Raw genomic sequence first — 72,089 nt, 5'->3', positions numbered from 1 at the left:
AAGGTGATAAGTCACAGTCAGCATGGATTTGTCAAGAACACATTGTGCCAAACCAAGCTAATAGCTTTCTTTGACAGGGTAACAAGCTTTGTGGAGAGGGGGGAAGTGGTAGATGTAGTATATCTTGACTTTAGTAACGTTTATGGTACTGTCTTGCATGAGCTTTCCATAAACAAACTAGGGAAATACAATCTATATGGAGTTACTATAAGGTGGGTGGAAAATCATTCCCAGACAGTAGTTATCAGTGGTTCACAGTCAAGCTGGAAGGGCATAATGAGTGGGGTCCCACAGATTCTGGGTCCAGTTCTGTTCAATATCTTCATCAATTATTTAAATAATTGCATAGAGAGTACACTTATAAAGTTTGCGGACAATACCAAGCTGGGAGGGATTGCAAGTACTTTGGAGGATAGGTTTAAAATTCAAAATGATCTGGACAAACTGGAGAAATGGTCTGAAGTAAATAGGATGAAATTCAAGAAGGACAAATTCAAAGTACTCCACTTAGGAAGGAACAATCAAATTGCACACATACAAAGTGGTAAATGACTGCCTAGGAAGGAGTAGTAGTGAAAGGGATCTGCGGGTCATAGTGGATCACAAGCTAAATATGAGTCAACAGTGTAACACTGTTGCAAAAAAAGCAAACATCATTCAAGGATTTATGTTGTCACTGAGCTATTTGATTTAAGCTGGGGTAACCAGTGAGTCTCTTTATCTATTAGTGTAGTTTTAGAAGATTGTCTAAGGCACCCTGAGCATGCACAGATATCAAAAACAGCACTTTACCCTGGCTGGAGATTTAGCCCTGCATGTTCACAAAAAAAATCCGTTTTGGAAACCGTTTATGTAAGTATATTATTAATACTTAGCAAGCTTAGCTTCCCCTCCCCCCAAGTGTTTGTTGTACAATGAACGTTTAGTGAACTACTTTAGTTTCTAAATGTTTCAAAGGGTAAATATTTTTCTTTTCCTTTCTGAAAGAAAAGCAACAATGAGTTATTGTCGTGAAGACTAGATGGACGTGCAAAACATTGATCCACAGCAAAAAAACTCCACTAGAAATAGTAAACCTTGGTCTTGCTATTCTGGAGAAATGGTCTAACATAATTAGAATGAAATTCAATAAGGACAAATGCAAAGTACTCCACTTAGGAAGGAAAGATCTGTTGCACACAAACAAAATGGGAAATGACTGTGTAGGAAGGAGTTCTGCGAAAAGGGATCTGGGAGTCATAGTGGATCACAAGCAAAATATGAGTCAATAGTGTAACTTGCAAAAAAAAAAAAGCTAACATCATTCTGGGATGTATTAGCAGGAGTGTTGTAAGCAAGACACAAGAAGTAATTCTTCCACTCTACTCTGTGCTGATTAGGCCTCAACTGGAGTATTGTGTCCAGTTCTGGGCACCACACTTCAGGGAAGATGTAGACAAACTGGAGAAAGTCCAGAGAAGAGCAACAAAAATGAGCAAAGATCTAGAAAACATGACCTGTGAGGGAAGATTGAAAAAATTGGGTTTGTTTAGTCTGGAGAAGAGAAGACTGAGAGGGGACATGATAACATCTTTTAAGTACATAAAAGCTTGTTACAAGGAGGAGAGAGAAAAATTGTTCTCCTTAGCCTCCAAGGATAGGACAAGAAGCAATGGGCTTAAATTGCAGTGAGTTTAGGTGATTGTTGGATTGTTGGAGTTTAGGTGATTCCAGTTTAGGTCCAACAATCATCAACAACAATAAAAAAAGGGCAGTTTAGGTTGGACATTCCTAACTGTCAGGGTGGTTAAGCACTGGAATAAATTGCCTAGGGAGGTTCTGAAATCTCCATCATAAGAGATTTTTAAGAGCAGGGTAGAAAACCCCTGTCAGGGATGGTCTAGATAACACTTAGTCCTGCCATGATTTTAGGGGACAGGACTAGATGACCTCTCGAGGTCCCTTCCAGTCCTACGAGTCTATGATTATCCACACTGCTATGAACCATACAGTTGTTATACAGAGTTGGACACTCAGCCACTTCCAAAGAGTAAGAAGATATGTATTGGAGTTAATTAGTAGAGCTGGGTAGGAAACAGTTTTTCAATCCTCCAAAACTTTGAGATAGTGAAAAAAAATTCTGAATTAGGAAGAGTCAAAATATTGAGCATTTTCACACTAAAAAAATTTCACTTTATATAAATCAAAACTGTTTTAAGTCAACTATATTTTATTGGTTTTATTTTACTAGAATCAAGTTTCTGAATGAAAAGTTGTTTGAAACTGGAAATTGGAGTTTTTCATTTCACAAGTGAAAACATTAAATGTTTTAGCAATTTGGATTTTTTTTTAAAAAGTTTTGAGTTGAACAATCCATCAAAACTGACCCAGTCTCCCCAAAAGTTTTGTTTTTGACAAATTAGTGTTTTCTGATCAAAAACATTTGTTCAAAATTATTCTCAACTTCTGTCAATTAGTTCCTTCCTTTCATAAAGTGTTTTTCCAAACTCCTTTTGCCTCAGCTTTGCAGAATTGCCCACTCCAGCATATGCCCACCCAACCACAGTCAGCCTTTCATGTAATGGAGGAAAAACATTTTTACAGGACATTCCTCAAAGGTAAGGCTAGGATTTTGTCACAATTATTTTTAGTAAAACTCATGGGCAGGTACAGGCAATAAACAAAAATTCATGGAAGCCCCTGACCTACCAGTGACTTTTACTAAAATAAATGGGGATGGAGGGCTGATGGGGGATGACTGAAGCCCTGGGCTGGATGAGAGCCCAAGCCCTACTGCAGGGAGTGCCTGTGGTGTCGGAGCTCTGTGGTCCCACCACCGGCCACAGCATCTTGGAGCTCTGGGGTCCCCCACCACACTGGGCAGCTGTGGGGGCTCACTGCTGCTCGCAGCGACTCAGAACTCAGGGTGTCCCCACCGACCACGGCAGCTCAGAGCTCCAGGGTGCCCCTACCGCCTGCGACAGCTGACAGCTCTGTGGCCCCCACCATCCGCAGCAGCTTGGAGCTCCAAGGCCAGCAGCTGAGAGCTCTGGGGGTCACCCCCCACCCACAGTGGCTAGAGCTGCCCCCACCAGCTGACAGCTTCAGTCCCAGCAGTGCTGAGGCATAAAATGTCACAGAAGTCTCTGGAAATCATGGAATCCTGCATGACAAAATCATATCCTTACTCATAGATATTGTGCCAATCATGAGAATGCACAGTTACACCTTACTACAGTGTCACATTTAAAAAATATCATTCTGCAGCACTCAGATGATTCCTCCCGATTACATGTTGATCAGGTACATTCCATGGAACTCTTTCACCCAACTATGTTCAATTAGAACTTCTCATGGTTTTCAACAGGGTGCTCTAATTCATAATCAATGGCACAATATGAACCAGAGTGATGTTATAGCTAATAGTAAGTTCCAGTTCAGGTTGGAACTCCATCGCCCCTTTCCCCTCAAACTTTGATGGGCCACATCAAAAGGAACTCCAATTTAAGCCATAACCTGGTTTTGATTTTTCCAGAAGAGAACCAAAAAAATGACCTCCTCATCTCATTTCTACTTATTACCCCTAAATTTAAAAAGATACAGGCTTCCCAAAAATATTAGGATTCACAGACATGCAGAGGTAGAGCTAAAAATTGGATTACTGAGTTATTTGGTCTCTTAGATCAAATCTTCTAATAGTAGTGTTTTTAAATAGACTATTGATAGCACTGGTATGTGTTATACACCCACAGATTTCTCTGATACATTCAAATGGGAATCAGAAACACTTTCTTATTCACACATGCTGCATAAAACAAGCTTAATATTACAGAAGCTCAAATAAAAGGAAACAAGAAAATAAGTGATTTTTTTATTGATGATTGTTGGAGATTGTTTGCTTTTCAGGTACACACTTTGTATATGTGCAATTTGAAGGAGACTTGTTAACAGTTACTTATTTAAAAGTGTTAAAAATAAAAACAAAAACAAAAAACACACCAAAATGAGACTGTTTCACTTGCTTTTGCTCACCTGTTTCCATAGACACTTTTTTGTCAGAGTTTTCACATCAAAGTAGCAAAACAGATTCATGTGTAGATGCTAGTAGCTTGTAACAACAGCTGGTTAATTGTTCCCTTTCTTTGATCTGTTTCAGGTGATAGGAGTAATCTGAATGAATGTTTAAAGAACTCTTGTATGATTACACTTCCTAAATGTTAATAGTGGGGTGAACAAGGGAAATTATTGTAAAGCTCTGCTAATAGTTTTGCAAACAAGCAAATCCAATGCAGATCTTTATTTACCTCTCAGGCTAAAAAAAGCTCTAGCAAGATTCTGTTTTTTGAAATATGGATTTCTTTACTAGTAAAATAATCAACTGTATTCCATATTTCAAGGCATTCTTTAAAACGTTCTGAAAGATTTATCTCAAGATAGTAAAATCAGATGGAAATGATGTAAGAAAGAGCCAAGGTTTTCTGACTCCTGCACAATGATATGTTGAGTCCATGATAACAGAGCTGGTCAGAAAATGGATTGTTTTTCCAAGGAAAATTTTGACTTTCAGTGAAAAAAATCAAAAACCAAAAACTTTTGTCCAAAAAATACTCCAGACAATTTTTATATAGAAATGCACCAACAGTACCTTAAGGTGGGTATAGTTTACGAGCCTCATACTCCCATTCTCATTGGTGGACCTAGCTCCCTGGCCAGACTACATCTTCCATGATGCACCATGGTCTCCCCTCTGTCTAAGCCATTGTTGTGCATCCTTGGAGTCCCTTACCATAGTGTTTCATGAAAATTTAGTGTTAAATTGAGTAACTCTATAGCTTGGGTAGAGGTTTCCTTGCTCTTGCCCCTGCAGGGATACCCTGCACACTGTAAATGCTGGATTTTAATTTTAATTTTAATGTATATAGCATGATTGTCTAAGGGCTTGGCTACACTTGCAAGTTAGAGTGCATTAAAGCAGCCTTAGCTGCCCTAAATCCCAATTAGCCCACAATGGCCAGGCATTTAGAGCACCTGGACTCTGCAACTGGAGCACTCCTGGTAATCCACCTCCATGAGAAACATAACGCTTGGTGCGCCCCAGCTGAAACGCCCGGGCATCAGTGTGAACGAGGTGTTGCATTACTGTGCTGTGATCAGCCTCTGGAAACATCCCATAATCCCTGAAGTCAAGTGGCCACTCTTGTCATTGTTTTGAACTCAGCTGTAGGCATGCAGATAACCCCTTTCAAATCTCCGTTTCTGACAGCCGGCATGCTTATCTGCTCCGGGGCAAAGCAACCATTATTATGGAATGCTGTTTGCTGTGAGTGTGTGTGAGAGAGAGTTGAGGAGGGAAAAGTGGGGGGTCTGCTGCTGTCTGAACTTACAAGACAGCATGCTGACACACTTTCTGCCCCCCAAAAGCCCACTATCTTTCCCCCCACATACACACAACACACTCCCTGTCACATTACACCACCCCCCATTTGAAAAGCACATTGTAGCCACTTGAGCACTGGGATAGCTACCACAATGCACTGCTCTCTGTGGCATTGCAAGAGCAGCTAATGTGGTCATGCAGGTGTGCTTGAATCTGACAGTGTAAACACATGGCAGCGTTTTCCCTGCTGCAGTCTCTGAAGGCTGGTTTAACTCCCAGTGCTCTACATCTGCAAGTGTAGCCATGCCCTAATCACCAAGAATCCATTGCTTTAATTAATCAGCTTTACCTAATTAGTTAACATTAAAGAGCATTCTGCAAATATTGTAATGAGCAAAGTTTATAAAATGAAGGACCTTTCAAGATCCATGGGTCCTACACATGCCTATCACAACATGTAGTGTATCTCACCTAGTGCATCAAATGCCCCAACAACAACTATGTTGGTGAAACCAGATAATGACTATGCTCTCAAATGAACTCACAGAAAACTGATAAAAGACAAAGACCCATCCTATATATAGCCCATGGGTGAACACTTTTCACAAAACGATCACTGCATATTTGACCTCTCAGTCCTAATCCTCAAAGGAAATCCTGAACAACACCTTCAAAGAACAAGCCTGGGAGCTTAAATTCATATCTTTGTCAGACACTAAAAATCTCAGTAGAGACACTGGTTTTATAACTCATTGCAACAGTCTGTAACCCACTAAGGGCATGGCTACACTTGCGAGATAGAGCGCATTAAAGCAGACCTGGGCACCCTAACTTACAACCTGTCCACACTGGCAAGGCACGTAGAGTGCCTGGACTCTGCAGCTGGAGCGCTCCTGGTAATCCACCTCCATGAGAAACATAACACTTGGTGTGCCTCGGCTGAAGTGCCCCAGCGTCAGTGTGAGTGAGGTGTTGCATTACTGTGCGCTGATCAGCCTCTGGACTTAATCCCCTTGAGTCAAGTGGCCACTCTTGACATTGTTTTGGAATTGCTGCAGGAATGCGGATATCCCTTTTCAAAGCTCCGTGTCTGACAGCCGGCATGCTTATCTGGTCTGGGACAAAGCAAGCCATTAGTGTGGAATGCGGTGTGTGAGAGAAAGAGGCGGTGGGGAGTGGGGGGTCTGCTGCTGTCTGAACTTACAACACAGCATGCTGACATGCTCTCAGCCCCCCCAAAACCCACTCTCTCTCCCCCCAGATACACACAACACACTCCCTGTCACACTTCACCCCATCCCCCCCATTTGAAAAGCATGTTGCAGCCACTTGCATGCTGGGATAGCTACATAATGCACAGCTCTCTGTGGTCATTGCAAGAGCTGCTAATGTGGCCACGCTTGTGCGCTTGAAGCTGTCAGTGTGGACAGACTGCAGCGCTTTCCCTACTGCACTCTCTGAAGACTGGTTTAACTCAAAGCACTCTACATCAGCAAGTGTAGCCATGCCCTAACCCTCCTTTGTCCTATGACTGCCAAGGTGTTAATTGCCCATTTCATCTTGAATGATAACTCCTTATGCTTAACAATTTTTCCCACCTTTTATTTAGCTGCAACACTCTGGGCATGGCTACACTGGAAACTTCAAAACGCTGTCCCGGGAGCACTCCTGCAGCAGCACTTTGAAGTGTGAGTGCGGTCACACGTGAGCGCTGGGAGAGAGCCTATCACAACATGTAGTGTATCTGGGAGCGCGGCTCCCAGCGCTCAGAGCCTGTTTACACTAGCGCTTTAAAGCGCTCTGACTTGCTGCGATCAGGGGGGTGATTTTTCACACCCCCAAGCCAGCATGTTAGAGCGCTATAAAATGTAAGTGTAGCGAAGCCCAGGCCTTGTGTAGCCAAGCCCAGGCCTGAAGAAAAGCTCTGTTTAACTTGAAAACTTGTTTCTTTCACCAACAGAAGTTGGTCCAAGAGATATTATGCCACCCACCTTGTTGCTCATAAAATGAAAGTTATTTTTAGCCCCACTTCCTGACTGTTAATTTAATGTTAATTGCCCTGCCAACTTTTGTATCAGTTCATTGTTGTTGCTGATCTAAAGCAACTACTGGCAGACAGCACTCTCCATTACATTGGAAGCATTTTGGTGGGTCTATCATGTTTTTAGAAAGAAACTGATTTCCATCTAAATGAGAATTCTTTACACTGGCATTTCTTATCCATGTTAACAGCAGGAGAGAAATAGAGTGACTGTATTCTGTGCTGATCCCCATCAGCCCTCTCTTTTCCCATCCTATATAAGGGAAAAGTGCTGAGGACTGTCTCAATCTGGAAAATTGGGTAATTGGGGTATTATCTAATACCAGTAACAAAGACAGGAGGTGAGCCAGGAAGTCAATGCACAGGGCCCAGTCCAAGGTGCTGAACGTCCTCATTGACTTCAATAGGAATCAAGGAAACTCAGGAATGGACTCTTAGGCCAATCCTATACTAGGAAAAAGGCTATAATTTTAATGTTAGCTACCATACATGCGTAGGGAAGGCAAATTGTAGTCTTACCACATATTAACTGATCAAAGTAAATCCTAAACTCCCCCCAGGGTTACTTTGACACCAAATACATGTCAAAACTACAACTTGCCTTGTCTACACTAGGATGTACACATGTGTTAGCTAACGTGTTAAAAATAAATTCTTTTTTCTAACAAAGACAAGGCCAGAGCCCCTTCCTATGCTCCCTATTCTATCCACCTGTTCTCCAGTTCTTGTTCTTTTACTTGTAGATCTGTCTTACCCCTGCCACCTCCCCTTATCCATTCACTCCCCTGGCATCTCATTTCCCTTACCATCCTGTAGGTGGCATTTCTGAATGCCATGCTAAATGAAGTGTGACAGCCTTGTTATTAGAAAAGGAGTACTTGTGGCACCTTAGAGACTGGTGCCACAAGTACTCCTTTTCTTTTTGCGAATACAGACTAACACGGCTGCTACTCTGAAGCCTTGTTATTGTGTCAACATTTACCTCCTGCTAGCAGTAGCAATTTGTTATTTCTACAGAAACCCAGAATACAAATTACCAGAGTGTGTCCTCAAGTGCATATTTAAAAAAACCCAAAAGCAAACAAACAGACAAAGTAGTAACTCCAGGTCACACTCATGCTTCTGTAGTGCTGATGATTCATTGCCTCAACTGTTTTTTCTTTTTTTCTCCCTACACCTACACTAGGTGAACTGGAACAATAAGATGCCACATATATTCCTTTTCTTTTTAGGGTTTATCCTGTAACTCCACCTAATGCTTTTTAAACTTCTTTGACCCCTGCATACAAAACACATTTCTGTTATGGCACCACCTAGAAACCTCAATCAAGATTGGGCCTCATTGTGCCCGGAGCTGTACAGACATAAGTAGTCCCTGCCCTGTAAAGCTGAAAATAGAAACAGAAAAAAAAGAAACATTACCTCAGTTTTACAGATGGAACGCTGATGCACAGAGCTATTAAGTAACTTGCCTAGTCACATGGAAATCTGCTAGGATGTGAAACCTGGGCTTCTGAGCCCCAGCCCTGGCACCTTCCTTGTAAAATGTTCCTACCTCTTTTTTAAGAGCCAAATGATCCCGCCCCCATGTGGTATTTCTAGGTAAGGGACTGGAAATTCACAGAGTTTGGACTTAGAGTTTCCAGCTGATTGTTATCTTGGGGGGTAAGAGACAACGGTTCATATTTCCCCCATACACACACATCAAGTCCCTAGAGAAGCATGGTTCCTGTTTTAGTCTCGATTTATTCTAACAATGCTTGGTGTCAAACAAGTCTGCAACATTGTCATGAAGGAATGTTTGTGGGCAGTTTTTTCCAACCTGAGAGACACAGAGGTCTCCACAGAAGAGCTGTGGAGGCAAAGAGCTCTGCCTGATCTTGGTTTTACCCTGTCACTCACTGCAAGCCAACTCTGATAGCTGCGGATAAAGCATTGGCAGCTCCCTGAAAGATCTATGCCTTCCTTTCCTCCTCCCCCAGTCACTCTTAAAACAGCCAGCCACAGGAACAGTTTATGCACACAGAGCTGCACATTCAAACTTCTCTCCCCTGTTCTTTCAGCCCTCATCTTAGAGAGTATATACAGCCCAAGCCCCCCGAGTCCCCTTTGGCAGGAGCAAAAAAGAAGGAAAAAGTGCAAACAAGAGGCATTCTGAGGCAAGAAAGAGAAAGAATAGCCTAATATGGCAGCAGAGAATGGTAGCACTGTGGGTGAGGACACACAGCTACCCATCCACCACTCTGACAAAGAAGTATCAGGAGACACAGTAGAGAGGGGCAGGTGTGGATCAGTCACAGACAGTGGTGTAAGAGTGCCAATGCACAGAGGTTGGGAAGCACTGCTGCAGGGCTTTCTAGCTTCACACAGATCCAGTTAGCTGATTGTCCTACCACAGGAGGAAACCTGAAAATGTAGCCAAACAGCTCCAGAGAGCTCTAGTGCTTGGACAATGGGGTAGGAGATATTTCCCTCTTTGTGAGAGAGCAGAGTTGGAATCATTGAGGCAGCAGGAGTGGGTTGCTCTTGGCAATAAAAGTAATTCTCTTCTTCAAGGTTGTTTGCAGATAAAAGTGTGAGATTGAAGCCATTAAGGGAAGATGTTTTAACCACAGAGATTCCTGCAGAAGGAAGGGGATTTTCTCTGAGAGAAGTTTGGACTCACAAATAACTGGTAGCTGAGAATGTGTTTTTTTTTAAGATGAGTCAATAAAGGGCCAGATTGTATAGTAGTAACATCCAGAGGGCACCAGCCTCTGATCCCGCTAACCCTTAAGTTGAATATCTCTGACTCCTACAAGTAGCCCCACTGAATTCAGTACAGCTACTTGCAAAGTCATTGTTAAAGAATGTGAATGAGGTTAGAGAATGGGACTGCCAAGTCATTGTCACATTTGCTACCTTACTGGATCACAAACCCCTACATCTGTGATAGCAGGAAGAGAAGAATGGCTAGCACGGAAGAGGAAAAACAGAACTGAGGAGAATGTGGAAGAATTAGTACTGCAGTGCTGTCAATAAGGGCCATGTAGCGTCACAGCACAGCCAGTACGACCTGGTGACCTCTCTGCATAATGGCAGAGAGAGGAAAGGCTTCAGGTTCCCTTTCTGCTTTGCTTTTGTCTGAGTGGCTGCTATTTCTGTTATGATCGATGTGCGTTCTCCTCTTGTTCTGTGGCTTTGCAGTGTTGCATTCGCCAAGAGAGAGTCAGGTATGTATTATATGTTAATTAATCCTGTCAATGTGAAGCAAGGTGTGGGCATCTAGATCAAACCTTGGGGACACAAAAGGACAAAGTGAATAGCTCGCAATAAGAAGCATGGGGACAATGCTGCTGCAGAGGAGAAGGAGGTGATAGTAAGCAGTGAAGCAGGTCAACCGCTTGGGGGAGGGGAAACGGACTGTCTCATGAGCATGAGGGATTTGCTTCAATTCAGTTGTGTTTTAGGCCCTTAGCACTCACAAAGCTTCACATTAGCCTGCACAGTTAAGTCGAACACATGCATTCAGGGGAATGTGTGTGTTTTCAACCTCACTTTTGACCTAAATGGCCAATTTTGAAGCTCCAGCACCAACAGTGGATAATTAGTAAATAATCCATAAACAGATTTGTCCACTTGGGTTATCGCTTGAATATTTCAAGTACTGAATAGACTCACCCAATCCTTGCATTGGGTCTCTAGGTTCCATAGAAACACAAGTAATAAAGATACATTTTTTCCTTTAAAATGCTTTTCCACCACCAGGAGGATCTCCGTGAGTCCTGAATGATCTTTGAAGTGTTTGTGCTGTATCAATAAAATAATTTTAGATCTCATACTTGGGTTGCAGAACAGAAGCTGGAACTCTACGTCCTCACCACAAGCATCCCACCTCTTTCCAGTCAGCATGGCAGAATAAACACATGCTGCAATGCAGTGTTAGTTTAACATTTAAAGAGATCACTGTGCCCAGTTAGGAAGCCAGAGGAATTATCGAAGCAAGTGATCATACAATAAGACAAGGGTGTTCGGTTCATAAAATATTATTGCCCCTCTGGCCAACCGGTAGCCAAAATTTGGTGCTGTGTATGGAGTTTTCCATTTGGACGACCAATCAAGTCAGTCACTCATGCCCTGTGCCAACAAAAGATGACAGCTTGCCTGTTTCTCTCCAGCTTTGGCCTCACAATGCCCCTTTAATAATCTTCTGGGTGGTTACCTGCTTGTATCCACCCTTTCTACAGAGTGTTCCTCCTATGTCAGTGACTTTTAATAGCACATCATTATAGTATCCAAAACTTGGAGTGGGGTATGCTCTTGATTTATTACTTTAAGAAATGGGTGTAGGTTCTGTCACACTGTGGTACATATCACTACCACCTGCAGCATTTTAGGTGAAACTGCAATAGTAGTTGACTTTCAAGTCAATTGTAAGTGCTTATTACCATGTATTCACTGTGATATATCATGCTGTATTCCTTCATGACCATAGGAAGGTCTCAACGAAGCAAAGGAGATAACACGAAGGATGTGTGGAACTTTCATAATGAAACCAGAAATGATGAAAAACTCACCTGGTTTGGGGTTTCACTTCATACTTGGAATTCAGCCCTGGTTCATCAACCTTTTAAAAAAATCTGGAGCAGATTATGGTTCCGCAAAAATCCATGTGAAATTAATAGGTTCAACTGAGTTTCATTTGGCATTTTGGAGTTTGTTAGACCTTGAAACCCAAAGCAAACTCAGGAGGATGAACCCATTAAAAAACTGAAAAATGAAAATGTTCCCATTAATTCCTCTGAGCCAGCCATGGAATTTCACAGAGGTCTAGGCAGGACTTTTTGGAGATGAGATTTAAAATGACATAGTACTAATATTCTAGGCATGAGGCATGAGTTTGAACCAAAACCCAGGCTCTGATCATTCCAAGGTTATGGAAAAGATTAGATTTGGATCCAAAGGTTGAATTTTGGGCATTGGTGCTGGAACTAGGGGCTCTGGGGGTGCAGCTGCACCCCTTGGCTTGAAGTGGTGTCCATTATATACAGAGCTTACAGCTTCATTCAATGGCTCTCAGCACCCTCACTATACAAATTGTTCCAGCACCCCTGGGCTTGGGTCCCACTTGTTACCAGATTTGCCTGTTACTTTGGGGTATGCTCATTTATTAGGGTTACTCTTTGGGGGAGGAGGGAGGGTTGTAATTCTATCTATGTACTGCTTGTGTTACTTGTGTTTTCAGACAGAGCTCTACTTCTCCCTTCTGCAAGTCCCCTCCCAATGGAGCTATACTGCAGGACCTAGGTTCCCCAGGGCTGGGTTTCTCCAGCCCCAGAATCAGATGAACACACACACGCACATTAACAGAGCACATCTGAGTGGGCCAGGTCAATCAGCACTCCCAAGCTGACCCCTTATATGTCCCTTATATGACTCAGCAGGCTGTGTCAAATAGCACTTCCAAGCTGCCACCCTCATATGCCACGGGCACCGCACCAGAAGAGAATATGCCTGAGTAAGCTGGGTCGAGCAGTACTTTCGAGCTGCCACCTGTATATGCCCCTGGTCTCAGCACGTCCCTATCCCCACTTTCATGTTACAATTGTTCTGTTAGTAACCCACTTGATGAGCAAACTCCACAGGATTTTGGGTGCTACAGGGATCTTTAGCTTAGGTAAGAGGAGTGTTGCTGCAAAGCAAATGCGGAAGCCAAAAACACAAAAGAGAGAGAGAAAGAGAGAGAGGGAAGGAGGGAAGCAACCAGCTTAACCATAGAAGTTATTTCTTGCCAGGTAATAACCATACAAGGAGAGGCAAACAAACAATATTAAATTTAGCTTAAATTTGATTACAAAGGTCAGGTTTAGAAAATTATACCTGATCACTAGTCAGGGTTAGAAAGCTATAAAGTTAGAGAGAGAGAGAATTGGGCTGTCACCACTCCGTGAAGGGGTCAGATTCCCAGGTGGTGGTGGTAGCTGAGGGTCCGAAGTGCTGGAGACAGACAGAGCCCCCAGCATGATCAGTCAGGAGAAGATGAAGTCCCCATGGACCTGAGGCACATTGCACATATACTAAGAAAACTGCAAGCCTACTGGAGGCAGACATATCTTGAAGCTTTTTAAAAAACAAGTTCAGAAAGCTGAAGGCATTAAAATATAGTGATGCCACAGTGTATGGGCATTATATTCCTCCATCTAGGAGTCTGAAGTTTAAATTAGTTTCAAACAGATGTAAGACTCCCTGTAAATATGCTAACATCTGAAACATCCCCCAATAAGTTCAGCTTTAAGCTCTCAGTATGCTTAGCTATTTCTCTCTCCCTCTCAATCTTTTATCACCTGGCTGTTGTCTAAATGGGAAGTAAAATAAAGGTGAAAATATTTTATGGCTGTGAAATGGGAGCTCTGAATGCTTTCCAAATCAGGACTTTGTTTTAAGAATTCTTGTGCAAAGGAAGCTGGTTTTGCAATATGAATGTGCATTATTGGCAGTGTTCTGCTTTAGAAGAAAATACTGAAGTCTCTGGCAATTATAAAAAAAGGGAAACATTTGGAGTCATCTGAAAAATAGACTGCAGTTTGCATTCTTATTACCTGGAATAAAACACAATGTTACGAATATAAAATATTCAGAAGTTGGAAATATTTCAACCAAATTGAAGAGAGACAGTTAAAGAAAGTGTCAAGCAAATTGTTTGTGAGACCTCTGTCAGGAGAATTGAGATCACATAAGTTGTGTCTCTAGCTGGTATGGTTAGTAGCAAAGTGACGTGAAATTTTTGATTTTTGTCTTTTGTTTCCCTTTTCCATATCTTAAATCTGCAACATAGTTCATGCTGCCAGGCAGGCTGCAAGGTGAAACTATTCACCTTTATCTCACACCATCTCATATGTAAGGAATGCTCCTAACATCCCAATTGGCCAAGCTACCACTACCCCTGTACTCACATTCTTCCATAAGTTTCAGTTCTTCAAGGATGTTCAGTGAATGAGTAATTTTGAATGATCAAATTCATAAAAAAAAAATCAAGCCCTGTACGTGAAAATTTATGTGAAGCTGAGGAAAAAAATTGTTGAACAGTTGTTTGCTATAAATGGTTCACCGATCTTTACATATGACATGGAAAATTACCTACAGTGATAACATTTGCCGCCACTTTACATACAATTTACTTTAAGCCCATTCTTATTCATGTTTTTTCCTCTGTATGTTTCTCTTCAGTGAGCAGTGACAGTGATGACATGGATGAAATGCATCCGATGAAGTGAGCTGTAGCTCACGAAAGCTTATGCTCTAATAAATTTGTTAGTCTCTAAGGTGCCACAAGTACTCCTTTTCTTTTTGCGACATGGATTCTGACATGCTTTGCAGTACAGCGTTCACCATGTGGTCAGAAGTTTCATTAAGCTAAATTTCTTTGTTTCAGATTTATAATAAAATCTATGAATGTTAATAGCCACAAAATGCATCTGCTGGTTGGCATTTATAAAGTTCATCGGGAGCACTTACACTTTACACATCAGATGGGACTGTACAACATTAGCCCTGATTTACAAGCATCATTTATCAAAGACAACACCTGCTGCAGTGCAAATATCATACAAGGTCACTTTTTTTATTTAATATCTCTGCCGCAAAAAATCTACTTTTTTTTTCTAACTTTTTCCCCTTTCTTCAAATAGGGAAAAGAACCCTATTTCATTTTACCATCAGAACATACATAACTATATCTAATTTCACATTTCCAGCATCTATATCATTGGAGAATCATACAACCGATCACTTTCATCTACTTTGCAAATGAGCAGCAAATTCCTCCATCAATGCCCAGGGAGGAGATACCGAATAACTTCCATTAGCATTATTGGCGGTTGTTTGAGTGAATCCCCAAGCACACCATTGAGAGAACAGATACCACCAAAGCGTGCTCTTAAAGTTTCAATTTATGTTTAATTGTGTAATTTAAACCCATCCAACATCCAACGGAAGATTTACTTCCCTTGTGAAGCCTCTCTGAAGAAAATGTAGTCAGTTTCCTAAGGGAAGAAAACTGAGTCAATATTGCTCATAAGAAGTCAGATGATTTCCGTTAATAAACTAACAACACACATCCATGCAAATAAATAAACACTACAGTATAACAATACTAAGGGTATAACTTAAACCCACAACTGTAAAGCAAGGATATTGAGAATTAAGGTTTATCAAGTCCTCTTCTCATGTTGTCATATCCAATAACATAATTTGAAATAACCTGTTTTGACCGGTTTCAGAGTAGCAACCGTGTTAGTCTGTATTCGCAAAAAGAAAAGGAGTACTTGTGGCACCTTAGAGACTAACAAATTTATTTGAGCATAAGCTTTCGTGAGCTACAGCTCACTTCATCGGATGCATTTGAGCTGTAGCTCATGGAAGTTTATGCTCAAATAAATTTGTTAGTCTCTAAGGTGCCACAAGTACTCCTTTTCTGTTTTGACCAGCAGTTTAAAAATTTATACCTCTGGTTAATCCAAAGCCTCCTTGTTGTCATCATATTTGTTACCATGATGACCATAATATATCATCTCAGTTATACCCCTGACAGAGTGATGTGACATTCATTCCTCACAATTGTTCTGATTCATTCACTGTCCTTTGCTGAACATTGGTAGCTTTCTGCTAATAAAGTGAAAAGGCTGATGTGATCTTGACAGCCTGCCCATAAAAGTAGTCAGGTGGATGAAATGAGTAAGAAGATTAATTGATTGGTGTTGGCAGAGGGAGGAGAAAAGCACATTTTGTGCATCTTTTTATTCATTGATTTATACAGTTCATTTTGCAAGCACAAAGGTATTTTGCAGAATTGCAAACTCTATAGAAAATTTAGGGCCCATTATTGAAAACCCAGTCACATTCCTTGTATCTGCAATTTTTCCAGTACAGATAACTGGAGACACAAATTATGTCACAGACATTTAGGTAGCTGGTCTACAGGTATCAAGTACATAGAAGTCCAAATGATGTCAATTGCACCCACAAATAATTGGAACCAGGCCCCCTCACTCTCCACTTCGGTCAGCCTGGTTGGCCTCCTCCCTACATGAAGAAGCTCATGTTGTATCCTCCTTCACTTGTTGCCAATAGTGCTAACTGGGAGCACTGCCTGTTCTCACAACACAATTGTGTCAGACCCTGCAGTGGCACAAGATGCTGAGAGTGGTGGAATGATGCACTAATTAAATTTAATTAAAACAAGAAAAAGCAAAGCCATTGTGGGCCACTGAAATAAATGTCATTAAAGTGGAGATGGATTTGGCCCAATGGTTTATAATTAAATAGTTGTGGGCTTTCTATTCAGAACAAAGTGCCAGCTCATTCACTCATTAGATGCTAGAGCAACTTAGCTTCATTTCATAGGTCATGCATATACATTGTTCATGAGGTTCACTGGTACAGAGAAACCCCTGAATGTATATATTAATTTATGTCACAGGGTTTCCTTTGGCTCCAAAGCACAGATAGAGGAGACTGAACTGCACATAGTTGCTAGCTAGCTATTTATAGAATGCTAATCACTCTAGTATCTGAATAAACAAAACTAAGTAGGTTGTTGATGAATGGTTCTCTCTTCCTCTCATCCACTGGCAGGAAGGGGTGTTCTACGTTAGTCATAAATGTGTGTGGTGGAAGGGCGGAGGGTAGAAAGTGTGTTATTCTTATCCTGATTGTTGTAAAAAAGGCAAACAAATGGGGCTTGCACTTTAAGTGGAAGACAGTAAGTCTTGAAATCAGCCTGATCTCTTGAGGAAGGAATTTCCATGCCTTTCCAGGAAATTATTTGTGGGTGCAATTTTTTGGTTGCCTGCCAAAAAAAAAAAAGTGCTCTGGTTAAGCTTTTCAGATGTGACTAATTAAAGTTAGGCACTAAATCCATATGTAGATACCTATTGTGACATGTCATTCCATATTCTTAATGAAAATATGCTTATGATATGAATCTGACACAACTGAGATATACTTTATGCAAGATGGCTCGTGAGACATCATTGGAAAGGTTATGATTTACTGAATGCGATTATCCAATTTGTATGCCTGTATCATTTCTGTGTCTGAAGTTAGGAATATTGACTATGAATCTGTATTTCAACTATGCTACTTTGGGTGATGCCCACTGCTAACACTTCAGGTACAACAATGGAAAAGCCAGACAGGGCGGATGGCCCATCAACAAAGATAATGGACTGTGAAAAGTTTGGCCTTCCTGTGGATGCTCCGTACTGCCACTAACTCATGGATGCTATGATCCTACAAAGTCAGGTGGTCTTGTCACCTGATACTAAAACATTACCTGGGACTTCTTGTAACTTTTCACTGTAAGGGAAGGGGGCAGGTCAAGTTTGGGAAACAAAGGATTCCTGCCTTATGTAAATCCTATTTAAGGGTCGGGAGGAAGGTGAACAGGACTCCTCCTCTCCATGGCCTGTTTGCCCAAGAAGAAAAACTGAAGGCAAGGGGGGAGTCCAAACTGAGGCAGAGGTCCAGTCTGAAAAGGAATATAACTGGAACACTGAACCACAGAAACTTTGCAACCTGCCTGCAACAATATCTAGGGTGAGAAATATTATTTGTAACCAATTTCTTTAGTGAAACTAGTTTAGTTTGCATGTTTGATTTCATTTGCTTCGTAATCTGCTTTGTTCTGTTTGTTACCCCTTTTACCACTTAAAATCTGCCTTTTATAGTTAATAAATTTTGTTTAGTTTATTATTAAACTCAATTTCTGTAATTTCTAACTGTGGGGGCAAGAAGTGTGCACACTTCTCTCCACACTGAGGGAGGGGGCGAATTTCATAATATACCTTTGTGTCTGCACTCCAAGGGAGGTAGACATTTGAGTGCTGGAGCAAGTCCCTGAAGCTGAGTCTTCTCAGAGCTGATCTGCATCTAGGTGTGGCCCTGCCTGTGTGTGTTAGAGGAGGTTTTAAGAGCCTGGCTCAGCAAGACAGGTTAAAGGGGGCCCATGCTGGCAGAACAGGTAGACTCAGTGGTATCTCAGCATATCAGATGGCTTCCCAAGGGGTCCAACCTGTCACACCTATATTCACATTGAGTACCACACAAGCAGTCCCATTCATTTTAGTGCAGCTACACATGGACTAAAATTGAAGCTAGCCCTTGTGAATAGGTTGTTTAGAGTAAAATGTGTCTTCACCATTAGTGCTTAGTGTTACATTCTCTGAGAGATACAATCATATAATATTGTTTCTATTTATTATAATATTCTTCTCTATTCAAATTAACCTGTGGATTTACTATCTGGAAACAGTGGTTCAAAGAGATTCAAAGGATTTAACAGATGATTAAGCACTGATGTGAATAATAAGAATATCTTCTGAGGTTACATTGGCTACAATACAGATTTATATAAGGGCTACAAGCACTCATGCTTGAAAACATAGTCTAGTCACTGAGGGGCAGGTTACATACCATCATGAGGAAACTAAAGAGGCATATAGCACTGAGGAAAGTGTACTATTTTTTAAATAAATGTATACCTCTGGGTTACTATCATCTGCCTGCTAATGGGAGGCAAAGAGTTAGCTCAATCCTGGGAGGTTGTATACATCTCCAGAAAGGAGGACAATTACCATAATTCAGTTCCTGGTGCTAATGGACAATACAGTGACTCCACTTCAGAAATCAGAGTAGCAGCCGTGTTAGTCTGTATTCACAAAAAGAAAAGGAGTACTTGTGGCACCTTAGAGACTAACAAATTTATTTGAGCATAAGCTTTCGTGAGCTACAGCTCACTTCATCAGATGCATTTGGTGGAAAATACAGAGGGGAGATTGATATACACACACAGAGAACATGAAACAATAGGTTTTATCATACACACTGTAAGGAGAGTGATCACTTAAGATGAGCCATCAACAGCAGGAGGAGGGGGAAAGGAGGAAAACCTTTCATGGTGACAAGCAAAGTAGGCTATTTCCAGCAGCTAACAAGAACATCTGAGGAACAGTGGGGGATGGGGTGGGGGGGGGGAGAAATAACATGGGGAAATAGTTTTACTTTGTGTAATGACTCATCCATTCCCAGTCTCTATTCAAGCCTAAGTTAATTGTATCCAGTTTGCAAATTAATTCCAATTCAGCAGTCTCTCGTTGGAGTCTGTTTTTGAAGTTTTTTTGTTGAAGGATAGCCACCCTCAGGTCTGTAATTGAGTGACCGGAGAGATTTAAGTGTTCTCCAACCGGTTTTTGAATGTTATAATTCTTGACGTCTGATTTGTGTCCATTTATTCTTTTACGTCGAGACTATCCAGTTTGACCAATGTACATGGCAGAGGGGCATTGCTGGCACATGATGGCATATGTCACATTGGTAGATGCGCAGGAGAACGAGCCTCTGATAGTGTGGCTGATGTGATTAGGCCCTATGACGGTGTCCCCGGAATAGATATGTGGACAGAGTTGGCAACGGGCTTTGTTGCAAGGATAGGTTCCTGGGTTAGTGGTTCTGTTGTGTGGTGTGTGGTTGCTGGTGAGTATTTGCTTCCGATTGGGGGGCTGTCTGTAAGCAAGGACTGGCCTGTCTCCCAAGATCTGTGAGAGTGATGGGTCATCCTTCAGGATAGGTTGTAGATCCTTGATGATGCGTTGGAGAGGTTTTAGTTGGGGGCTGAAGGTGATGGCGAGTGGAGTTCTGTTATTTTCTTTGTTGGGCCTGTCCTGTAGTAGGTGACTTCTGGGTACTCTTCTGGCTCTGTCAATCTGTTTCTTCACTTCAGCAGGTGGGTATTGTAGTTGTAGGAACACATTTGGGGACAATGTATACCTTCAAATCAGCAGCACTGCGATGGGTACCCGCATCTGTTCCTCAGATGTTCTTGTTAACTGCTGGAAATAGCCTACCTTGCTTGTAACCATGAAAGGTTTTCCTCCTCCCCCCCCCCCTGCTGGTGATGGCTCATCTTAAGTGATCAGGTTTCAGAGTAGCAGCCCTGTTAGTCTGTATTCGCAAAAAGGAAAGGAGTTTTTGTGGCACCTTAGAGACTAAATTTGTTAGTCTCTAAGGTGCCACAAGAACTCCTTTCCTTAAGTGATCATTCTCCTTACAGTGTGTATGATAGGTTTCAGAGTAGCAGCCGTGTTATTCTGTATTCACAAAAAGAAAAGGAGTACTTGTGGCACCTTAGAGACTAAGAAATTTATTTGAGCATAAGCTTTCGTGAGCTACAGCTCACTTCATCGGATGCATTTGGTGGAAAAAACAGAGGAGAGATTTATATACACACACACAGAGAACATGAAACAATGGGTTTATCATACATACTGTAAGGAGAGTGATCACTTAAGATAAGCCATCACCAGCAGCAGGGTGGGGGGGAAAGGAGGAAAACCTTTCATGGTGACAAGCAAGGTAGGCTAATTCCAGCAGTTAACAAGAATATCAGAGGAACAGTGGGGGGTGGGGTGGGAGGGAGAAATACCATGGGGAAATAGTTTTACTTTGTGTAATGACTCATCCATTCCCAGTCTCTATTCAAGCCTAAGTTAATTGTATCCAGTTTGCAAATTAATTCCAATTCAGCAGTCTCTCGTTGGAGTCTGTTTTTGAAGCTTTTTTGTTGAAGGATAGCACACTCTTAAGTCTGTGATCGAGTGACCAGAGACATTGAAGTGTTCTCCAACTGGTTTTTGAATGTTATAATTCTTGACGTCTGATTTGTGTCCATTCATTCTTTTACGTAGAGACTGTCCAGTTTGGCCAATGTACATGGCAGAGGGGCATTGCTGGCACATGACGGCATATATCACATTGGTAGATGCGCAGGTGAACGAGCCTCTGATAGTGTGGCTGATGTGATTAGGCCCTATGATGGTATCCCCTGAATAGATATGTGGACAGAGTTGGCAATGGGCTTTGTTGCAAGGATAGGTTCCTGGGTTAGTGGTTCTGTTGTGTGGTGTGTGGTTGCTGGTGAGTATTTGCTTCAGATTGGGGGGCTGTCTGTAAGCAAGGACTGGTCTCTCTCCCAAGATCTGTGAGAGTGATGGGTCGTCCTTCAGGATAGGTTGTAGATCCTTGATGATGCGTTGGAGAGGTTTTAGTTGGGGGCTGAAGGTGATGGCTAGTGGCGTTCTGTTGTTTTCTTTCTTGGGCCTGTCCTGTAGTAGGTGACTTCTGGGTACTCTTCTGGCTCTGTCAATCTGTTTCTTCACTTCAGCAGGTGGGTATTGTAGTTGTAGGAATGCATGATAGAGATCTTGTAGGTGTTTGTCTCTGTCTGAGGGGTTGGAGCAAATGCGGTTATATCGTAGCGCTTGGCTGTAGACAATGGATCGAGTGGTATGATCTGGATGAAAGCTAGAGGCATGTAGGTAGGAATAGCGGTCAGTAGGTTTCCGATATAGGGTGGTGTTTATGTGACCATCGCTTATTAGCACTGTAGTATCCAGGAAGTGGATCTCTTGTGTGGACTGGTCCAGGCTGAAGTTGATGGTGGGATGGAAATTGTTGAAATCATGGTGGAATTCCTCAAGAGCTTCTTTTCCATGGGTCCAGATGATGAAGATGTCATCAATGTAGCGCAAGTAGAGTAGGGGCATTAGGGGATGAGAGCTGAGGAAGCATTGTTCTAAGTCAGCCATATAAATGTTGGCATACTGTGGGGCCATGCGGGTACCCATCGCAGTGCTGCTGATTTGAAAGTATACATTGTCACCAAATGTGAAATAGTTGTGGGTGAGGACAAAGTCACAAAGTTCAGCCACCAGGTTAGCCGTGACATTATCGGGGATACTGTTCCTGATGGGTTGTAGCCCATCTTTGTGTGGAATGTTGGTGTAGAGGGCTTCTACATCCATAGTGGCTAGGATGGTGTTTTTAGGAAGATCACCAATGGACTGTAGTTTCCTCAGGAAGTCAGTGGTGTCTCAAAGATAGCTGGGAGTGCTGGTAACGAAGGGCCTGAGGAGGGAGTCTACATAGCCAGACAATCCTGCTGTCAGGGTGCCAATGCCTGAGATGATGGGGCATCCAGGATTTCCAGGTTTATGGATCTTGGGTAGCAGATAGAATACCCCAGGTCGGGGTTCTAGGGGTGTGTCTGTGCGGATTTGTTCTTGTGCTTTTTCAAGGAGTTTCTTGAGCAAATGCTGTAGTTTCTTTTGGTAACTCTCAGTGGGATCAGAGGGTAATGGCTTGTAGAAAGTGGTGTTGGAGAGCTGCCTAGTAGCCTCTTGTTCATACTCCGACCTATTCATGATGACGACAGCACCTCCTTTGTCAGCCTTTTTGATTATGTCAGAGTTGTTTCTGATGCTGTGGATGGCACTGTGTTCTGCATGGCTGAGGTTATGGGGTAAGCGATGCTGCTTTTCCACAATTTCAGCTCGTGCACGTCGGCGGAAGCACTCTATGTAGAAATCCAGGCTGCTGTTTCAACCTTCAGGAGGAGTCCACCCAGAGTCCTTCTTCTTGTAGTGTTGGCAGGAAGGTCTCTGTGGGTTAATATGTTGGTAAGAGGTGTGTTCGAAAGATTTCTTGAGTCTGAGACGTCGAAAATAGGATTCTAGGTCACCACAGAACTGTATCATGTTCGTGGGGGTGGAGGGGCAAAAGGAGAGGCCCCGAGATAGGACAGATTCTTCTGCTGGGCTAAGAGTATAGTTGGATAGATTAACAATATTGCTGGGTGGGTTACGGGAACCATTGTGGTGGCCCCTTGTGGCATATAGTAGTTTAGATAGCTTAGTGTCCTTTTTCTTTTGTAGAGAAGCAAAGTGTGTTTTGTAAATGGCTTGTCTAGTTTTTGTAAAGTCCAGCCACGAGGAAGTTTGTGTGGAAGGTTGGTTCTTTATGAGAGTATCCAGTTTTGAGAGCTCATTCTTAATCTTTCCCTGTTTGCTGTAGAGGATGTTGATCAGGTGGTTCCGTAGTTTCTTTGGGAGTGTGTGGCACAAGCTGTCAGCATAGTCTGTGTGGTATGTAGATTGTAATGGATTTTTTACCTTCAGTCCTTTCGGTATGATGTCCATCTGTTTGCATTTGGAGAGGAAGATGATGTCTGTCTGTATGTATGATAAAACCCATTGTTTCATGTTCTCTGTGTGTGTATATAAATCTCCCCTCTGTATTTTCCACCAAATGCATCCGATGAAGTGAGCTGTAGCTCATGAAAGCTTATGCTCAAATAAATTTCTTAGTCTCTAAGGTGCCACAAGTACTCCTTTTCTTTTCACTTCAGAAATGCTACCTCTGACCTACTGGCAAGATGCAAGGGTGTAGGACAAACCAAAGGACTTTGAAATGGCTAAAAGACCCATAGGCACCGACTCTGTGGGTGCTCCAGAGCTCGAGCACCCATGGGGAAAAAAAGGGGTTCCCAGCACCCAAGAGCCAGAGCTTGTGTGTGGAATGTGATGAGTTCTGTGCTGCTAACAGCTTCTGCCCTTGGGGCAGGGAGTTTGTTTATAAAAAGAGGCAAGGTGATTAAGATAAGAAAAGGCTTGTCATTAAATTAAATTAAGGATCATTAGATGATCCTGAAAGCATTGCCAGGCACTCCAGTTAAAATATAGGAAACAAAGGGTAAGAATAAATGGCCCATTTTCAGAATGGAGAGAAGTAAATAGTGGTGTCCCCCAGGGGCTTGCACTATGCTTCCAGAATGCTGCAAATTTATAAGAATCCTCACTGTGCCTGTATCATCCTGAACTGTGGAACGCTCATTCTCCAGCTTAAAAGAAGACTTAGTGAAGACACTTTTTGAAGACAGTTTGTAGGGGGAATTGCAATTATTTTAATATACTGTAATTCATGATAATGTAATTATGTAGTTCATAGCAATTTAATCATTATTAAAATAGTAAAGATACCAATGATAGATACATTCAATAACTAGAATATGAAAGAAGAGTATAAATATGTTGATAATCGCCTCCCCCCAAAACTGGCAGAGCACCCACCCCCCGAGAAATGGGTGGTGGGTGAACCCACGCTTTGGGGAGGCTAGCCCACCGGCCCCGCTCCTTCTGGCCGAGGACTCCCCACACACACACTGGAGCCCCTATCCCACACAGTGACCAGAGGAGCCCTGAGGGCCTCTACCCCGCACCCGCGACTGGAGGAGCCACGACCGGCTGGCCCCAACCACACCAGCCTGGCCCCCCCAAGCGCCGGGCCAGCCCCAGCATCCAGATGAGCTGCTGCCCCCCCCCATCCCCAAGCACCGGGCCGGCCCCAGTGTCTGGCCAAGTTGCCAGACCTCCTGAGCTGTTTGCCTGCCCCAGCCCCAGTGTCCAGGCGAACCACAGGCTTGCCTGAGCCGGGTCGACCTGTGCCCAGCCAAGCTGCTGGCCTCCTCCCCCACCTCCCCAAGCACCAGGCCGGCTAGCACCCAGCCGAGCTGCTGGCCCCAGTGCCCGGCCAAGCTGCCAGCCCACCTGAGCTGTGCCAGCCCCAGTGCCCTGCACAGCCGCCAGCCCCCATGCCCACTGCTGGCACCCCTCCTCACCCACCTCCTCATTCTCCTGCCAGGCCCCTGCTCCTGCCGCTAGCTCCCCAGGTCCTTCCTCACTCCCCTGCCTCGGAAGAGGAGGGTGGCAGCGAGCCAGCGGGGACTCCTGAGAGTGAGGGGTGGAGTGGAGGAAGTCAGGCAGCAGGCGGTGGGTGGGAGCCTGGGGGAAGGGGCGAGGCCGCCACGTCCCAGCTGTCTGTCGGCGGGTCAGTGGCAGCTGAGCTAGGGAAGGCTGAGCCTTCCCTGGCCTTTTATACCCACCGCACACACCTCTTCAAAAGCACCCACCAGCAAAAACAGAAGTCAGTGTCTCTGAAAAGACTGGCCTGTGAGCCGAGGGAGGAGTTGCAGACTGAGGGTCAGACTGAGAGGCAGAGGCTGCAGGGGTGCAGTCTACTTCACCCATCCTCAACACTGAGGGGTGTGACTGAGAGAAGAGCAGCCTTTCTAACCTTGCAAGGAAAGGCGACGGCTTAGGTAAGATACCATGCATTACAGGCCTTTTCTTGTTTTAGGAATTGTCCTCTCTGTTTTGAGCAAGCTGTTCTGTCACTGCATTTTCATACTGGCCACAACACAAAATCCAGTTGGCCCTTCTAAGGAAACATTGCTGGTGAACAATGGTGCTGGGGACCGAGTCTAAGAATGGCGTGAATTGTGGTTTCCATCCTGAGAGAAGTACAGGTATGGGCCTGTCATCACAGAGACACTGAGTGAGGGGTCAAAGGTACACTCTTGGAACCATAGGTGACGGGGTGCTGAATCAGGAACTAACTCTGAATCCCGTCTCTCAAATCCCCATCAATATAGGTTAATTGAGGCCTCATTGGAAAGTCAGTCAATGGACTAGAGCTACAGCTGAAGGGCTACTTAGAGGGGGAAGCAACCCCAGGAGCTGAGCATACAAATCAGAAGTGGGGAAGCTGAGAGCCAGAAGAAAGGCAGAGCTGGCAGCTGCTAGCTTTGGAGAAGGGAACAGAAGCAAGGGGGAGCTAGCTGGGGCTTGTAAATATCAGTACAGGCAGAGGCCTGCTTGAAAAACAAAATAAAACAGTGTGGTGGTGAAGTGGTGTGGTGTGTCCTTAGGGCCTGAAAGGAGTCACTGGCGACCATGACCACCCCATGACACCATAACAGCCTGTTTCTGTTCCCCAATAAGCTACACTTATTGCTGTTTTTAACAATAAAAGCTGGGAGGTTGATAACAGGCAGGGTCTGTGTTTCTGTATTTCCTCTTGTACAAGTTCTGAAAATCCTCAGCCACATGAAAACTTTATTCAGACTTTGGACACTCAAACCCATAATAAGTTCATTTTGAGTCACATGGTTCATTACAGTGCACTGTTTAACTGTTTCAAGTAGAGACCTGAATCTGTCAGTATGCTGGTGAGCCATTTGCTCATCTGCAAACCAAGTTATTGCTCTTTATTCTCTGTAATAGAAAGTCCATCCAACGCTATTATAATATGTGATACAAACTGTGTCTGGAAACCTTACAAATCTTTAATGGTCTACAGTGTACAGGGAGACAATTAAATATCAAAGAGGGAAAGATCATTGCCAAGCTGAATGCAGAGGTCTGAAACTGCCAATAGATGTAAGAGAGAGACAAGCTGGGTGAGGTAATGTGACAGATTTATGTTACCAAACTTCCTGGAGCATCAGGTGATCAGGCTGAGGCCACAGGATCTTTAGGGAGGAGATGACGGAACATACCACGTACCTGAGTTTTAAAGCTTTATTGATAAAATAATAAAATAACAGTGAAGGGTGATGGGTGCTCCCCATGTCACTCAGAGGAAGGAAGAAAGCGTTAATGCCTCATGCCCTAACACACTTTCATACTCACACATGCTCTACCTGAGGCTGGCCAAGCCTGGGTGTAACATAAGCAGAAGAAGGGGAAGGCTGGTCGGGAGTTCTGTCCTGGGCCCAGGTCGTCCGGGGTGCACTGTGATCTCCGAATTACTCCAACTGTCAGGAAGGTTTTAAGTCCTGGGTTCCTTTGGGGTGTTCCATTCCGTGACCTCTGTTCCTCGTGCTCTTTGTGCTAGTCCAACTTGGCTTTCTGTGGTCTTCTTCACTTTTCCAGAACACAATGGTTCCAGGGATGCAAAGCTCTGCTTCCCCTCTTCGTCGTCTCGCCTGTATTTTTCATCTCTGCAGCCCTGGTTTTTTCATAGCTGGCTGTGGCTGGGTGAGAGATAAACTTCTCGTCTAGCACCGTGACCTTGGATTGGGGCCAGCGTTTTATCATTGGACTGAGCTTGCTACATGCAGTGTTGAGTTAATCCATTCTCTGCTCTCTTTCTCCTTCCCCCTTTGGCCTCTTTCAGCCTGCAAAAGAATCTTCCACTCCCCACTCACACCTTTGACCCTCCCCAAAATGCTTTGTGATGCTTGCAACAGCATTAGCAACATGCAATGCTGACCTGCCTTCCCCAGGGGAACCCCTGAGGTTGTGACAGTAATATCTTTTCTTGCCTCACCTTCTGTTGGTGAGAGACAAGCTTTTGAGCCACACAGAGCTCTTCTTCAGAGCCTCTCTCACCAACAGAAGTTGTAATATCTTTTATTAGACCCTCACCCACCTTGTATATTTAATATCCTGGGACCAACATGGCTACAATTACACTGCTTACAATAGATGTAATAAGCACCTACAATGACAAGCACCTGGTAGCACTGATGGCCTAATTGCAGCCCTAGGGTAACTCCACTGATTTCAGTGGAGATAAACGAATGATGATCTGGTCCAATATACTGAGACTATAAAACTGAAGGTGACCTTCACTCAGAATGAAACACTCAGTCAATGCCTAATTTTTAAACCACCCAAATCTGGATATAAATAAGCATCCCAATGTTGGTAAATCCACATGAACAATGGGCACCTCACCTTCCACATGAAACATAATGAGTGAACTAAACAAAGAGTTCAGAAATCATCCCTTTACAGAGTCTCTGTAATAGACCCAGTTGGGTCTGTTCTTTGCCGCAGATTAAACAATGTTAAATTTTAAACTGCTCTCTCATTGGTTGAACTTCATTCAACTCCAATCGGCGGTTGTCAGCCTGTCTAACGCAATGCTGTAGCAACAAGTTTATTCAGTCATTCAAGTTATTTTCCTAAGGGAAAAATGCTCAGGTAAAGAGCTTTTCTAAGTGGTGAGTGCCTAAAGAACAGAGAGTACATTGCAAGAGAGTGAAGTAATAGCTGATATTGAATGTGCTATTATTTACACGTCCGCCCAGATTGTTACCATTTCATCTCTCACACAGTGGATACTGGCAGAGGTCTCTTAGAGTCAGTAGACACATAACCACTGAATTGGCAATAATCTAGTTACTCAATCTGTCTGCCACAAGTCACTTGTTTATAGCTGGTAATACACCATAATTTCTATTCAGAATATTATTGTGCTTGAACATCTGAATTCATTGGATGAAATGCTATTATTTATAAACTTATTTGTGGTACCTAAACTGGCCAGAGTTAGCATACTAAAGCTATGCACTGTATCACTGCAGGAATTTGGGAGACTAGTATCTTATTTTAAGATCAAACATTTAAGGAAAAATAAATGTGAAATTAACTTCAAAGTGTATTAAAGTAAAGCATTGATTCAGCAAAGCACTTAAGGACAGGCTGAACTTTAAGTATATGCTTAAATCATGACAATGCAACACTGAGGACAGAGAACACATGGTCAGAAGGCTGCACTTCCAGTTTTTGTACAGAGTCATCTGTAGCAGATGCCTCAGGCAAGGCTCTTTGTATGCCCAATCCTGTCTATGCACTGAGTGGTGAAGGTACTTGGCAAGGCTAGGGAAAGCAACGGGAGAGCTGCCATTCACTGAGTCTGTCATTCACAGTCATAGCCACGAGGTCTCTTGGCCCAGTCATGAGGCACAAAAGCTTCTCATCACAAGCAATCATAAAGAGTACACAGCAGGTTTAAGTGCTTTGGGAGGCTTTGCTGTGGAATGTGGTGGAAGGGGATTCATTTGCATTTTGGTGCCTTTTGCATAATCCGAACAACACTGATAAAATGATCTGATTACAAATCAAACAGATTCTTATCACATGGCCAAAATACCCACCTCAATTATAAATCTCTGATGTATGATAAGTACATAGAGTCTAAGGCCACATCCTTAGAGCCCTGCGTGGATACCAAATGTATATCTGTGGATATAAAGCGGATATCTGAGGAGCTGCCAGGCTCTATCGGGAATGGTAGCGGCAAAAGCAGCCACACGTCGGGCCGCCACTCGCAGGAGCCAGCGCCCTACATGGGCAGCTCCTCGGGCCTGGCTGTACCCCCTCAGCCCCATCCACTGGGGAGGGCATCAGGCTCAGCGGCTTGCATGCTCCTGGACCAGCATGACCAGGGACAGCTGCCGCTGAATCTGGTGCCTGCCCCAGTGGGCGGGGATAGGGGTGGTACAGCCATGCTGGAGTAGCTGCCTGCATCGGGCGCTGGCTCCTGCGAGTGGCGGCCGACATGCAGCAGCTCTCGATGCTGCCAGTAGAGCTTGGAATCCTGGCAAAACACTGGATTCCTGTAGCTCCTCGGATAACTGCTTTATATCTGTGGATATAAATTTGGTATCTGCGCAGGGCTCTACACATCCTGCAACCTGCCTTTGGCTGCAGCAAGAGTTTCAGACAGACTATAGCATCGAGACTCAGAAGAACATTCACTCACAGCTGCATGGTCAGAGTCTCTGTCTCCCTGGATTTACCCTTAGCAAAGCAGAGAATGGGGGGGACATCAGGGTGCCTATTATGGCTGTGAGTATCTGCCTGTTCTCTGGCCCCATCCATCAGCTGAGTGTAGCCGAGTGCAGCATACTCCTGCCTGTCCTCATGCCTATCCCTGACATGCCCCTTCTGCTGAGCATTGTGGGGAAGGTCGCATAAGACCCAGGTATGCGGCTTTATACCTGTTGGGCACTCCCTCTTCCAAGGGAATCTCCAGCTAGCGAGATGCAGCCAGCCTCCACTCTCTTTGTGCTGCTCAGGAGAATTTGCCCATTGGAGTGCTGAAACAGCTAGGTACCATTGTCCCTATGTAACAATTTAAAGGACAGATCTTGCAAGTTGTTGGTAACCATCAGTGCCCCTTGACTTCACTACCTACGGTAGCAGATAGGCACCATGAAAGGTTCAATTACTTAATGACATCACAGTAACCTGTCACTGTACATATGCAACTTCTAGTACAGAAAGCAGAACCTTTCAGATCAACAAACTCAGGCCTGTATCACATAAGCTAAAGGAGAATCTGTAAATTGTGGCAGAATTAGGGCTTGTTTGTTACACCCTCTTTAGGTCAGCTGCTAGAAAGCATAGCTATTTGATCTATTACAATCATGACATTCCTTCCAGCAGAGAACAGAGATACTTTCAGATTTAAATACATACTTCCCCCTCTGGTTATTAACACTTATCCCATCTAGAGTGTCTGTATGCTGAAGACACTTTATGTTGAATACAACATCCCTATAAGGTCAGTAAGTATTATCAGCCAGTTTCTAAGATGGAAAACATAGGCAGAGAGGTAGTAACTTGGCCAAGGCCACAGAGAAGTTACTGTCAGAGGTAGGATTAGAACTGGGGACTGACGATTGCCAGTCTGATTCTTCAAACCCTAGCTCACCCTTCTCTTTCACTCATTGTTGACTATCTGGGGTTCACATCCAACAGTCGGGAACAATCTATAATGAACCCATGTGGTGGAGACAGACTTCATGCTTGCCAGCTAAAATGCCCTCAGGCATAGAAGCCAGGTTCCAAAAAGCAGAGACATCCAGCAGCCTTTGAGCTAGAGTAGAATACTATTGGCACAGTAGTAGAGGCCTGCATATTTGATGTGGAAGTTGGTTGGATTCTCTACACAGTATGGTAAGAGTGTTGACAAGCATCTATTATTGGTGGCCAGGTAATTCACAGCAATATCATTTTTTCATGGGTAAGACAGAAGTTAGGAACTTTTTCTTCCAAAACCCCAGACCCATTGTCTCTCAAAAATGCTCAGCACCTTGCAGGATGATGCCCTTAGTTTGTCCACAAACACAAGTTCTCTGGAGTGTCATATGCCAGAGGGAGCCTTAAGCTTTGTCAGTAAGTGTTTATGGAATGGATGACATTTTCCATTTTTTGGTTCCTTTTGGGTCTTGTGCTGACTCCCACACGTATCTAATCCATGCAGTTTAACCAACATCATACTATAGAAACATAAAAACATATTTTTGTTTCATCCTATATCTCATTAACAAAAGTACTTAGCATTCAAACAACTTATTTGGTTGGAAATCTTCTCCAGAACTACATGAGCTCCCTAATGATTATCAGTTCTATAACAGTACTTTGTTCATTTGCAAATAAGGAGACCTACAAAAGGAAAAAGTGTGTTTATGCCCTTTTGTGCTTTGATATGACGAACAAAGAATGACTGGAAGTCTTTTTCAAAAGCAAAGGTTTTTTTCTGCTTCTTTGTAACCCTATAAATGCCATGTTTTCTTTTCTGTTCTGCTGGGGTATTCCATGGATGGCAAGGGAACTAGTGAGATTATAACTAGGACCCTCCCACATTCACAGACGGGAAAAACAGAAGGACCGTGAAATCTGGTCTCCCCCATGAAATCTCCAAGCCATGCAAGCTTTGCAGGTGTGATGGGGTGGGTCTGCCTATGACTAGAGCAGCTGCTTAACCCCTTCCTTACTAGTCTGTGGTTTGTATGTCAGGTGCTGCCTCCTGATAGTCAGGCCCAGTGGTTGGAACAGAGGTCAAAGGCACACATAGGATCAGAACTGGGCTAGTGGTAGTGCTGGAACCAATATCAGAGTCTGTAGACAAGCCAAAAACTGTACTGTAGCCAGAACCAAGGTGCAGGTCAGAGGTTAAAGCCTGGTAGTTAGAGTCTGAGGGGGTGGAGGCAGGGCAGGGCAGGGCTGGAGCAGATCCGTGACAGGGCTGGAGCAAGGTCAGAGTAGTGCAAGGACATGACTGGAACAGGGCTCAGGTCAGGCTGGGGCAGGAACAGGAGCTGGAACTGCAGCTGAGAAAGTCTGATATGCTGCAAGGCAGCGGGAGGGTCCCTAGTCAGTTAGTGCTATTACATAGACTGATCTGCAGCTCTGGCAGGCTTGAGGAAACACCTGTGCCTGGGGGTCATCTGAGCCAGGCTCTGCTCAGGGAGACGCTGCTGCCTCTGTGGGAAGGGTAAGTTAGTACAATGAAGCTGTTGCTGCATGCCTGATTGGTGACACAATGAAGCTCTTTTGGAGGAGCAGCTAAGGAGCAGCCCTGGTTTGGCGGAGGGTTTGCCTCACAGGATACCTTGTCACCTTGACCATGTTACAGATCATGAGAATAGGCAAACTGTAATGCAGAACTTAAGTTTCTTGCCCAAAGTCACACAATAAGTCAATTTCATAGCCGGCATTAGAATTCAGGACATTCATTCACAATTGGAGCTGCTCAGTGGAATGGATCTTTAGAACCCTTGATGGGTTTTTTTTTACCTTCCTCTGCAGCATAGGGCTTGGGTCACTTGTAGGTTTACACTAGTGTAAATGGTGGATTCTCTGTAACTTGAAGTCTTTAAATCATGATTTGAGGACTTCTGTAACTCAACCAGAGGTTAGGGGTTCAGTACACGAGTGGATGGGTGAGGTTTTGTGGCCTGCAAAGTGCAGGAGGTCAGACTAGATGATCACGATAGTCCCCCTCTGGCCTTAAAGTCTATGAGGCTCAGAGTTCCCCAAGGCCCTTCACTAGGTGAAAAGCCCAACAGAGAGAGAGAGAGAGAGAGAGAGAGAGAGAGGAGTATGTGGTAGGTCAGCAGTTGTCTATCTTGTCCAACTAAAATCTGCCACTTCCCTTTTATCTCACAGTGCCCTTTTATTAGAGAAATAGAAGATGTACCTCTTAGTTTCTCATACTAACAAACACACTTGACTGCCATGTCGGTGAATTGGTTTTGAATTATTCAGCATACCTTTAACCAGAGCACTTAGTAGCTTTTACTTTATTAATCAGAACAGCAGCAGCACCCTTTCATCACCACGATCTTCATCATATTTTTCTCTCTCCATCTTGCGTTTCTCTTCTTCTGCTTTTATCTCCAACAGTCCACCAGCTGCATGTGGAGCCCATAACATTGATTTCTGCTGTGTGACAGAATCTTTAGAAAGAAAGAACAAAAGAATGAAAGAAAAAAAGAAAGAAAGAACAGAGCATTTAAGTCTAAGCTGTTTGAGCAACTGCCATATGGATAGAATGCCCCACCAATCATCTGAACAATGCTGTTTTGCTCTGTAATTTGCTTTGCAGTGTGCAGTCCCCAATGCTAACCACATATCCAGTGGCCTAGCCAGCTAAAAATAGCTGGTTACTGTCCAGCATGCTGTTTTGTCAGCCACCAGGACTAAGGAGGGGGGAAAAAACACCACAGCTATGACTGAGATTTGGGCATGATCCACCTGAATCAGATGGATATGGAAATAGATTAAGAGTGTTAAAGGGAAGCAAGAAAAGAAGGTAGGATAAGCGACCCACCATTGCGGTTTTTCTTGAATGAGAAGGGATTTTTTTGTTTTTTTGGGTTTGGGTTTTTGTTGTTTGTTTTTTGCGTCTATTTTGCTTCTATTACTGTATACTTGCTTTGTCCAAAACACAGAAGATGAATTTTATGATCTGGCAATGAAATAGCATAGCACTACTTCACTCCCCAATAATAACTCACAGGGCAGTATCTCGTTAAACTTTCCCTGTTGCACTGCACATACACACACAGCACATCTGAATGACATACTCCATCACACACTGCTGCATTTTAACTGTTTTGACGCCAGTGTTTGGGAAATATGGCTGCAAAACATCCCTTCAGACTGTGGAGTGGTGGGGCCACCAGCCAGTGGTCTGACCACTTTTTGGTCTACCCCATGCACCAGGTCGCAATGCCATTCACTCAAATTTTGGACAGAGTGGGTGTAGGGGCTGATGGATCAGGAGGTCAGGCCGCTGGGTGGTGTGCTGGAGAGGGGAAGTGGAGGGTCGGGACGAGGGATCTATGCCTCTCCCCCACTCACTTTAAATGGCAGTACATAGCTCTGGCCTTTTCTGCATTAAGGGCCTTATTCAGGAAAGCATTTGAGTGCATGCTTAAGATCATCCCTATTGAGAACAGCATTTAAGCACTTGCTTAAAGTTAAGCAGGTGCTTAAGTGTTAACCTCATCAGGTATGCTTTCCTGGGTCAGGGCCCAAGATGCTGTGTTATTAGTCAATACAATCGGCTACAAGCACACTATAAATTAATATTACACATAGAGACAGGGAAAGCTTTAGGCATAGGCTGGATAGGCAGTTGCATAGACTGACAGATTTTTGTGGGGAAAGGTGCTCCAAAAAACTACAATGAACTAAGACCATTTGACTTCTGAGTGCAAGCATCTAAAAGGGATTTACTGTGCTTTAACTTACATGCATTAACTTCACCCCTTTTGTTAATGTGTCTTATCTTTCCTGAGTGTCCCCAAGTAGACCAGCCCTGATAGGTAAAATAACTTTCCAAGGGCACTATGTTTTAAAGTATTAGACAGAAGACTGGGAGCCAAGAGGCCTCATTTGTTTTTATCCTGATTAAAGCACTGATTACAGGAAGACCTTGGCCATGACACAGCTTCTACAAGCTTCCCTATCTATAGAAGGGGGCAATAGTATTTTTCTAACTAAAGTTCTTTACCCCAAACTAGGTACACTTTGTCAAAAAGTCATTTATTACAAATATTTCACCCAGCTCTATGGCAAGGTCATTCAAATTGTCAGAATTAAGGAAAATTGGAAACGCTGATTAAATTATTCATTGTATTTCAGCTTGGTATGCTATGAAAGCTGCCTTTGAATCATGTTTTAGGTTTTTTCCAATGCTAGAATGTGTGTCTTATAGAAAATGATGGGTATTATAGAAAATGATGACTGAGAAAATGAGTTTCCAGCCTAAATAATACCATCCTCTCAAAGGGAGCACTATGCTATTAGAACATCACATAGGAAACTCACATTCAGTTGACCTTATGATATTGTACATTCACTGCTTAATCAGATGAAAAAGTGGCCCAGCATCTCTTGAAAATATTGTATTGGGAACATTGACCAATTATCATATATTTACATATACTCTGGCAGCTTCTGGAGGGCCATTGAAGTCTTTACCCATTAGTATGGTAGCTGCCTCTTTCCTACTAAATGAAAAAGACTTCAAAGTTTTCAATTTACTAAATAACATCTCTCAATATTAATTTTCCAATAATATCCTCTAAAAATGCTTTTTCCCCTGCAGTCTAGAATATACTGCAAGTTCAAAATTATAACAAATTAGAGCAAGGTGGCAAGAATCAGACCTTGGTTTGAATGCTGACAATTGTTTGTCTTCTCAAAGCATTTGCAACCCTTTCTGAAACAAACAAACCAAGCCTTTCCCACCTCTTGTAATTTTTACTTTGGATCCTGAATTCTGAAGGCCAGCGTGATGTGGAAAGTGAATGGTATATGTTGTGTGTCCCTGTGAGGAAATGCAATAACAACAACTACCACCCACCAAGATCTGCTGTCATTACAATTATTGAGACAGACCATCCACCACTGAAAGGAACAGGACTTTTAGCACTGATTTCCTACTAGGAGCAGGAGCAAGCACCTGAAAGAATTATGATTATAATGAATTTTTTCACTCACTCATAATTTTTTGATACATTCATTGTGTGTGCTGGAAAATTCCATAGTATTCCAGTAGCATTCTTCTGAAGACTGTCTTTGACAGTCAGACCAGTGTGATCACCAGGTGCCATTTTAGCTAGAGACAGCACACATAGAATCATAGGACTGAAAGGGGCCTCGAGAGATCATCTAGTCCAGTCCCCTGCACTCAAGACAGGGCTAAATATTATATAGACTCTCCCTGACAGGTGTTTGTCTAACCTGCTCTTACAAATCTCCAATGATGGAGATTCCAGAAACTCTCTAGACAATTTATTCCAGTGCTTAACTACCTTGACAGTTACGAAGTTTTTCCTAATGTCCAGTCTAAATTACCCTTGCTGTAATTTAAGCCCATCGCTTCTTGCCCTATTCTTAGAGTTTAACAAGAACAATTTACCTCCCTCCTCCTTGTAACAACCTTTTATGTACTTGAAAACTGCTATCATGTCCCCTTTCAGTCTTCTCTTCTCCCAACTAAACAAACCCATTTTTTTCAGTCTTCCTTCATAGGTCATGTTTTCTAGATCTTTAATGATTTTTATTGCTTTTCTCTGGACTTTCTCCAATTTGTCCACATCTTTCCTCATATGTAGTGCCCAGAACTGGACACAATATGCCAACTGAGATCTAATCAGCGCAGAGTAGAGTGGAAGAATTATTTCTCATGTCTTGAATACACACTGCTACTAATACATCCCAGAATTATGTTTGCTTTTTTTACAACAGTGTTACACTGTTGACTCATATTTAGCTTGTGATCCACTGTGGCCTTTCTGTAGTTCGCCATCCTAGACAGTCATTTCCCATTTTGTATGTGTGCAATTGATTGTTCCTTCCTAAGTGGAGTACTCTGCATTTGTCCTTCTTGAATTTCATCCTATTTACTTCAGATCATTTATCCAGTTTGTCCAGATCATTTTGAATTTTAATTCTATCCTACAAAACACATGCAACCCCTCAGAACTTGGTATTGTCTGCAAACTTTATAAGTGTATTCTCTATGCAATTATCTAAATCACTGAAGAAGATATTGAACAGAACTGGACCCGGAACTGATTCCTGTGGGATCCCACTTGATATGCCCTTCCAGCTTGACTGTGAACCACTGATAACTACTCTCTGGGAACAGTTTTCCAACCAATTATGAACCTATCTTATAGTAGCTCCATCTAGGTTGTATTTTCCTAGTTTGTTTTTGAGAAGGTCATATGAGACAGTATCAAAAGCCTTACTAAATTCCAGATATACCATATCTACTGCTTCCTCTCTATGCAGAAGGCTTGTTACCCTGTCAAAGAAAGCTATTAGGTTGGTTTGACATGATTTGTTCTTGAAAAATCCATGCTGACTCTTACTTATCACCTTATTGTCTTCTAGTTGTTTGCAAATTGATTGCTTAAATATTTGCCCCATTATCTTTCTGGGTACAGAAGTTAAGATGACTGGTCTGTAATTCCTAGGGTTGTCTTTATTTCCCTTTTTATAGAATAGCACTATATTTGTCCCTTTCCTTTGCTCTGAAATCTCTCCTGTTTTGCTAATGGCTAAAATATCTCCTAAGTCAGCTTATTGAGTATTCCAGGATGTATTTCATCAGGCCTTGTGACTTGAAGACATCTAACATGTGTAAGTAATTTTTAACTTGTTCTTTCCCTACTTTAACCTCTGATCCTACCTCATTTTCACGGTCATTCATTATGTTATACGTCCAATTGCTACTAACCTTTTTGGTGAAAACTGAAACAAAAAAATCATTTAGCACTTCTGCCATTTCCACATTTTCTCTTATTGTTCCCCCCTCATTGAGTATTGGGCCTACCCGGTCCTTGGCCTTCCTCTTGCTTCTAATGTATTTGTAAAGTGTTTTCTTGTTACCCTTTATGTCTCTAGCTAGTTTAATCTCATTTTGTGCCTTGGCCTTTCTAATTTTGTCCCTTCATCCTTATTCCCAGAGCCCTGTAGTCACGTCTGATTTGCTCAGGGTTATACCTCCCAATATCATTAGTTCCCACATGGATGAGTATTATGGGGTAGTAGTCAGATGGCTGGATGATCCTCAACAATCACTGCATAATGTCTCAAATATGGGTCCCTGGCAGGCAGCATACTTCCCGGGATGCCATGTCAGGCCAACAGATGGGTGCCCCCATCCGCCTCAGAAGACAGGCACCAACCACCACTACCCTACATTTCCTCCTGGGAGTGGTGGCCACAATCCTCGAAGCCTTGAGGGTATATCCTCCTCCATCTTTGGGGGTGATTCCTCATCACTCATTGCCAGGACAGCATAACAGTTTTTCATCACTACAGTGGGTGGGCTGGAAGTAGGGGTGAAGCACTGCCTGCTGCCAGAAGTAACCAGCATCCAGTGTCCTCCCTGTGACAGAGCCATGTCCTTCATCCCCAGTGGCATGACAGGAGTCCTCTCTCACTGGATAGCTTCGTCAGCTTTGGACATCTCCATATGAATATTCTCAATGAATTCCTCATGGGCACTGATGTTCCTCAGGATAGCCATCTGTTCCTGTAGCTCTCCCACCCGCTTCCTGAGAGATTCCATGAGCAGGCACCTTTCACACAGGACACTCCCCCCAGACGTGGCTTTCTGAGAGTGGGAAATGCAGGCCACAGTTCCTGCAAATCCACACCAGGATCTGGGTAGAGGTCAGGTTCTCTGTCTGGGTCTAGGTGCAGGTGGAGGAGACAGGAGCAGTGTTGGCACTGGCGATGTGGCCCTTCTACTACATCACTGAAGTGACCTTGAAAAGTTGTCTTTCCCATCAGTAAGCAAATAAAGACAAATATGCCCCAAAGTAATTTGCATCCAAATTCCCAAGGTAGCATTTAACTCTCACCCTTATTGATATCATGATCCATGATCCATTGAGGCAGTAGCACAAGTAAAGAACCAAACTGCCCTACTGGAAAAACTTTCTTAGGGAATAGGAGCTGAGTTTAAGGGCTGACAAACATATACTTAAGAGTGGGCAATGCTGCTGACAGTGCAATTTTCCTAATGCTTATACCCCAAACCTCATTACCATTCCGGCTGAAATATAGCTGCACTATCCATTATCATGGATTACTATCAAAGATACCTAGGCAGTAAACAGTAAGGTCATCCTTTAAAATGATACACCAGTTTAATACACAACTAGTTAATTGGCAGGAAAGACTATAGTTCAGTGATGTCTATTGAAAAAAGCCATTGCACACCTTTTTTGTAGCTTTTCTTTCTGCAAATAAAAGGCCTTAAGAAAGCTACATGTCTTTAGATTACTTGTCCACAGCCCATTTTAAAATATAGATTATATGATTTAATCAAATTCCTAATGGCCTAATAAGAATAATTTGTGTCAAAATTGTACATGTATGTGCAAATTAACAGCAAAGGTTATTATAGACATCTGTCTCTATAATAGAAAGATTTTTTTAATAAACAAAGAACAAGTATTTTAGTCAGTCATCTTTGTACTAGACTAAGAGCACACAAAAGCAAGAAAGAACCAAAGTAAAGTCTCCACAAGTGAGCATATAGAATGTGATTTCCCCTCTGACAGTCTGCAGTGAACGGAGTGCAAAATGGCTTTCTGCCTCTGCACAAAGCATGGTACATAGAGATTTAAAGTTGTAGAAAACAAAGGCATAGCAAGTACACAGCTAAGTACATTTTCTCGTACAGTTTTTATATTATATATGTATAAATAAAAAAATAAAAATAAAACAGCAGTCTCTAAGGACGAATAATATTTTCTACCACTTAGCATACAACCTGACACTGTTATACATTTTGTCAATCACATTATTAAATCTTCACTGTGGAATGCATGATCAGAATTTACTAGTGTTACCTTAAAGAAGAAAGCTATAAATAAGTCTGCCTAAGGACATATTTACTGGTGTAAAGGCTCAGATCAGCAGCACTGCAGCAGCCTTCTGTCACTCCACATTCCACAACAGCTGTCCCTGGCACTTCCATTTGGATTGTCACATATGTTAATTGGACGATGGATGTCGCAAATTTCTGCCCCTGGTTTTGCAACAGACATCTACAGATGGGAGATGGCCCAACTAAGCAGAATGTGGCACAAACAGCAGCACACAAACAGAAACAGTTTTGCCAAGGTTTCCCTGTCTGTAGAATATGCATGTTACAACAGGCACTGATGGTGCCCACTATAAAACTGAGGAACAGTTTCTACTCTAACCCCTTGTTTCCAGATGCTCATAACTTTTCCAGCCATCCTCTTTGGGGGCTAAACTAGTCCATGCTGGAAGATGAGTTGTGTGTGTAATGATGGTTCTCAGGGCACCCAGGACTGTCAGTCCCTGGAGGCAGAGGATAACAAGGTGAAAGGGAGTCTTTCTTGCAGTAGCTGGGTGTTCGCTCCCTGACACCAACTGACTTTCAGCCACATAAGCATTCGCCTCTGGACTGTGTCAGCCCTATCTTTGCTTTGCAGGTTAACAGGAGCCCCGCCCCCAATCCAAGAGACCCTTTGAATCATCTCCCTCTGATATCCAAACCCTGACACTAGGTACTCACCAAAATTCCATATCCTCTGCACCCAAAGTCACTGTGTATCCCAGTTTACCAGTTTTACCTTAAAATGCCACACTCCAGTAAACCACACAGCACTTATAATAAAACAAACAAAGGTTTATTTAAGAGCAAATAATGATTTATCAAGAAAAAAGAGAGTACTGGAAACAAATGGTTACAATTAGGACTGCCAATTAATTGCAGTTAATGCCAAACAAACGAACTAGACTAAAAAATGGTCACTATTAATCTCAGTTTTAATCACACTGTTAAACAATAATCGAATAACAATTTAAATTTATTATATATATTTTTGGATCTTGTTCTACATTTTCAGATATATTGATTTCAATTACAACACAGAACACAAAGTGTACAGTGCTCACTTTACACTACAACAGTGCCATGTGAATGCCTGTTCTCACTTTCAGGTGACACTGTACAGTAAAGAAGAAGCGGGCAGCATTATCTCCTGTAAATGTAAACAAACTTGTTTGTCTTAGTGATTGGCTGAACAAGAAGTAGGATTGAGTGGACTTTTAGGCGCTAGTGTTGTGCATTGTTTTGGGTTTGAGTGCAGTTATGTAAAAAAAAGTCTACATTTGTAAGTTGCACTTGCATGATAAGAAGATTGCACAACAGTAATTGTATGAGGTGAATTGAAAAATATTGTTTCTTCTGCTTATCTTTTTTACAGTGCAGATATAACCCACACACCTCCTGGGTGTGGTGTTCTGTCCCATCTAGTGACACCGAGACCATTTAGAGAGAAAGATAAAAGGAGTCTGCTCTATAACCTTAGCTAACAGCAAGTTGGCTTTTTGCTCATTCAGTAGAGGCTCATGCACCAAGCTTCAGAGATCCCAGGTTTGATCCCACCTGCCAACAGCTGGGGTCTGTCAGTGTTATACAAATTTTTGTAATAAAAAATAATAATATAAAGTGAGCACTGTATACTTTGTATTGTGTTGTAATTGAAATCAATATATTTGAAAATCTAGAAAAACATCCAAAAGTATTTATAATAAATTTAACTTGGTATTCTATTATTGTTTAACAGTGCAATTAAAACTGCAATGAATCATGACTAATGTTTTAATCTCGCTATTTTTTTAATCGTTTGACAGCCCTACTTGCAATACAAAACTATATCATAAAACACAAACTGGATCTCCACTTACTAATAGCTAATTTTTCTGTATAATAATGTAGGTTTCTCCCTAAAGTTCAGTCCATTGCTGAGAGGGCTGGTTTCAAAAGAATCAGGATCCAATTATTCATGAAAGCTCCCATATCCTTAAGGGATGTCCTCAGTGAATGTAAACAGAGTGCTTCTCCCTCCTCTGTGTTATACTGAAAACAGCTTTTTGTTTCTGTTCACAGACAGGGCAAACCCCTGTATTGTTATAAGTGGTTTTTTTTTTAACATTTAAGTGGTTTTGATTGTTTGTAGTGGCCTCTGATGATTTCCCATTCAGAGTCTTAGAATTGTTCAAGACTCTCAAATTGAGCCTTTCATTGCATCACTTGCCAAAAAGGGCACGGTGACAGCTCCTCTTGCCAAAATGGGTCATGATCAAGATATATTATTGCCTGGTGACTAATTTCTACTCTGAGTCCACAAAGCAGACTCTCAACATTACGTTAGAACCTCAGAGTTGCAAACACCTAAGAAATGGAGGCTGTTCGAAACTCTGAAATGTTCATAACTCTGAACAAAACATTATGGTTGTTCTTTCAAAAGTTTACAGCTGAACATTGACTTAATACAGCTCTGAAACTTTACTATGCGGAAGAAAAATCCTGCTTTTAACCATCTCAATTTAAATAAAACAAGCACAGAAACAGTTTCCTTACTTTGTCAAATCTTTTTAAAACTTTCTTTTTATTTTTTTAGTACTTTACATATAACACAGCACTGTGCTGTATTTGCTTTTTGTTTTTGTTTTTTGGTCTCTGCTGCTGCCTGATTGTGTACTTCCAGTTCCAAATGAGGTGTGTGGTTGACCAGTCACTTTATAACTCTGGGTATTCATAACTCTGAGGTTCTACTGTGTTCATTAAATATTACCCATACGTGCATCTCACAATGATTAGGAATCTTGACAAGTGTGACGGGGCAAGGCCAGATGGCTATAGAAAAGTAGTGGGAGATAGATATATTAGCTGCAGGCTAAACAAATCCCTGGTACCAAGTTAAGTGAAATGGCAGCTGCTCCAGGTCAATTAAGACACCTGGGGCCAATTAAGAACTTTCCAGAAGGCAGGGAGAATGCTCGGTTGATTGGGACACCTGAAGCCAATCAGGGTCTGGCTGAAACTAGTTAAAAGCCTCCCAGTCACTCAGGTGGGAGTGCATGTCAGGAGCTGTGGGAAGAAGTTGTGCGGTTGGAGAGGCTGAGTAGTACACACCATATTGGGCACAAGGAAGGAGGCCCTGAGGTAAGGATGAAGTGGAGCTTGAGGAAGTGAGGGCTGCTGTGGGGGAAGTAGCCCAGGGAATTGTACATGTCATGTTTCTAAAAGGTCAGCTACCATAGCTGATACTATTAGGGTCCATGGGCTGGAGCCCGAAGTAGAGGATGGGCCCGGGCTCCCCCCCACTTTTGCCCCCTGTTTAATCACTGAGACTGGGAGACAACAGAGACTGTGCAAGGAAGGATAACTTCTCCTCATCTCCCTCGCTGGCTTATGGCTGAAAATGGTTCAGTAGACTGACCCTTGTCTCTAGAGAAAGAAGGGTTACGTGGAGGGTCACAGTGAGTCTCTGGGGCTAGCGAAATCCGCCAGGAAATGCGGGACCCACGGAGGCAAGGACAGAGCTTTGTCACACAAGTTACAAGCTTTCTGTAGATACCTCACATGTTAGTCTTTATGAATAAATATCCTGTAAAATGTGTTTGGTGCAGTGAGTTTGTCCGGTCTGAAGTGAGAGATGTTTCAAAGAATATGGGACTCTTTGCCATGTGTAAAGATGAAACAAAATCTCTTCATATATTTCTGAATGATGGGAAGGGGGGTTACAATCTTTTCTCGTCATCAAATAATCCTAACCAGTAAATTCTAGCTAGTAAACTTTTTTTTTCAGCAGAACTGCAACAAAACTGACTGAAGTTTGAAAACTGTGGTAGAGATAGAGCTCTTAGAGGACCACTGGACTAATGGCCTTGCTAGGTTTGGAATACAAATGTCCCTGCAAACTGAGTACTGAGCTTGTGCAGAAAGTAACCTTGGTTCGGAACGAGCACACTAAAATCATAGAATCATTGAATCGTAGGACTGGAAGGGACCTTGAGAGGTCATCAAATACATTCCTGGGGGCAGTCAAAGTCCTCTCTGCTAGCCAGGCTGTAATTTCTGCAGGATAAATAACTGCAGATTATTAAAATCCTTTTCTTTTTCTTTTTAAACTTATTCTTTAAAAAAAAAAATCTAGGAATGCAACCGGAAAAAAACAAACTGAAACACCATTGCCATCTCTGTCACAGGAGCATTAGCAGTTCCTCCACTCAGCTAGATTGTGGCTGGCTTTGTGAAGGGGATGCCAGGACCAATCCATGCCTCCATCATTAGACCTTGCATCTACACACAATGACCAACCCAAAATCTACATAACACACCACACTACACCACCCTGCAGCTGATATCTAACACCTCATTCTCTGGGACTCTCATTTTCTGAGCTTTGGGAGTTAAAGCAGTTTCCACGCTAATCCACAGTACCGTCAATATGTTTGAATAGGAAGTGATAGGCAGTAGTGAGTAACGTCCAGGAGATATGTGTTTGTTGAAGAGTCACAACAGCCTATACAGTTTTTGAACCACTGATTCAGATGATGACCAGGTTTCACTTCCAGCCCATTAATGAGGGAATGAATGACACATTGTAGGAACTTGGACAACCTTGATCAGACTGCATACAGCTGGTGGCTAGATGCTGTGCTCAATGCACTTGACTTTCTGTTATGCAGATCCTGGCTCAAACCTACATAAACCACAGGGGGAAAGGGACCAGGGCATCAGAATATAATTCCCCAGTAGGATGGTTTCACACAAGTGGTAACCTCTGTTCAGGAGTAGTGATGCTGATCATGGTAAAAGAGCAATTGCAACTGTCTATGAGGAAGCTTGTGCCTGCCTGCATAGTTCTCAGATATCCTGGGCCAGATCATCTCCCCCTATATCTATGCATAAATGTGTCTTGTACACAGAAGGGGGGCTCAGCTGCCTTTATGGCACCATCTCACCCCACCCCCAACTCAGCCCAACAGAAACCACTCTGTGCAGCCTGGACCCCACACTGCGGGATACTGTACTGGCATAGAGCTTCCTACAGATCCCCAGAGATTCACCACATTTGAGGGTGGACCTCACACACCCTTTTCACCAGAGAGAAGGGAGCCCAACAGGCCAATGAAGGAGAATCTCCACAAGGGATTTGCTGTATAGATTCACCCCATGTACCCGTTCTGCAGATTTTAATGGAGAAAGGGCTCATTACATTACTATTTATTTTAATTATTTATTTAGCACTGAGTTAACAAGTCTTTTAGAGTTATGGTAGCCTCTTTCCTGATAAGAAAACAATACACAGGGCACATTAATCCCCCTCCTTCTTACACTGAAAAACCCTTAAACACAGCCTCATGCTTCCCCTACAAATATGTAACACACCACACACCTAACCTGTGTGCATATGTCAACAGTGACTATCTGCTGATGTTACTAAGGCTTCAAGGAAGGTTTGTGTCATACACTCAGGAGGATTAATATGTGGTGAGTTTTGGAAGTTCCTTCTGGTATCTGTCGCCATTGGTGGAAATAAGCTTTTGGGGGTCAATAGTAATGGTTAAAAAATCTCCTAAAATTTTCTATTTCCTTGCTTCTTAGAGTTTGTGATGGGAGATGTCACATTTAAACTGACCTTGGTCCCTTTGAAAGAAAGTTTCTGTTTACAGAATCTAGACTGAGCAAAAAAAATGTGTATGATGTTTGTATATTTCACTCTCCATACACATCATCCTTTAGATTTAGTTTTCAAAAATCTTTACTAAATCTCTCTACTTCAAATTCATCCTCTTGCCATGGTTTTAAATATGATGAGAGCCACACAACTCTGACCTTTTGGCTTGTGGTACAGCAATCCTGTACTATCTGAGCTCTTGGCATTTTTCTTTCCTATGATCAAGATGTTTCTTTTCACATCAACACATTTATTACCAGGTTACAACAGAAAAGGTGCTGGCTCCATTGACACTTTAATATCTTATCTTTTTTTATGCTTCATTATGGGATAATTTCAAATGTTACATTTATTTAGCAACCAAAGCTACATGGGTGATTTGGCAGGTCAATATTAGTAGCTCTAACTGCAGTCATTTTTGACCCTTTAGAAATAGGTCTCAGCACCTGAAGGAGTGCATTCAGGTTTACAATTATGCTAAGTATTTGATCATTCATTGTCACTGCTAAGAACAGCTTTTGCACCAACTCTCCCAAAGACTTTTCTTTACAATGTGACATGACTAACTACTTTAGCCTTTATACTCCTCATTTAATAATGTCATCGTGAAGCAGTTCCTTGTCATCTTCATAATAAGGTCAATGCATGGAAAAAACAAAGTAGAGCAATTAGGCAGCAAATTTACCATAGGAGATGTGCTTGCACCGAATAAGCTGTGAAGGGTTGGCAAAAGTTCAACACCAGATGAGAGAAGCCGAGAAGCTAGTAAAACCCAGGCTCAACATACACACAAGCAAAAGAAACAGGTTTGACAAAAGGTCACAGAGTTTGAGTGAAATCCAAAACAGAGTCAGTTCTTCAATTGATATAAATTGGTGTTACTCAACTAAAGTTAATGGAGCTCTGCCAATTTACCCCAGCTGAGGAAATAGCCCAGAATAAGGAAAAAGAAAAGTAATAAGAAATCCAGAAAAAGTTGATCCTAACCATCAGAAGCCAGAACCCCCACAAAGACAGTTTAATACAAGGACAGATTTACTATAAAGCCAAGTTCTGCTCTCGTTGACATTAGTGTAAATTTAGAGGACAGTCACGAGAGACAAATATGGCCCACAGCATTTTTTAAATAGCATAAGGTAAGTCAAAGAATGATTACAAACCTAGTGTGTTTAGAAAGATGGCAGAGCCAAAAGATTTGGCACTATCAGCCTCAGTTCCTTAAAGCAAACTCCATGAGACTAAGAAGTACCTCAAACACTTCAACCTGGCAATTTTTTCAAAATGCAGCCTCTGTCTGTGCACCCACAGTGGTTGAACTTGTGCAGGTCAGGGTTGTGCATATAAATTCTGTCACTTCTGCTTCTGGCTGATAGAATGTACCTCTTGCTCTATGGGCAGGTGACAGTACTCAAAAATGGAGACTGGAGGAAGCTCCTGTGAAAGTTTGCTCTGATGCCGATTTATGAATAAGATCCAATTACTTCAGATGCTTCTCTGGAGGTAGTGCGACTCTACATTGCCTACAACCCAGGACAGTGCATAAGTGGCACAACCTGATCCTAAATGTTGCCAGCTCCAACAATACCAGGATTGATGAGCCTGTAGGGATTCCTGAGACTGCTAAAACCTCTCTCTCTGATTCTTCTTCAGGTTACTGAAGGCCACCATTTTCTTAACATGACAATGGCATTACTACATGGCCTGTTCAGATAAGTTGGTAATTAACTTCAGATAACAAAAGGACCTTAAATGTCTTTGTGAAGGGGTATACAAACCCCACGTTCGACAACCAGGAATTAATGCGCTCATGTGGGCTCAGATTGCTCCACCCTTTCATGCCCATGAGAAACGTCAGAATTGGAGGGAGAGCTTAAGAGGGAGAAACCCAGCTCAACTGAGGGCAAACCTTCACTCCTCAGGTCCTGGAGAGAGGGCTGACTGAAGGTAGAAACTCACCAGATGACCAGTCCCAACAGCCCCTCCCTAAGGGAAAGGAGAGCAAAATGCTGACTTACCTTGAGATGAACCATTTCCCTCTATTACCTGAGAACTAAGTTTAGGGCCACAGCCCAACCAGCATCTCTGCAGGAAGAGAACCCTGCCCTTAACCCAAACTCAGGATGAATAATTTCTGTTAATTCCGCTTCTGTTTGACTACTCCAGAAGGAGAGATTCTTTAAAGTGACTTGGATGGAGCCTAAGTCACAGAAGAGATCAGCACAATCACTGGTAGGAGATACATGATGGGTAGAGAGCTGCTATGCCATGCCCAGCCACAAGGAGGTGCTAGCTATGTGTCAACACCTTCACACCTTGCTTCTTAAAAGTTTGCATCACAAAGCAAAATGGAGCAGAATGGAAGCCAGCCATACAAACGTCAAAATCAATTTCAGCATCCTTGTTTCTGGGATACCAGAGTCACTTTTAGATGGTGATTGACTCAAGGAGAAATAATCCACATAGTCATGTGTGATTGGTCAATTTTTCAAACCACGCATCATGTGTATTGAGAACTGTGAAAAGAAAGGAAAGATGCAGATGCATGGGGAGTAGGATATGGGTAAACACCATAATCTTTCATACTAAGAAGGAAGTGGTTAAAAAACAAGAAGCACTTCCACAGATGTAAGCAACAATTAATCTCATGTAACCATGGAGTTAGAATAGGCATGAAAAATGTAACGAGTCAAACAAGATGTGGGAACTAAAAACAGTTTGGAGTACAGCACCAATAGCATTGAAAACAACAATCTTGGTTACAGAAACTGGGGTCTGTAATTAAGTGGGTAGAATCCATTTTGAGTTCAAGAGCTCAGCTCCCCATTGGTCTGACACAGCCTGAGTTTGAGGAGATGGGGACATAGGTTTTGCCAATCTAGTTAGCAAGGGGCAGGTTATGTCCATCTGCTGAATGGACATGTGACAGAGCATGCCCCCCACTCCTGTCTTCTTGCACGAATAGCTCTAACACCTCCAGTTTGTAAATACCAATGTGCAGTTTTTGTGTTATCTTAACCAGCACTCCCTTACAGTCTTGTGCAGCAACCCTACTTACATTGACATACAAACATCATCCCCTTTTGCAAGAGGGACGAGATCTCCATGCAGAGATCTCCCTTTACCCTGGTCCTGCTAGCGCTCTCCCTTATTCTCTCTTTCCACTTCCATCCTGTGTGGCTTCCTGCTCTTTCAGTTAATGCATTAACGAGCTCGTTAGCTCCTCCAGCTCAGACTCTAATAATTAGCCCCAGCTTCCATCAATCAGGCCCTTTTCTGGGGAAACTAACTGGATTTACAGTGACCAGAGGGCTGATTCAGCTGCTGCTGCTCAGCACTCAGTCACAGGACACCACTCCCATAATGAAAAGGAAGGGATTTTTGCTAGCTAAGCCCCATTCTCTTATGGTTAACTATACTTGCAGTGCAGTTTTAAACCAAACTCTCCAGTCTAAGACCAATTTGCCTTATTTCCTGGAAGCTACAGGAAGACAGACAAGACATCAGGTTTAACAAGGCTGCAACTTTCTCAATTTGACACAGATGGGGAACTATCAGGCAACAACTTGTTCAGTGCAGGTCAACAGGTCACTCTTCATCTGTACCAATTATGGGAGGGCTGCAACCCTGTCCCATCACATTTGTTGGGACCTCACTGCCCACTTCTGGAACAAGGGTTGAAGGTAGGCTGGGAAGGGGTTGGCCACTCGTTGTACCAGACACATACAGCCTCTGGCCTATTCATAGAATATCAGGGTTGGAAGGGACCTCAGGAGGTCATCTAGCCCAACCCCCGCTCAAAGTAGGACCAATCCCCAACTAAATCATCCCAGCCAGGGCTTTGTCAAGCCTGACCTTGAAAACCTCTAAGGAAGGAGGTTTCTCACCTCTGTAGGGGATGCCTTTCCCTCTTCCTCATTTCAATTTCAGTTTATTAAGGACTGGGCACTTGCCATGCTGTGACACATGAACATATTATGACCCAACTCACCAGGCCATGGGCTGCTGAGACGACGGTGAAAAAACCCACAGTGCCCAGGCCAACTTGGTAGCAAACAAAATTTCCTTCCCAGTCCCCAGAAAGTGATTAGCATGGTGCCCATGTTAAGGCCCCCAAACCTAGCCCTATTCCAATCCCAAGGGAGGAAGGGAGTGAACAGTGGCATCCTGGGCAGAGAAGGCTTATAAATCGGGTGTTTGGGAGTCTATAAGCTTTTGCTGAATCCTTCTATCCAGACAATTAGCCATAAGATCACAAGGAGGCCGAGTATTCACAAGGAAGGGAGGAAAAGTGGGAGAGGGACCCACACATTTTCTTTCCTCTGTTAGCTCAGACAAAGCCTCCTTATATCTGAGATTGAGGGTGGGGTGGGGATATTCTGTTTTCTCCTGTGTTAAATTATATTGCATTCAGAGTGTTTGCACAGTACCCTGTCTACCCTCATGGGGTGCATTAATCACTAATAATTATATGGGGGATTTTTTCCCCTCTGTACAGGAAGGAAACAACATCAGGAGGATATCAGTCTGCTTCAAGAGTGATGAGAAAAGAATGAGCATGAAAGCAACGCTTGTTTTAAAAAATCCTTGTGGAGGGAAGGTGCTTTGGCCTGCATTTATATTCATTGTCTGTTTTTCTGCCATTCATTCTGAGTGCATATTGAGATCAAAATTATCACAAGCCTACTACAGCCTCACATATCTCATTCCCTGGAAGGATGAAAACCATAAAATGGTTATTGATATTAAAAAAGGTAATAATATCAAAAAAGAAAAGGAGTACTTGTGGCACCTTAGAGACTAAAAATTTATTTGAGCATAAGCTTTCGTGAGCTACAGCTCACTTCATCGGAAGATTATGCTCAAATAAATTTGTTAGTCTCTAAGGTGCCACAAGTACTCAGTTTCTTTTTTGCGAATACAGACTAACACGGCTGCTACTCTGAAACCTGTAATAATATCAGTATAGCTTCTTCCACCCAGTAGGATCCTCAAGCCTTTTGTATACAGAAATCACTTTCAGCATCACTGAAATGCAGCTAATTCTCGTGTAGAGTGTGGCAGCACTTTAACAGTGCACAGGAACATTCTACAACAGTTTCAAACAAGAGGAGAAGACAAAATCAATATGAGATTGGTAGATTGTAATTATGCAAACTGGATTTAGCCAGGACCCTGGTGCTATTACATTTAGTCTTTCCAAAAAATAAAAATCCATAGGCTTATGTTTACTTATCACAATAGGCAAGACTTCTGTTTAGGGGTGAGCTGAAAAACAGCACCTCCAGTGCCATGATTTTCCAGCACGATGCTGTGGCCCTTACTCAGTACTGACTCAGAGGGAAGAGTGCCACTTAATGAATTACCAAGAGGGAAGAAGAAAAGGAGTACTTGTGGCACCTTAGAGACTAACAAATTGAACATGAAACAATGGTTTTATCATTATCATACAGTGTGTATGATAAACCTGTTCTCTGTGTGTGTATATAAATCTCTCCTCTGTTTTTTCCACCAAATGCATCCGATGAAGTGAGCTGTAGCTCACGAAAGCTTATGATCTAATAAATTTGTTAGTCTCTAAGGTGCCACAAGTTCTCCTTTTCTTTTTGCGAATACAGACTAACACGGCTGCTACTCTGAAACCTGTCAAGAGGGAAGAGTGCCACCTAATGAATTACTCTTATTGCAGCATTTCCTTAGAAGTCTTCTATCCACGATCTGAGTAGCTACAACTCTGCATAGTTTGGAGGACCTGAGAAGATTACTGCCTAACATGTGGCTGCAGCCATAACAAATAACAAACAAAGCTTCATTTTAAAAATGTAAACTGCTATCCTGCTATTTTGTACTTCTAAACAAGCCAAAAATATTTTGGAAGTGACAAAAAAATTGCTTCTTGAGCAAGATTCTGATGATTTTCATGGCTGTTTGCTTTTCCTGAATTTGCAGACGCAAGGCATGAGAGACTTCTGAAGGTTTAAAGAGGAAAATTAACTTGTATTCCATTGCCACAGTCACAAGTTAGGAGTATTCATTTAACCCATTAAGAACTCCATGAACCAAAATGTTTGTGAAGCATCAAGTAAAGCTCTATTATCGAAGAAGATATTATTGTCTCTTATCTTTCTCAACATAACGATCAAAAGATTTTAGCCTGACACCTTTTCCCTATAAAACCACATTTGACTTATGTCCTTTGCTCTGATTTTAAGTGTTTCTTGCATTTGCAAATGTTAATTAACTAAATACTTCCAAAACCCTGTGATGAAACATGACAGCATTAGAATTACCTTGCTACAGCTGCTTTCTTCTCTTCCATTTTTCTATTTTATTCTGTTTTTTAAAAAATAAAATTCCCAAAAGTCCTCACTTACACAACCCTGGAATATTAGGTGTTCTTAATATTCTTCATACCATCAATATGGGTTGCATTGAAAAATAACCACATTAATTCTAAATGTTTATATTGAATTTTATGTACTGAGTTATTAAAATAGCACATTAATTATTTATGGGTAACATTGATTTATTCCCCAATAAGAAAATACATCAAACAGATCTATTGAGTAAGAAAAAAAATTACAGTGAACTTTTTGCATCAAGGTCTTTATTATTCGTTCCATGCCCACAAATTAATCAATAGCTTATCCATCACAGGCCACCACGAATGTCAGTATATATGAGATTTTAACTATGAGATATGTATTTATAGTGTCATCTAATTCATTACTGCCTTCTAGTATGTCACAATATTTGCTACCAAAGGAGTGAATGTGCTTTAGATTTAATAGAAAATAACTGCTATATAGGTAGTGAAATAGCTAATATCTTAAAGGAAAACAATAGCCATACAGAACAATGATCCCCGTACTGGTCTGAGCAATCATCTGAAAACTTCTTCTAATAACTTTCTTAGTGTGTCTGACAATCCAGATGACATTGTGGAACAGATGATTCATTTTTAACTCTCTAACAATTAATTTTCTACCAATACTGTAAATAGAATATGTAAAACAATGCAAAACCATAGAAGGAAAGACCAATATGAAGAACATACTACAGGACACTTCAAATCCTACAAGACCTTTTCAATGGGAACATGTCAGAAGGAAAACATTGATAAGAAACGTGGCCAAGCTTTGCCCCTGAAGGGGCAGATTATGGCTCTCGCAGTGTTCCCTCACAGAGGAATACAATACAGTGGGGGTTACTAATTCCCCTCCCACACCACTGGGAGGAGAGTGGGTGGACATGGGCAGGGAATGGGCAGAGCCATCTCCCACCAGCCAGCCAGGACAGCTGAGTTTGGTATCACGGGGCAGAGAAAGGGCTGGCACATGCAGAACCAGGTATCCATAGGCACCAGCTCCTATGAGGCTGGAGCACCCACGGGAAAAAAATAGCGGGTGGTCAGCACCCACTAACAGCCCTGCGGATCAGTGGCTCCTGCTCCCCCCCAGCGCCTCCCGCCCGCCAGCGGCCTGCTGATCAGCACCTCCCCCTCCCTTCCTGCGCCTCCCACCTGCCAGCAGCCCCACGGATTAGCACCTCCGCCCCCTCCCCACCGCCTCCTGCCAATGCAATCAGCTGTTCAGCAGCTTGCAGGAGGTGCTGGGGGGGGAGGGAGGAGCAGGGGCAGGAAGAGGTGGAATGGGGCACTCTCTGGGAACAGAGGAAGTCGGCGCCTATGCAGATATCAGATTGAGATTCTCTGAGACAGAGTCTGGCTCCTGCTCCACGCTTTGGTGGCACAGTTATGCAAGGTACTTTACTTAGGTCTTGTGGCAAAGCTGCAATTTAGCCCTAAAGATTTTTGAGGGAAACAAAGAAAAGAGTGAAAAACTGAAGCTCCATCACCTGTCCAGAGCAAACGTGATTTTAAAGGGCTTCTTTCAGTTGTTCCCATAGAGGGGAGGAGCTGGTTTTTTTCACTATGAATAGAGCAGGTCACAAAAAAATTGTGAACAGTTTCGTCAAAAATATTTATTTATTTACTTATTTATTTTGTCATGGTGTTTTCTCAGAACCAGCAGTGAGAGAGATGGCATGTGGGTACCAGAAGGTCCCTCGGCAGTTTCCTTCAAAATGAAATTTCAAAACAAAAAACATCACTTTGTTCTGAAATGTCAACTTGAAACAATTTTTTTTTAATTTCCGTTCTCCCAGTTGGAAAGATTTTTTTAACAATAAACATTTTCCAGTGGATGATGTTCTAACATGAACATTTTTCTTTTGAAAAAATTCAGCCAGCTCTATTTAAAACTCTCCTTTACATGAGATTGGATTTCTATCAGGTCTCACGAGTTAGATATAAAATATCTGTTAGGAAAACAGAGCGAACCCTTTATGAAATAAGTCACATACAAATTTATGAAACTATGAAACTGCTCTCCTGGCACTCTATACTATGTAAGATGTGAAAATGGTTCAACTGAAAGTATGTTTCAAATCTAATTTATGGTACATTTTTGTTGTAGTTTTTTCCTAATTTATTAGCTAAATATCTAATACATCTTTTATCTAAGAATCTCAAAGAACATAGCATACTGATAAATTAAGCCTCACAACTATTGTAGATAGAGTGCATCCTGAGGTCCATTTTCATGTCTAGTCTTAACAATAAAAGCAAAAACAACAATAAAAATTACACTTCTTAACAGGCCAAATCCAATAGAATCGCACCAGGAAAAAATGGGTCCCATTCAGCTTATGAAGGCCAATCAGGACTGCAATTTATTTAGTGAAATTGACTATATCAAATGCAGTCAATACCTGCATGCCTTTTTAGCACAGAGGTCAGCTCTACGGAAAATTCCTCACTTATCATTACTGAGTGATTTGAATGCATTACTAATATATGTATATAATAAAGGACTATTGGTTGCTCCCTGAAGATTATTAATAAATCAATGATTTAGGATGCATCCATTTTCTCCTTCATCTGGCAGATTATATCTGACTTGCTGAGGGATTTAATAAATGATTAAATCGCTTCTTTCACCTTAGTGTCTGTTTTAAAGAAAGTTTTTACATACTATCTATTTTTCCAGGTTCACAGCAATTTCAACTTATTTTTTAGGAAGGTTTCTCTATATGGATTGACCTATTGCAATTAGACTTCAGGCAAATTCTGCTCTCAGTTACACTGATGCAGGAATGGAGTAGAATTTATTCCTTGGGTTCAAGATTCAGTGTTGTAGAATCTTAGGGAGAAGAACATCAACTGTTGGATGTGCTTGTTATGTTAAAACCAATCATTTTCAGTGGGAGGGTGAAATGTTTGGATCTGCTTTTTTAAAAGCCGTATTGAGCCAAACTATCTAAAAGATTGCAGAAGGCTATCTTGCCCTGAGTCATAGCCTGGCCTGCTCTTTCAGGGCAGTCAGGCTCAGCTTTGCCTGTGACAATCAACTATCCTCCAAACTGATCCTAATCAGCTGGGAATCAGGTGGCCTTGGTAATGACTGGACCCAGTTGAGAAGATGAAAGGGTTTGCACAAAAGGCTGAGAGTGCTCAGTTAGTGGGAGAAGCTTAAGGAGGCAACTTACGCCTGAGAAAGGTCCTGATAGAAGAGGGCAGCGGGGATGAAGAAGATTCCTGCCATGGGCCTCTGAGAAGGCCAACTAATGAACAGAAGGCCTTGGGGGTAGATTGGAGTTGAGGTTCCAGAGTAGTGGAAGAGACTCCAGGGAAGAAGCCCTTTGTTAAGAGCTGGACCTCCAAGGAGAAAGTGCTCTGAAGGAAAGTGGAAAAGGACTTCACAGAGCCTGAAAGGAGGCTAAGAGTCTATAGAGGAATAAGCTCTTGAAAGGGGTTGAGAAAGGCCTAGAAACAGATCAAGGCAGGAAGTGGTCCAGGGAGGCAGCTAGGAGGTCTGACTTGATGGACCTTGGCTGTTTTACGGGATCCCTGGACTGTAACTTGGAGGAGAGGGAGGGCCTAGGTTTCCCTACCAGCCACTAGAAAAAGTGGTGTGAAGACTCAGGAGATCCGTGGCAGAGGGACTATTTAACTGAGACTTGGGCTTGAGGCTGGGGGTGTTAGTGACTCGTCTTTGGGTGGTCAGGCAGGAGTTGGGCCCAGTGGTTGGAGCCAACATCAGGAATCAGCGTGCAGGGTCAGAACTGGGTTACCTGAAGTGAGGCAAGGCAGGAAGCAAGGCTGGAATAAGCCTGGAACAAAGAAGGAGCAAGACTTGGAACAAGGAGACACAAGAAATACCACAGTCATAGACACATACTTGGAGCTGCTGCTGGGCTTAAGAGCCCATCTGCTGATTCTTCCAACCAATCAGGCAGTGTACTATAGGTCAGCTGGGTTTGTTAGATTGCCCAGGCCCTGCTTCCTGACAGTGGGACTATTGTTTTTTGGACTTTCTGTTACCCTGGAAGGGGTGAGATTTCAAAGTGACCTGATGGAGTCAAGAGTCACGAGATGAGGTAGACCCCCATAGGGCTGGAGCAGCTGCTGGCCCAGGGTGCTAGATGAGAGCCTGCTACACAATGCCCCAACATGAGAGGATGGGCCAGCAAAGAGTCCACTCTTCTACATCCTGTAAACATGAATATATATTTAAAGTTGAGAATTATTACTGTTGTCTAGTGGTATTGCATGGGAACCCAATCCTGAGTGGGGCCTTTGGGTAATACTGCAATACCACTAGACAACAGTAATCTTCTAAAGTCACATGTATCTTTATGAAGCTCTATAAATAATGATAAAAAACTATTTGTGCGTTTAAAATATTTCTTCTTGTACTCTGGCTGCAATCAATTTGCTCATCATTACTTTTCTTAGAAAGACTGCTACTTTTCTGCATTTTCCTAAGGAAATGAGAAAAGAACTGAAAATCAAAAGCAATTTTGATAATTAGCTTGAAATTATTGTCTGTGGTTCCAGCATATTTTACAGTTGCAGAATTAAAAAAAAAAAGTAAAAATCAGAGAACTAAACATAGAGAGGTAAACAATTTTGTTTATCTCTACACCACACCTAGTAAAAAGACTGGTTTCAGAGTAGAGATTAGATGAGAGATAAAGATTAATACAGATCAACTTAATATTTTGGTAACACTTTTACGCAATAATGCTACTAGCAACATTTTTGACATATGCCTGCCTCCTCTCTGGCTCAGCTGTGATCCACGTTTTGTTTTTTTTTTACTTTTTCCATGCCATGGGCGAAATTAGATTGAACTATATCACATGCCAGTAGTGTATAAAAGTAATCTATTCATTTATCAGGATTCCACTTTCTAAACCCGATTAGTTTTCATTGTTTAAGAAATTATTCTTCAGAGGTCTCATGTGAACCTTTTAGCGTAATCTACTAGAGCTTCAGAAACTAAGTGGCAGTTCATTACAAGATCTCTGAGTCAAGAAATTGCAGCTCCCTGCAGCAGAAGGTTATGGGACAAAATGATTTGAGCCTTTAGAAAATGCTGTAAGAATAAAAATAAGGCAAAGCATGAAGGAGAACCAGGTATCTGACCTGCTGATTCAGCAGTAGCAGTGCAGAAATCCGTGATGATGGTGCAAGTAAGTGGTTTGTGTATGTGCATGTGAAGATATTTTTCAAAGCAGTTATGAAAATACAATATAGCAAGAAATACCTGGAGGAAAGAAGAAAAATGGCTTTTTACTATAATACATGGACAGTGCAACAAAGAAAGGGGAACAAATTCGTCTTCCAAAAACTAGATATGCCAGAATGTAACTTGGCTTCAAGTACATATGGTCCCCTAGCATCTCCTCATTTTGGAATCGCTTAGAGGGCTTTGTAAATATTTTTCTGGGATACCGAGACCAATCTGCTAATGCAATATTAGCAATAAAACATGTAACTTAGAACATGAATGTAAAGTTTTAATATTTCAAGGATGAGTGGCTGTACTGTTCCCTGAGTGACTTCAGAAAAATCTGGGACCACAATTATAATAAGCCAAAGGGAATGAGCACTGTGGAGTTCTAAGCAACTCTTTGGGAGTGGGTCATTGGCTGGAGTGTACAAGTCACAAGCTACAAGAAGTAAAAGATGAATTTAGAGTTCTGAGGGGGGAAATAGTCTCTTTATTCAGTCCACGTGGTGATGATGCAGTTCCCCTTGCTGCTGCAGCTGGAAGAATTTCATGTGTAATCTAGAGCAGGGGGAACCTTGAACATGTATTCAGCATTTGGGTTCAGTCTGGACAAACATCAGGGAGGGATGATAAAGGCTACTGAGCCTCTCGAGTCTTCCCAACTGGGATGGAAATCTTGTGAAAGCAGGGACTTCCACATGTTTTTGGCACTGCGACTTCCTGTCCCAGCCAGAAATACTATCTAACAGTTAGAAAGTAGAGACTGGGGAAGGGGGGTGGGGAGAGAGATTGGTTGGAAGGCTTCAGAACTTCAGAAAAGTTTTGGTTCAGATTTGGTTCTGGAAAAGGGAGACGGTTCCAGGTTGACCTGGTGGGGAGTGTTTTATTCAAACTGGTTCTTATACAGACTGATGTGCTAAGGCTAGAAGGCCAGAAACTCACATGGTATAAATCAGTGCAGTTCAATGGAGGATCTGTCCCAAAGTCTTTACTTCATCTTAGAGTAAAAAATTGATTTGCAAATTTTAAATGCTTTACTAACTTTAAATTCTCAGTTGCTCTCTCATGTAAATAACTCTTATCTCCCTTTTAGTGCTGATAAAAGGGAGGCATGAAGCAATATGACCAAGGCTGGAGGCTGAGTCTGTATCAGAGCGGGATTAACACTAACAGCAGCTTCCTGTCCTCAGCTGTGTCCAGATGAGTAGTAGCAGGAATCGGGACCTGAAGAAATGCAGTACAGCCAGGACAACCTAAGAAGCGCAACAGACCTGAAGTAGGTCACCTGATTGGCTTCACCACCTGATTGGTTGAAAGAGTCAGTGGACTGGCTCTTAAGCCCAACAGCAGCTGTTCACTAGCTGCTCAAAGCATTTGCCTGTGGTTGTGGTAATGCCTGTGCCTTTCACCTGTCCCTGTGCTTACCTTGGATCATTGCAGGTAACTTGGTATCTGACTTCTGGACTCCAACTACAGTTCTGACACTGGTTTGTGATTCCTGGCTATGGCTGGAGCTAGGAAGCTGCAGTATTGCCAACTTCAAGAGATCAAAAATCATGAGTTTGGCCCATGTGCAAATGCCTCGAGCAACGACTGAACTGCTGCTATTGGTCTTAAGAGCCAGTCCATGTACTGGATAAGGTGATTTGGGCCCCTGCTGCATGAGTTCTCACCCTACATTTGCCTGACTTCTAGCAAGAAATTCATCCTGTCCCCCAATCCCCCATCATTTCTGTCCCCATCCAACCCCCCAATTCAGCCCCCCTTAGTTCAGATCACCACCTCATCAATTCAGCCCCCATCAACCCACACTGCCCTCAGTTCACCCTCACAGCACTCACCCCATCTGCTCAGAACCCACTATCATACAGCCCCCACTATATCAGCTCTCACCCTCCTCACTTCAGTCCCCCGGAGCCCCATCAGCTCTCACCCTCCTCACTTCAGTCCCCCTGCAGCCTCCAGGCCATAGTTCAGTCCTCCCAGCCTCACCTCTGTTCCTATTAGGGTTTTTCACCCTCCCCAGGCCTGGGGGAGGGGCTGCAGCGGTGTTCCCTCTTCCACTTCCCAGACTGGCAGGGGAGCAACTGCCCGGGGCTGACAGCGGGAGCCCAGCCACTCAGGGCTGACCGACAGAGCCCTATCAGCCCCGCAAGGAGGGGACATGGGAGACTGATAGCAGGAGTCTCAGCTGCCTGGGGCTGACAGAAATTTCTAAGTAAAACTAAGACTGATTCATGATCTCCCAATAGAATTCTCAAATGTCAGGATTTGGGGGGCAGGTGGGGGTTCCAGCCATGGCTGGAAAAAAAATCTTGACATTTGAGAGTTCTATCGCGAGATCATGAGTGAGTCTTAGTTTTACTCAGAGATCACATCTCTTGTGATAAATTCGTAAGAGTTGGCATGTCTGGAGCTGAGTTGCACTGCCGGCAGCCGGAACCAGGTCTGCAACAGGGAGCGCAAGGCGATTGCAAAGGAAAGCTGGAAAAGGAAGTCTTCAGTGTTCTTCGTGCTACCTAAGAGTCCTGCAGAGAATAGGGAGATTCCTGTATGCTCAGGGATTGCACTGGCAGGGAAGTTGAGAAAATGCTGCTGCAGCTGAACTAACTGGATGGCTAAAAGTGAAAGTGGAACTCTGCAGTGATCCCAGAGAAGAGGTCCAGAGAGAAGTAATGTCAACACACAGTGAGCCTTGGAAGAGGCTGTTGGAAAGGACCGAAGTCAAGGAAAGGTCAAGGTAGGAAGTGGTGCAGGGAGGCAGCAAGGGGTTGGTAGAGGTTCCCTGCACTGGAACCCAGCGGGGAGGGAGGGCCTGGGTACACCTACTGGCCCACTGAGGGAGACAGGGAGAAACCTCCCTAACCCTTGTGTCTGAAATACTAACCCCCCTGACACAAGGGGTAAGGACTAGTGAGTATGGAATTGGAGCAGAGGCCCAATGTGAGAATGACAGACTATTGTTCACTGGACTATTGGTTCACTCCAGCATGTGTGGCATAATATGTGACCTGGCCAGAGGACCAAGTTGCAAGAGAAAGCAGGCCACACCGCAGGGCTGGACCAGCTGTCAAAGAAAGGGAGGCTGCTATGCTACCACCAGCCACAAGGTGGCAGGAAGAAAAGGAGTACTTGTGGCACCTTAGAGACTAACAAATTTATTAGAGCATACGCTTTCGTGAGCTACAGCTCACTTCATCGGATGCACTGCTGGTGAATCAGGCTCTTACAATGACTTGGCATCTTTTGTCATTGTCCACTGAAGGTTTTGAAGAGCTGAACAGAGGGAAAAATGAAAATCCCTGATGAAAATACAAAGTAATATCCCCAGTGTTTTGTCCAGACTCCCACTCAGGCAACAGCAATCTGCCTACCTAAATTCCCCTTCAGAGTCAGTGAGCAATGGTAGTCTTCATCCCTTCCAATTTTAAACTGCTGTGTGATGTTGCCAGGTGCTGTCAGTCAGCTCCAATGTATCATCCTGGACCTAGTAATGACTGACTTTAAATGGTGAGGAAAGTGATCAGTATGTATACTGTACATAAGTGTTTGATGCACTGAGGTCTTTAAGGGTGGAGGCTGCCATGCAAATGCAATGTTGCTATGGGTTTCCTGAAATAACAATAGTGCTAAAAACCACGCTGGGCTAGATCCTCAGCTCTTGTAAATTGGCCTAGCTTCACTGAAGTCAATGGATGTTGCACCAGTTATCAGCTGAAGATCTGGCCCTTGTGACTACACATAATGCATTGCCCAAGGTTCAGATTCTGCCTTCAACTATACTCATGCAACCTCAATTGTTTTTAAAATCCCACATTACTCTGCGGGGTCCAGCTAATATCACCACAAGAATCTAATGACATTTGAGTTGACTTCACTGCAAACACACTTTTACCCTATTATCTGAATAACCAAAAGTTATTCAGTAGATTATGTGGCTTTTTAGGTGTAATTCATACAATCATACCCTTTGGGAATGACCCTTCAAATTAATGGTAAATCAGGGCATGACAGGCGCACTGCCCAGAATTTGTAATTTGTATTTCAATTCTTCTTAGCCTTTCAGTAGTTTATTCAGTGGAGGATGTGAAAATTGGCACTAACCAAAACCATCACTGTGTCAGAGGGGTAGCTGTGTTAGTCTGGATTTGTAAAAGCGGCAAAGAGTCCTGTGGCACCTTATAGACTAACAGACGTATTGAGGCATAAGCTTTCGTGGGTGAATACCCACTTCGTCGGATGCTAGTTAACAGTAAGATGGCTTTGTTGCTTCGGGCTGATAGTGGACAATATGTAGCACTTCAGGAGTGGGGTTTTTGTTTGTTTGTTCTGAAAGACAAACAGGCCAGAGAAGTCCAAATAGCAGCTGAGATGGCAGCATGCTCTTCTAACTCGAGTTTATTCGATGGATTGGAAAACCCACAGAGCTTGTCAGAGTGGAACCAACACTGATGGCTCTGGGCAACACTTTCTTGCATTATCTTTCCTATTCCATTATGTTGGAGTCTCTGATGACTCAAAGAGGTTTGATCATGACTCAGAATTAATGTTTTTCTTTTTCTTTTCTGGGCTCCTCTGATTGATGTAATATATTGTGTGTTTGTGTTTAGTATGCAAACAAACAAAGCTCAGATATTGTTGCTAGTATTAGTAACATCCCTTTTCAATCTTACGGATGTCTTCTGACAGTTTCTCTTTATGCTGTTTTTAAAACCAGGTTAGCTTTGAGTGGACTTAACTATTAAATGGAGTCTCCCATGCAGCAGTTGAGGTATCTGTGTGAGCAGCTCATATACACTACCATCTCAGTCTGAAAACTGCCTCTCAAAGGCTGCAGGTAACTGCTATGCTAGAATCCTAATCCAAGTCAGTGGAAAATCTCCCATTGATTTTAATGGGCTTGGAAACAGCTTTTAGATGACCACGAAAAAAGCCTTATGCTGGCTAACCCAGTAAGGGATCTTTTAAGCAAGTCTCAGCTGGAAGTCACTCTGCATATTTTACAAGTGTCACAATGTTTGATTGGGTAGAAGATGCAGCTACAGTAAGAAGTCAGCCCAGTGGGGGAACAGCAGTATGTCTTGTTCACCAGAGTTCCTCAACAATGCATGTCAGTATGTGGCATATAATCAGTATTGTGTTAGTATAGTGCATGTTTTGTAGTAATGCTATTGTATTATAACATGATCCCATGATGGTGCTTATGTGTCCAAAATCCTAACCCTATAAGCATTTGGTTTTTCTTGCTTGAAACAGGGTTTGATCCTGAAAAGTGCAGCTTTCTAAGCACTGTGTCTGTAAATGCCAGGTTAAAAAAAAGCAAGGAGCAAGGCATGGAGCACAAGGGAACCCAATCCTATATTAATTAGTGCTGCAGAGAGGCCTAATGGAAGGAGTAATACAGAAATGTGTAGCTAAGTGCCTCTTCAGCATGAGAACTGTGCTTAAGCCCATGTCACCTTAAAACCCTGTTCTCCACCCACATCCTGCTCCTCTATCTCACTTCGCACTTGCAAGCAAAGGAATGGGTAGCCAGGGGACTCAGAATTTGTCATTGCATAGCTCATGTCCAGCACTGAACCAGTTTATAACCTGTGCCAGTTCATAACCTCCATTCATACTTATGATGGAGCAAAACCTTGTGCTCACTGGTGTAATCTGTGCAGGGACGTGCAGGATAAAGGCTATAGCATAACTATGACTTGTTGGAAATTGATTTGATGATAGTATGGGAGACTTGGGCATAGGGGCCATGTACCACCCTTGGTCCTTTGTGGAACTCCTGCTGTTATCAGTGGCTCTCGCTTTGTATTCCTGGCCATAGCCCTAGGCTTGTATTATTATCACAGCTCATTTTGGACAGGCTGGACATTTTCAGGATAGGATTTAAGATACTAATCAAGTCATTGTACAGACAAATACGAAGCTGTGCAAAATATGATGACTAGTTTAAACAGCTTGTATGTAGAAATGCATTTATATTTTGAGATTTCTCATATTGCAAACTATGGATTTCCAGTATGCTGTATGTGTTCCCAGTGCTGTCAGGTTCAAGCAAATGATGTTATCAGAATGAGATTGACACAGTTTCAGGGTGACTGCACCTGTATTCCTCTGTCTGTGGTCCCTCTAGGGCACTCATTCTGGCTCTCAGCTATCACCTCTCTTCAGAGAGAGAGAGACGTAGGTCTCCTTCCTTCTGACTGGGGGTTTTAAGACTGCACAGCTCACTGCTTTACACTGCAATATCCCCAGCAAGTAAGTCTGCCTAAAGGCCAGCTCCTACACTTTTCTTTCTCTCTAAGAGTTATGAACAGTGTATTGCCAGCAGTTAACAAGTTACCATGCAGCTCTTTCTCAGCAAGCACCTTTATTCTTAAGATAAAAAGCATTACAAAGTGAACACATAGGAACTTTCATTGTAAACTTTAAGCATGCATATGAAAACAGAAGTTTCCCATCAGTCTTATGGGTCTCTGGTAGGCCAAAGTCTTTTCACCTATCCTGTAAGGGGTGGGGCCCTTGGCCAAGCAATCCTGTCCATTTGCTGGATCAGAAAGAAGGCCTTGAGTCAGTTTAAATGCAAACTTTTTATGCAAAAAGGCCTTTCTTTATCTGTTGGTCTTTGGAAAATCCAGTTTGAACCAATATATTCAAGCCCCCTCAGGGTGTGGTACCTCTCTGAAGCTGTTTACAACCTGATGATTCACCTTGATGATCAGACCCCATTGTTCTTCATTCCCAAAGGAGCTGTGGTAACACTCCCCCATGGAATACAATACAATCATATGTTCAATCCTTGGCCCACAGTGATACATGCAGTATGTTCCCCCAAAGATACTGCATGTGGCTACAATATCTGTCACAGTGATAATGGTTATGGCTCATATTATATTCTCCCTATAATGTTTTTGTGCATCAACTAATATTTCTAGTGTATGGAGTAATCCTATTCTCCCTGCAGTACCTAAATATCCCCTGCAGTTTCACTTGGTATTCCTGCCTAAATTCTTATGCAGTGTTTAATAGCGCTGTTGAATAGTTGACATATTTCACCCCAGAGGTAGCTGGAATTCAGTGGCAGATGAAGTATATACAGTAGTCTGTATATCTTCTTGTGACAGCAATAAAACAATCCAGGTGTTCCTTCAAAAGAAAAGGTTCTAAATCAGTATGAAATGTTACTTATGAAATTTTTTAAATAACCACTTCAGAAAACAGTGAATGGGCGCAGGAGGATGTTTGTGCTTCTCGCTGCTGTAATTGCTCCTAATCAAAAGACACTGTGAATATGTAGTACACTTTTAACTCAAACATCTTGCTTCAGAAAAGCACTACCAATAACACACATCATAGTGGATATCAGAATGGTGTCAGAAGTTAATAAAAACAATCTCCTCTTGATTGAGACTAATGATTTCAAACACTTTAGCCTGTCCTTCAATTCCTGTCAGCTACTCTGCAGACAGGAACTAATTTGCTGTTTCCCTGGGCTTTAATAATGAATGCAAAACTAATTTAAACATTGGCTGATTGGATAATGTGGTAAGCTACTCATGCTAGAATACCTCTAACTTAATGATATTACTTAGCTTTGAATAAGATAATGCTACAGTTAAGTTCCTGTCAGCATTTTCCTAATCATGATAATAGCAATATTACCCACTATTGTCTATAATAATAGACACCCTTTACCCCTATTTGGTGGGCATTTAACCCTGTGATAACAATCTCCTCTGAGCTGAAACCTTTGGTGGCACTCAAAAAATAAAAGCAGCGCTGGGTTGACCTCAAAGTTTGGGAGCTTGAGTTTCATTCAGACTGGAACTACTCTTTGAAATATCACGTCTGAGCTACCTGTCTTCAATCTGAAAATTAGTGTCAGCAACTTCATGATAACAAGAGATAGCTCTCAGCTGGAAATCCCATAAGGCCATGTCTACACTACAGAGTTAGGTCGACCTTAGGTATGTCAACTATTATAAACTGCTATAATTACATTGCTTGTGCATGTTCACACAACGCTCCATGTTTCAGCGGAGTGCATCCACGGTTGGTGTTCTAGCTCCGACAGAGAGAGTACTGCACCATGAGTACATATCTGACTGAGCAAATCGCCACCTTCTCCCACTAGGAGTATTGGGAATGGATCGCAGTGCATCATGGGGGCAGGATCACTAATCTTTGATGTAGTTTTCTTTGTCCCATAATTCCAAAGGCTTCCAACTGTGTTTCATGCTGTTTTTCAACTGCCCCTGTAAACTTTGCGCCCGCCATCTCTATCTGAAAGCGTGGATCCTGCACTTCTCCAGTCTTGTGATGAGTGTTATGAACACAATGCGGCTGATCCTGCAGTATTTCATGAGCAGTGAATTTGAACAGGAATCTGTGGTGCCTGCCCTGCTGTGTGCCTTGGAAAGAAACAATTCAAGATTGATGTTGGTATGCATAGAGCAGCTGCATACAGTGAACCGTTACTATTGGCTTGGAGACATAAGCACCAAGTGGTGGCACCAAATTGTGATGCAGGTGTGGGATGACAAGCAGTGGCTACAGAACTTTCATATGTGAAAAGCCACCTTCCTTTAACTCTGTGTGGAGCTCACACCTGCCCTGCGGCACAAGGACACCAAAATGAGAGCTGCCTTAATGGTGGAAAAGTGTGTAGCAATTGCTGTGTGGAAGCTGGCAACTCCAGACTGCTACCAGTCAGTCGTGAATCGGTTTGGAGCTAGGAAGTGCACCGTGTGCAGGGCCATTAATTGCTTCCTGCTCTGAAGAACTGTGATGCTGGGAAATGTGCAGGAAACAGTGGATGGCTTTGCTCCAATGGGATTTCCTAACTGCGGCAGGGCAATAGATGACACGCATATCCCAATTTTCACCCCAGACTATCTTGCGACAGAGTACATTAACAGGAAAGGTTACTTCTCTATGGTATTGCAAGTGCTGGTGGATCACCGGGGTCATATCACTGACATCAATGCAGGGTGGTCAAGGAAGGTGCATGACGCATGCATCTTCAGGAACACTGGCCTGTACAGAAAGCTGCATGCAGGGACTTTCTTTCCAGACCAGAAGATTCCAATAGGGGATGTGGAAATGCCCACAGTGATCCTGGGAGACCCAGCCTACCCCTTATTCCAATGGCACATGAAGCCATACATCGGAAACCTTGACAGCAGCAAGGAGCGCTTTGACAACAGACTCAGTAAGTGCAGAATAACCATAGCAAGTGTATTTAACAGTTTAAAGGGCTGCTGTTGCTGCCTTTTTGGCAGGTTAGACCTCAATGAGGAAAATATTCCCATGGCCATAGCAGCCTGCTGTGCTCTGCATAATGTTTGTGAAGCCAAGGGGGGAAATTTTTCACAAGGATGGAGCACTCAGATGGATTACCTGGTTGCTGATTTTGAGCAGCCAGACCCCAGGGCTATTAGAGGGTCTCAACAGGGGGCTATTTGAAACAGAGAGGCTTTGAAGCTGTATTTTGACAATAAGCCCCAGTAATGTGTCTTTCTATAATGAATTGAGCCAGGTATTGTTTACTTGCCACATTGAATGACCCCTGTAATGATTCCTGCCTGAGCGTTAATTGTAGACTCCAAATGTGCTGGTTGCCACTGTGTATGAATTTCTGTTGCAACTGCCCTATGTAGGTCACACACACAAAATCACTGTTTTGTAAGACTAAATTTTTATTAAACATATAAATATATAGATTAACATTTCCTAACAGGGACCTGACAATGAGCAGCACTTTCTGAAGTGAGGATCTCACAGCTGTAAGTCCAGCTGTCATTATGGAAAATGTCCCTGGGGTAAAGTGCAAGGGATATTGCAATGGGCTGGGAACATGGGAGGAATGTGTGTGGGGAGTTTGGGAAAGGCAAGGAAGGCAGTTTTGTATGGGGTGCAAGAGGAGTCAAGGACACATGTTGTCCCTACAGCACAATCAGGGACCTCAACATCTGTTTGGTCTTCTGTGTGCTTTATTATCTGCTCCTTACACTCTATTATCTGCTCCTGGCCCTGCCTCCTCTCCTGGCTATCCATTTCTAGTTTTTTGTTTATGGTCTCTTTCCACACTCTCTGCTCCCTATCAGCCTGATCTGATAATTGCAGCACTTCATGAAACTTGTCCTCCTTACTTCTCCTCGCTCTCCTCCTTATCTGATGGAGACACTCCACTGGTGTGTAGGAGCTGGCCCTCAAGGGCACATGTGAACAGAAAAAGGAAACAATACACAAAGGCAGTATTGTGTGTGCACTCATAGACTTGAATCATAGAAGTTACACGCATCTCCTTCACACTTTCCCTTGGCTACATGCAGCACAGCCAGAGCACAAAACATGGTGAGTTCAGCTGGGGAGGGGGGGTTGGAAGATGGGACAAAGGTCTAGGTGGTTTCAGAAGGAGATGGGTACAAGTACCTAGGGACACTAAGGACTGGCACCATTTTCCACAGGCCTGGGTGATCAAAGCTGAAATCACACTATTGAGGGTAACTGAAGATGCAAGAGTGCAACTCCTGCATGCATGTGGCTTCAGACCAGGTCCACATACTACTCATTTGTGTGCTGCTTTGGTTCCTCCAGAAATAATTGCTTATTGGCACAGCAAAGTTTCCTACAACAGGGGAAGAAACAAAGCAGCTCTGCCAAGGAACCTTTGGCAGAGGATTGCAGAGTATCCGTAGGAAAGTTTCCTAGAGATTTCTATGGAGGATTCCTGGGAGACCTCGGTGTTCATTAATAAACTTTTCCGCAGGCCCCCCACTGCATAACGGCACAGTGGAATGCAAAGCAGATGCAAACAGTACCTAGTGGTGTTAATTTCAATCCCTTCTCCCACATGTACCATGTAACAAAATAAAGGACACCTTTACCTCATGTAACCATGCACTATCAAAGCAAAATGAGTACTTACCGGAACTCCCCTCTCCTGATTCATGCACACCAGAGTCAGACTGTTGGGATTGGCTAGACCCCTCTGGCCATGCTACCTGACAAGCCTGTCGCCTGTCCCACATCATCCTCCAACTCGACCTCCTCATCCACCACTTCATCCTCATGGTTGACTCCGCTGGCTGCTGCCTTCATTCCCCCGAAGCATCCATCGTGCTCTTGGTGGTGGAGGTGGGGTCGCCACCAAGAATGACATTTAGCTCCTTGTAGAAGCAGCATGTTTTCGGCGCTGCACCAGAGCACCGGTTGGCCTCCCTTGCCTTCTGTTAGGCCTGCCTCAGCTCCTTTATCTTAGCATGGCACTGCTGCGTGTCTCTTTCATGCCCCTTTTCATCCATGCCACAAGCAATCTGCTCGTAGGTGTCACAGTTCCTATGGCTGGATTGGAGCTGTGACTCCACAGCCTCCTCTCCCCACAGACCCAACAGATCCAGAAACTCCGGTGTACTCCAGGTGGGAGGGTGTTTGCAGCAGAAAGCCGGCATAATCAGCTGGGAAAATGCAATGTGAGCTGTCCATGCCCAGCTAACAGGAAGTGGAATTTCAAAAATTCCCAGGGCTTTAAAGGGGGAGGGGCGCATACCCATGTACCTAGCTGCAGGGCAGCGAAGTAGAGTGATCAGAAACCTCCCGGAGGCCAGTTAGGGCAACATAAGCAAGCACATTATCTACACTGACACAGCTTTGTCACAAAAAGTTCTATGCTGCTCATCAAGGTGGTTTTATTATATTGACGTAGCAGGAGAGTTTAATCTGTGGGAGGAGCATTTTTGTGTGTATTTTGTTTTGTCGATGAAGGTTGGTTTTTGTTGACAAAACTGTGTAGTGTAGACAAGGCCTAAGAATAGTCTTTGTCAAATCTTGTCTTGAGACTTCCGCTTCTAATCCTAGATAGGTAGTAGATAGGAAGAAATAAAAATATATTTGAACCTTTTGGACCTTGAAATAGATTATGAGTTTGAACCTGGAAATGAAATCAGGTCAGATACTTACTTTTTTCCAGGTGGTTTGGTCACCTTTATTCAGAATCCTAGCCATAATCTCTGCCCATTTAAGACATGGTTTGGGGGGGGAGGGTTGTTTAGTTAGTTGTTTTTTAGTTTAATATTCTTTGGTTTTGTAGAAGGTTTGAATTGAGCATTGTTTCACCAATCAAGTGTAAGGACAAGATCTGCAGGACTGCACATTGCTCCTGAAAAGACTGTCTTGGAAACTCATTCCAAGTAGCAATACGAGTCTGCTTTTGAAAAAAAAAATCCTCTTGCATATTAGTGATTAATTTATTATGCTTGTTTTGAGTCTTTACAAGCATTTTATTAATCAAGTTGGGGCGGCGGGGGGGGGGATGGAGAATTTGTAATTAATAAGCTCTTGCACTGAATCCTTTCCAAAAATCTATAAGGCAAAGCTTTTAATATGGTAAACATTCCATGTCCGATGTAGAGCACAGACTGCTGGCTCTTACCTTTTACTGCTGTCTTAACTCAGTGACTGCTGCCCTGTGTAGTAGATATGTCCCACTAGAATGCACTACTCTACTGCCAAATGTACCAGCTATGCTCTGATCTTCTTTTAATTTCAACAGAACAAAGGCAGCACAATAAGAGGAACCAAAGTAGGAAAAGCAGCAAGAGGCTCAAAGGGGAATATGTTTGATTTAAATGTGTCCACTGACACTTGCATTGCACATTATCCAAAGGGAGATAATCAACATATGCTTAAAACTTGCCATCCCAGAATCTGTTCCTACTCCCATTTAAGCCAATACAAAGTCTCCTGTTGACTTTAATAGACACCGAGTCAGGACACATGTGGCCATAGCCTTTTGTCCAAAGAGCAAATAGCTAAAGGTGTAAAAACATTTTTTTATCAAGTATCTCAGAAGCTGGAAAAGAATTGGTGGATCAGCAGGGGTAAAGGGAGCAATTAGGGAAGATAAGGTTATTGCTGAGAAGATAAATGACTTCTTTGTATTCATCCACCAAGGAAGTTGAGGAAATTCCTGTCCCAGACCTGCTGTTTTCTGCTTACAAAGGTGAAGTGCTCTCAGACGGATTTAAATTAATAATTTAAAAAGCAATAAGTTGCAGGCCCACATCATACACATTCATAAGTTCTGCAGGAACTGCTGCTGATAAAAAAAATGCAATTGCTCATTAAATTGACCACAGTTCCCTAGGGCTGGAGAGTAACAAATATTGTACCAATATTTTAAAAAGGCTGGAGGGGTATTCTGGGAAATTACAGAGTAACAAGCTTTATATCTGTACCTGGCAAATGAGTTGAAACAGTAATTAAAAACAGACTAATAAAACAGTTGGAAGATCATGATAGGGTCTATCCAGTAAACATTCTGCAACAGACAATCACGTCTTACCAATCCCTTAGAATTCTTCAAATATGTTAATAAAGTGATAGATGATGGAGAACCAGTAGACATAATTTATTTAAACTTCCAAAAGGCATCTGTCAAAGTTCTGTACAGGAAGCGACTAGAGAAATTAAGTAACTTGGTGGTTACAAGCAAAGTGTTTTCACAGGTCAAGTATTGGCATGGGTATTGGTATGAAAACAAAGAGTAAGATTAAATGATGAATTTTCACTATATCAAAAGTTTAGCAGCAGGGTGTGTCAAGGGATCAATACTAGTTCCAGTGTTTAATAAATGTATTAAAAAACTGGAAAGTAATGAAGTAGCAAAATTTTCAGATGACTAAAGTAAATAACTATGTCAGGATTCGAGAGCACTGTGAAGAACTTCAAGGACCTAAAGAAGCTAGATGAATGGGCAAAACAATGACCAATGAAATTCACTATCAATAAATACAAAGTCATGCACGCTGCAGGAAAACATTTAAAACACTTCCCACACCTTACTAGGTTCCAAATTAACTGTATCAACTCAGAAAAGGGACTTGGGTGTTACTGTAGACAGCTCAGTGAAGACCTCTACTGCAGCTGCAGTAAAAAAAGCAAAATAGAATGCAAAGCAGAAAAATGCAAAGGAATAGAATGTTAATATGCAGAATATTCCATTGCCTTTATGTAATCAATAGTGTAGCCTCATCTAGAATACGTGTGCAGTCCTGGTCACTCCATCTCAAAACGGATATTTCAGAATTAGAAGATATTTAAAGAAGAGCAAGGAGAATGATGAAGGGCAGGGAAAACCTAAATGATAATTCTTATGCTACGCAGGCAATGGTCATTTTCGGATCTGCTTAGATACCAAAAATACCTATTGTCTGTAAGGAGAACCACCTGGTTCTGTCATACTGGTATAATAACTAACAGAATTAGAACAGGGCAACATTTTTGGACAAACATTTTATTTGCTGAAAAAGTGAACTTATTGGTAAATTCCACAAAAACCTGTGAATAGTTTCGGCCCCAAAACAATTTTTCAGGCTAGATTTACAAGGGGACTTTGGCACCATTCACAAAACCACTGGAGTGGTGCTGTTCCACTTTGTATAAATAATTAAATATTCATTGGAGCAGGGACTGGAACCCAAATATATCCCCCCCAATCCACTGGACTATAAAGTCATTCTTACACTTGCTTGCTGGCCCAATGAATATTTAAGTATTTCTACAAGTGGAACAGCTTCAACAGGAGAGATTAAGAGCAGCTCCTCCCCGAATGCTATGGGCTGCTTTTAGGGCACTTATCTTCAATATCAGAGACTGAAGCTGAAGTCCCTGCTCTGCATCAGGAAGACTGGACTTAAAGCTGGCTCTCCTATACTCCAACTGAGTGTGCTAACCATAGGACTAGAGGATAAGGTGAGTGGGGCACCACCTCCTCATTTTGTGAATGGCAGTTCCAATATTTTTTAGCTTTTATTTAAAAAAGCAGTTAAAATGCCTGCAATCCAAATTAACAATTTAAGTTCTTTGTTTTCGTTCGTTTCACCAAGAAAACAAAATTCATTTTGTATGGTTCCCAACATGAATCTTTTGATTTTTTCCAATTTGGCCAGCAAACAAAAAACAAATTGATTATTCGCACAGCTCTATTGTGGATCTGTACCTTCTAAACTATAGTTGCTTTGTGAAAGAGGGAAACTTGCAGTGTTTCAGTGTCTACTGAACCAGGGCCTGTCACAGGGTGCACCACTTACTGCCAGACTGGCGCCTCCTCCTGGTACTCTGGGGATTAGCTTGAGGCTGATGCCTCCCCTGCCCATAGTTTGCACACTGTCTCTGTCTCTCTGCTGTCCGTCTGCAGCCCATCTCGCAGCCTGAGGAACCATAGTGTCCTCTTCATGGCTTGGCCCTCTGGCTGTGTCATTAGCCATCTTCCCCCTTCCAGAGGAGTTTAGCTCCTCAATAGTCCGAGGCAGTCTTCCTGTTCACTACCTCTGTGCCACTCGC

At 42.7% G+C, this 72,089-nt stretch overlaps 1 long non-coding RNA gene across 1 annotated transcript; it reads right to left on the bottom strand.

Annotated features, from left to right (window-relative positions):
- Nucleotides 1-37,348: 37,348 nt before the first annotated feature.
- Nucleotides 37,349-60,533, bottom strand: LOC122456773. The gene is made up of 3 exons (XR_006275824.1): nucleotides 60,523-60,533; nucleotides 53,278-53,283; nucleotides 37,349-37,596 (listed from the first exon to the last, which is right to left on the bottom strand). It is a non-coding gene; the product is annotated as an uncharacterized LOC122456773 (long non-coding RNA).
- Nucleotides 60,534-72,089: the final 11,556 nt, after the last annotated feature.

This window comes from Dermochelys coriacea, chromosome 1 (assembly GCF_009764565.3).
Source record: "Dermochelys coriacea isolate rDerCor1 chromosome 1, rDerCor1.pri.v4, whole genome shotgun sequence".
NCBI classification, from domain to species: domain Eukaryota; kingdom Metazoa; phylum Chordata; order Testudines; family Dermochelyidae; genus Dermochelys; species Dermochelys coriacea.
Note: the sequence above shows the minus strand (reverse complement) of the source record. Positions and strands in the feature narration are given on the sequence as shown.